This window comes from Amaranthus tricolor, chromosome 1 (assembly GCF_026212465.1).
Source record: "Amaranthus tricolor cultivar Red isolate AtriRed21 chromosome 1, ASM2621246v1, whole genome shotgun sequence".
In the NCBI taxonomy this organism is placed as follows: Eukaryota; Viridiplantae; Streptophyta; class Magnoliopsida; order Caryophyllales; family Amaranthaceae; genus Amaranthus; species Amaranthus tricolor.
In genome coordinates, this window is record NC_080047.1 from 1,618,194 (window position 1) to 1,690,282 (window position 72,089).

The 72,089-nt window shown below is 30.1% G+C and overlaps 4 protein-coding genes, 3 long non-coding RNA genes and 1 other non-coding gene across 45 annotated transcripts; 4 read left to right on the top strand and 4 right to left on the bottom strand.

Annotated features, from left to right (window-relative positions):
* Window positions 1-3,812: 3,812 nt before the first annotated feature.
* On the top strand, window positions 3,813-11,904 carry LOC130797823 (uncharacterized). Of its 2 annotated transcripts, none has more exons than XR_009038953.1 (3): window positions 3,813-10,601; window positions 10,735-10,820; window positions 11,010-11,904. It is a non-coding gene; the product is annotated as an uncharacterized LOC130797823 (long non-coding RNA). The 2 variants fall into 2 exon arrangements; XR_009038952.1 differs by having other exon boundaries at window positions 3,813-10,820; window positions 11,010-11,061; window positions 11,137-11,897.
* A 73-nt stretch (window positions 11,905-11,977) lies between these two features.
* On the top strand, window positions 11,978-14,952 carry LOC130797831 (uncharacterized). The gene is made up of 3 exons (XR_009038954.1): window positions 11,978-12,623; window positions 12,708-12,912; window positions 13,096-14,952. It is a non-coding gene; the product is annotated as an uncharacterized LOC130797831 (long non-coding RNA).
* Window positions 13,230-13,311, top strand: TRNAS-AGA (transfer RNA serine (anticodon AGA)). The gene has a single exon. It is a non-coding gene; the product is annotated as a tRNA-Ser (tRNA).
* Window positions 14,953-20,108: 5,156 nt separating the features above from the next.
* Window positions 20,109-31,650, top strand: LOC130797837 (uncharacterized). 36 transcript variants are annotated; one of them, XR_009038979.1, is made up of 6 exons: window positions 20,109-25,912; window positions 26,528-27,251; window positions 27,470-27,633; window positions 28,644-28,933; window positions 29,007-29,084; window positions 30,529-31,650. It is a non-coding gene; the product is annotated as an uncharacterized LOC130797837 (long non-coding RNA). The 36 variants fall into 36 exon arrangements; XR_009038959.1 differs by having other exon boundaries at window positions 28,644-28,809; window positions 28,904-28,933; window positions 29,007-31,650; XR_009038977.1 differs by having other exon boundaries at window positions 26,528-26,894; window positions 26,968-27,019; window positions 27,127-27,251; window positions 28,644-31,650.
* Window positions 31,651-35,719: 4,069 nt separating this feature from the next.
* On the bottom strand, window positions 35,720-38,475 carry LOC130797932 (NAC domain-containing protein 6-like). Its single transcript, XM_057660733.1, has 3 exons — window positions 38,234-38,475; window positions 37,161-37,429; window positions 35,720-36,491 (listed from the first exon to the last, which is right to left on the bottom strand). Exons 1-3 carry the CDS (start codon window positions 38,400-38,402, stop codon window positions 36,006-36,008), a joined length of 924 nt encoding a protein of 307 aa, XP_057516716.1. The 5' UTR covers window positions 38,403-38,475; the 3' UTR covers window positions 35,720-36,005.
* Window positions 38,476-39,345: 870 nt separating this feature from the next.
* On the bottom strand, window positions 39,346-40,517 carry LOC130797942 (uncharacterized). The gene is made up of 2 exons (XM_057660743.1): window positions 39,854-40,517; window positions 39,346-39,774 (listed from the first exon to the last, which is right to left on the bottom strand). Exons 1-2 carry the CDS (start codon window positions 40,292-40,294, stop codon window positions 39,442-39,444), a joined length of 774 nt encoding a protein of 257 aa, XP_057516726.1. The 5' UTR covers window positions 40,295-40,517; the 3' UTR covers window positions 39,346-39,441.
* LOC130828218 (protein MAINTENANCE OF MERISTEMS-like) lies at window positions 40,402-40,977 on the bottom strand. Its single transcript, XM_057694077.1, has 2 exons — window positions 40,627-40,977; window positions 40,402-40,467 (listed from the first exon to the last, which is right to left on the bottom strand). Exons 1-2 carry the CDS (start codon window positions 40,975-40,977, stop codon window positions 40,402-40,404), a joined length of 417 nt encoding a protein of 138 aa, XP_057550060.1.
* A 14,270-nt stretch (window positions 40,978-55,247) lies between these two features.
* LOC130797950 (cytokinin riboside 5'-monophosphate phosphoribohydrolase LOG5) lies at window positions 55,248-59,545 on the bottom strand. 2 transcript variants are annotated; one of them, XM_057660754.1, is made up of 7 exons: window positions 59,163-59,545; window positions 58,974-59,071; window positions 58,841-58,871; window positions 58,615-58,714; window positions 58,396-58,466; window positions 57,496-57,639; window positions 55,248-55,759 (listed from the first exon to the last, which is right to left on the bottom strand). In XM_057660754.1, the coding sequence occupies exons 1-7, from the start codon at window positions 59,337-59,339 to the stop codon at window positions 55,655-55,657; spliced, it is 726 nt and encodes a 241-aa protein (XP_057516737.1). In that variant the 5' UTR covers window positions 59,340-59,545; the 3' UTR covers window positions 55,248-55,654. The 2 variants fall into 2 exon arrangements, with proteins under 2 accessions (XP_057516737.1, XP_057516746.1); XM_057660763.1 differs by having other exon boundaries at window positions 55,248-55,731; window positions 59,163-59,477.
* Window positions 59,546-72,089: the final 12,544 nt, after the last annotated feature.

The following is a 72,089-nucleotide window of genomic DNA, read 5'->3' on the forward strand; positions in this document are numbered from 1 at the left end:
AGCATGGCTATGTAGACAACTGTTACAAGACTTAGAGGCAAACCTAGATGTCCCGATTGATTCATTGCAGAGGCTGTGCATGGAAAGGTACAGGATCTATGTGAAGTTGAGATTGTTATACAAAGTAAAGAGTTTAGCTAGGGAGCAATTACATAGTGGGTTTGCTGAGTCCTATCCAGCTCTTCCAAAGTATGCTAAATGATAAAGTCCACAAATCCTAGGTCTTATGCTCTGGTTACATGGACTGACAGTTTGCAATTCAAAGTCAGTTTCATATCTTTTGCAGCTCAAGTGAGAGGATTCTTAGGTGGTTGTAGACCTATCATAGGAATAGATGGTGCACATTTAAGTGGATATTACAAAGGGATTATGCTCATTGCAGTTGCAATAGATGGGAATAATGAGATCTTTGTGTTAGCTAATGAGATTGTTGACACAGAGAGCATAGATTCCGGAACTTATTTTTTCAGAAACTTGAGGTGCCTGTTTGCTCAGTATGGATCTCAGAAGGATGACTGGACTTTTATCAGTGACAGGATGAGGGTAAGTTTCTTCTTTGTCTTTAATTTGAGATTATGAAGCTGTTTATTAACTTAGTCTTGTTTTTTTAGGGGGTTGAATCAGCATTGTTTGAGGTGTTCCCAAGAGCTACTAGGAGAATATGCTGCCAGCATTTGTACTCAAATTGCAAGGCTGCAGGATGGAGTGGGGCAGCATTTCATAAGTTGTTTTGGATTGTTGCAAATGCCTACAATGAGTACGTTTTTGGAAAAGCTATGTCCAAGATAAAAGAGTTTGAGGCAGCAGCATATGACTATCTCAAAAATGTAGAAGAGCAGTGGAGTGTGCACATGTTTGACAGGACAATTTGTTGTGATCATAACACAACAAACTTCGTAGAGTCATTCAATGCAATAACGAAGGCCAAAAGGGACATGCCTGTGTTGACATTGCTGGAAGGTAAATTTATGTCCCTGTTTTGCTCATTTAAATGCAAAAAAATTGTTGTTACTTACTGTATTTTTTTTTTTTTGAATAATTAAGTTGTCAGAAATTGGTGCATGAAAAGGATGAGTTCCAGGTTCGATAAAGCAGTAGGCATGGAACCTAATGAGCTGACAGAGCATGCAAAGGGGTGCCGGCGACTAGGACTGATGAGTCTAGGTTCTGTCTTGTCACTGCAGCTAGTGGTGGAGAGTTTGAGGTGAGGGATGGCCATGTCAAGTTCCCTGTCACCCTTGGACATATGACTTGTGGGTATGGAAATGGCAAGGATCAGGGATCCCTTGCAAGCATGGTCTCAGGGTCATTTACAACCAGAGACTTGATCCTAGGGATTTTGTCTCACCTTTCTACAAGGGGGCTACATACAAACTCACTTATGGAGACCACATCCACCCATGGCTGATCCAACTCACTAGCCTTAACTTGATGTGCCAGAAATTACACCACCACAAGGGAAAAGAAATGCTGGCAAACCACCTAAGCAAAGGAGAAGAGCTACTCACGAAGCAAAAAAAGGAAAGAGGCACAAGAATAACAAATGCAGCCTATGCAAAGAACTAGGCCACAATGCAGTGACATGCAAGGCAAAAAAGGCATCATCAAAGAAGACAGAACATGCAACTTCCTCTTCACAGCAAGGCAACACAAGGGGAAGAGAAAGGCTGCTACTTTGCATTGTTTAGTATCATTTTTTTGGTGAACAGTATTTAGTGTCAAGTTGTTATTGAACAAAATGTTAATTACTTGGTTTGTATGACACTTCTTTTGTTTATCAGAATTCCAACAGCCATATTTTTAGAAAAATAGTATTTGACGCAAATAAAAAAAGTAATGGTATATGGTGAATTATTAACTTACCACAAACGGCACACTGATAGCAATTGTCATTAATGGTATTCTGTGCTAACGGACGAAAACTCAATGGTATATGGTGAATTAAAACATTTTGCGTGGTATATGGTGAATTTCGAAGAAACTCAGTAGTATATCATGAGATATCTGTAAAATTATTCTATCGATTTATTGGATTCGATCTACTCATATATTGGGTTTAAAGTCTTTCTTGGTGAGAGTTTTGTTGGGATAGTTTATCCCACATCAACAAATTGGGATAATTTAACAAGTTTGAAGTCTTGCTATAAATTTGATAGTAAAAAAGTATAGGACGTCATCACAGGTGTCAGTTTGGCTAATACTGTCAATAGCATTTCTATTTCAAAGCCAACTTTAGCGTTATATCTCCTTTATAATGATCATTATTTTTTTATATAGAATTATGTTTGATTAAAATTGTTATGTATTTGATCAATTATTATTTTATTATAGATGTCGTTATATGCTAACAATTGGTAGCACAGACTACCCATATTTTTATAAAAAATATATAATTTTCCTTTTTTGTTACTTTGTACTTTCTCTTTTCTATTATACTTGTTACATTTTACTTTTTACGCAATCTAATATGTTATTTTAATTATTTATATAGTGAAATATTCACATATACAAATTAAAAAGCCCAATCCTTAAACATCGCCACCTTTTTCATTTTATCGCCACCCACCTCCAAATGAAATTACGAATTTGCCCCTGATTTAAAAAAAATTACAATTTTGCCACTCTCTACAAATTTCTTATTTATAATAGTAATAATAATAATAATAATAATAATAATAATAATAATAATAATAATAATAATAATAATAATTAACTTTTTTATATTCTTCAAAAAGAATATAAATAAAATTAATAATAACAGTAATAATAATAATAATAATAATAATAATAATAATAATAATAATAATAATAATAATAATAATAATAATAATAATAATAACATTAAAATTAATAATTATTATTCAAAAAGAAAAAAAAATTGAACCGCCCAGAATCGGGCGATTTGACCCCGGTTCAATCGCCACTTTTTTTGGCAATTGAACCGGGGTCCAATCGCCCGATTCTGGGCGATTCAACTTTTTTTTTTTGTTTTTTTTCTTTTTGAATAATAATTATTAATTTTAATTTTATTATTGTTGTTATTATTATTATTATTATTATTATTATTATTATTATTATTACTACTACTGTTATTATTATTAATTTTATTTATATTCTTTTTGAAGAATATAAAAAAGTTAATTATTATTATTATTGTTGTTATTGATATTATTATTATTATTATTATTATTATTATTATAAATAAAAAATTTGTAGGGAGTGGTAATTTTGTAATTTTTTAAAAATAAGGGGCAAATTCGTAATTTCATTTGAAGGGGTGGCGATAAAATGAAAAGGGTGACGATATTTATTAACTCCCAAAAACAAAATTAATTTTATGAAAGTACTCGATTAGACGATTCAAACAAAATGTCACTTGTCTATATTTTTATTTACATATAAGTTGTAAACTTATAAAATATAAAATAAGCATGAACAATAAATAGTGTCAATAACGATAGTGTAGCGAGTATTCAAAACAGAGGATTAGGAAGTATTTAACTTGTAACTTTGTACAATGTGTTGTGGATCACATTTATTGCCCTTTTCATTTTATAGTAGCAGCAACATAAGATTATTATTGCGACATGTTATTGGTACATGTTAATTTGCAAATAAAACTCTGTTGAAATTTTTAGTAATTTACTTGAACACGTCAGTGTTATACTACTAAGTACTAACCAAGATTTTGAGTTTTGGATTCTCGGTCGTATGACATTTTACCAAACCGACATCGTGAAACCGCGTGAACTAAGATGTCTAAGAAATGTTAACCGCTTTAAAGATGCTTCTACAAATGTATATATATAGACTCCTTAATAATGTCACTGTACTGTGCGCTATCTTTGGTGCCATTTTGGGGCTTCTTAATCTCCTTCATCAATTACTGATTTTTTCCTTTCTCAGATTTAGGGTTTTTATGTTTGATTTTCTTGTCATCGGTAGGATTTAGGGTTTTTTGTGTTTGGATTTTCCTATCATCGGTAAGGTAATTTCTGAATTTTGTTATCTTATACAGTTTTCCTAGGGCAAAACTCAACAGCCGAATCCCCGTAGATTTGTTTCGCCGATTTTCTATTCTCAATGCACTTTGCGTTCCGGAACGCAATTATTCATCTTTGTTTTTAGTTTTACGGACGTTTTTTTAAAATGGTTTCCTCAGTGTTCGTTGTAGTTTGGAATTCTAATTTGTTCATTATTGATAGAAGTTTTGATATTTTTGGGTTTTCAAGGTTTTGTAACACTATTGATGGATGTTGATTCGTAAACCATAATTTTTATTCTGTTCTGTGCCTTTTATGGATGATTCTGTGTTATACTTGGGACCAAAGAAATAGTGTCTTATAAATTGTTTAGAAGTATATAACGTGAAATGTGAAGAATTAATTGAAATGGGTTTTTGAAATGTTATTTGATTCTGATTTAGTATTTTAGTTGATTTTGTTGTTTGTATCTTGTTGCATGTTTCATATTTGCCGGTAGACAATGATTCTTCACAAATGTCAATTGATGGATTATTTTGTTGCTTGGTGCTACATTTTTTGATGCTATTTGATTTATATGTCTGTGATGAATCAGTTTATATGGTTTCTTGTCCATTTGTTTCCGTTCAAATTTTAATGTGTTGACTGAAGGTTTTGATGCTCCGACTCTTTTTACTAGAATAATATTGGTGCTTGGGGTTGTCTCGTTTATCTCTATTAACTAGAAGGTTCTAATACAAATTTATGTTGATATATTGTAGTTGTTTCACAGTTATGCTTATTAAGGTATTACGGCTGACACGGATTTGCATTTTCAATTGCCTCATTGTATTGGTTAAAGGCGTTACTTGTTAAAATTTCTTCGTTGAGTATCTTATTTCTTAGCCATTTCTTATATTATGGTATATAGGATCAAGTACTAAGCAGCTGTTCGATGCAGTGGTGTTTGGATTCTGCTGTTGACGTTTTGACTCAACTTTTTGTAATGCACTAATATTCTATTAATCACTTTCATTTCTTCTAGATGATAATTAAATTTATTGCAATGCATGTGATACTATTTTTGATGATCTGGGTGGATAAGCAAATGCTTTAATGGTCGTTTACTAAACTACTGTCATATTTTATTCTAATCTACTTTTATTACTGTTTGTTAGGCTTGTGACTTAAGTTGTTTAGAATCCTGTATCTACAGCGTTGCTTGAATGAGCAAGTTCAAGTACCGGAGGTTATCGGGCATGACTAGAAGTCATGTGCACTTTGCCCGCGCAGGTTCTATTCCTGCCGTTCACGTTGCAAACTCGCAATTTTATGTACTTCGTTATGCATGTTGCTGCTCAAGAACATTATTTTTGAAACAAGAATGTTTATGGATGTTTGTACAATTTTTCTTCGTTAAAAGTTAAACCAGAATCATATGGTCACTTTTATCTTATTTACTTAGAACTTGTCACTTTTATCTTATAGTAGTGATATTCAGACAATTTCGCTTATACATATTCCCAATTTTAAAAGTGAAGCCAACTAGACATGTGTATATCTTAAACTATTCTTTTGTCTTTAAAGTACTGTGAATTAATTTGCTTTGCCAGCTCAGGTTTGAATCCTACCGCTCATGTTTATTCTTCTTAGTTCAAGTTTTAATGGGGAGTGCTGGACGTTTGTCTGAATGACTGAATGATTATGGAAGAGCTTCTTTTTTTCTGATAATTATCTTGATTCTGATGCACTCTTTGTTTCCCATTATGTTTGACTTCATGATTTGCTCCAAGCGATACGCAATGAAATACAAATGTCTTATTTTATTGTAAAATCATTATTTGGAGTCCTGACAATCGCTTGTGGTGGTGACTTTGTGAGCATGTTCTTTATGAATGCAGGATTAGTATTAGTGTAGATGATTTGGGAGTTTTTCAATATGAAATGGAAATGGCAATGTGGTTATTTGGCATGAGTAGAAATTGTGTTGTTTCTGTCTACGCACATCAAAATCTTGTTGTTCAGGTTTCTATTTTCACCATTTGTCTGTGCTATTGATGCAATTTTGTTACTTGAAATTTTATAAATTCAGTCTGTTGAGTGGTGATGATACATGGTCTTACATTGAATTGTTGTCGTAAATTTCAAATCTCTTCGCAGAGTGTTGAAACTTGAATTCATGTATTGGTGATAGTTCGACGAAAAACACTCTACACATTCTTTTTATTAGAAGTGTAAACTGAGTAGACATTTGAATATGTGCGGCTATATCCTACTATTTTAAACTGTTTGTTTGTTTTTGGAGTACTGTTTAATTAATTTCTGTTAAGTATTGCATTCTATTGACACGAAAACAAAGATGCCCCCAATATTCAGCCCTACTGCACTGGTTGATTGATATCTCATCAGTTTTTATGTTATTGTTTAGATTTTGAGCTTCGCTGACAATATGTTTATTTTTTGTGAAACCGGAATATTTTGTTGTCATGACCAAAAATACTTCGGCTACCTTTGATCTTCTTTGCCTCATAGCTCAGATATAAGATTAAAGTGAAAGTGTACGAGGTTGGTTGAATTGATTGCTGGAAATATGTTCATTTTCCTTCACAAGAAGATGAATTAACTTAAAACTCCTGCTTCTAAATTAAGTGGATATGCTAGAGTGATTATCTGTTCTGACTTGAAATTATGGGGCCTTTGCTCACGCAGGTTTGAATCCTGTCGTTTTTTCTTGTGGAATAGAAGGTTGACCATGTGGAAGGTGAGGTATGTGTATTTCAGGGTGACTGAAGGTTCTGTAGCTATTTTAATGTGATAAGAAGGCCTATGGTAATAAGTTTTTGATGTTCCTTTCCTTTTTTCTTTACATTGCATTATGCCATCATCCTGCTATTTTTCATGTGCTCAATTGTTTAATTTCTGTAAACTTGTATGTTATCAGCTGGGAATTTGACAAGTATGACAAAAGATATCTTCAGCTACTGCCTGAATGATGTGCATAGTTCAACATGGGATGCATGAGCCGGAGTGGTCATCTGGCTTGACTTGAAATCATGTGGGCTTTACGCAGCTTCAAATCCCGCCGTTTAGGTTGACTGAACTTTTTGATACTGTTGCATAGATCACTTTCAGTTCTTCTTGATGATAAATTAATTTTTGTTGCAATACATTTTCTACTGTTTTTTAATGATCTGGGTAGATAAACTAGTGACTTACTGGTCAGTTACTAAGCATCGAAACTCAACCATCACCGTAAATGGATAGAAAAATCACGCGACTTCCTTCCGTAGTTCTTATTGCCCGTAATTCTTTCTTTTACTTTTTTATTATATTTCTAATTTTTTAATTTCTGTTTTTAGCTTGAATTTTGGATGTTGAGACCCACTTTTGCATTATTGTTAAATGGTTTTTGGTCTCCTCTTTGCAAGGTAATTAGCTTTATTCCATCTATTTGCTACCACTGTACCTAAACATTTTTTTTTCTTTTCTAGCTCAAAATTTACATTACATATCATTTTCTAAAAATATCTGTTAAATTTTTGGTTGGAAATAATCACAACGGCTCTATTGAATTGTTAATTGCTAAATTGTATATGTACCAAGTGTTGTTTATTGATTCCGTCCAAAAAAAAAGTGTTGTTTATTGATCTAGTTGTTTGACTACTGATTGATCAAGATCATTGGTGGGAAACAAGGAGAGTATTTTTGATATTGTAGATTTAATAGTACTTTAATTTGAACATTTTTAATCCTTATTTGTGGGGTCTTTGGTTATTCTTTCCCATTGTTTTTGGGGATGAGTCCGTCTTGGGTATTGGGTACTGCAGGAGTAGTTCATTCAATACTAGGTCGGGTCATTTTGGTTTTCTTGGATGTTTATAGCTTTGCGGTTGTTTGATAGCTGATAATTATCACCTTTCAAGATTAAATTAAATTTCTAATGCAATGTGTGAAGGCATGGATAGATTAGATAACAAACTAGTGGTAGTTCGCTAAATTCTGTTATGTTTTATCTGGATCTATAATAATTTATTGTTATGTGTTTGTTTTATTTGTGAATTAATTTGCTCAGAACCCGGTATCTTCTGCATTTCATGGAAAAGGGAGGTGACACATTCTTAGATCATTACAAAATTGCATGTCCACTACTTTCTCTTTAGTTAGTGGACAGGCAAGTGGTTATCCGCTATCACTTGAAATCATGTCCCCGCAGTTTCAAATTCTGCCATTCACGTTTTGACTCAACCTTTGGATATGCAGATTATGCACCGACACACTGTTGTATATATCACTATCGGTTTTCCTAGGTTTATGATACATTTCTATTGCGATGCATATGATACGACTTTTAAATATCTGGGTAGATAATATAATGAACTAGTGCTCTTCACTAAATTTCTGTCAAATTTGTTCTAATCTTTTTAATATTTTACTGTTCGGGTTAGGTTTGTGAGTCAACTTGCTTAGAATCTTGTATGTGCTGCTTCCACGGAAAAGAGGTTGACATTCTGCAGATTATTTACTCATTCTTAGCTTATTACAAAATTGCATGTCCACTACCACTTCTCAAATAAGTGGACGTAATATTATTCTAATAATCATTGTTAGCTTATTACAAAATTGCTTGTCCACTACCACTTCTAATGTGGGCTTATCCCGCACAGGTTCGAATCCTACTGTACACATTGCAAATTTTTGTACCTTTATTATTTACACTACATTGCTGCTTAAAACATTAATTTGGAAACTAGAATGCTTATGGATGTTTGTTCCAAATTCTGTAGCAGTACAGTTTTTTGCATTGCTTATAGCGAATCTATATGACATTTTTGTGGTTTTATATCATCCTTGCTAAACATTCCCTTTGCCACTGGGTTTTGTCTTTGTAGTTTCCAATTCAAGAGATATTTAGAAGTATTTATCTGCCGACTGCAACCAGTTCCTCTATCCGGCCATGTCCATCTCACAAACTGAATAAGGAAAAGTGTTGGTATTTGATTCCTTTGCTGGCGCTATTGTTGGTTTATTGTATTCATTTGAATTAAAAAATACATGAATTGGAAATGAGGTGGATGTGCTGGAGTGGTTATAGGCTACGACCAGAAATCATTAGGGCTTTGCATGTACAGGTTTGAATCCTGCGGCCGTTGTTGTTTTGGGTGTAAGTTGTTCTTGGGTATTGGGTAGTAGTTAGGTCATGAGTCCTAGGTGCGGTCAGATCGGTTTTGTCGGATGTATATAGTTTTGGGAATGCTTTGGAGCTGATTACTATCACTTTCCTAGATAATAACATTACATTTCTAATGCAATGTTTGCGTTGCTTGATCTAAGGATATTTGTGTATAAGATTACAAAATAATGGTTATTTACTAAAATTCTGTTGTGCTTTATTCTGATCTCTTTATTTATTATGCCTTTGTTTTCTTTGTGAATTAATATGGTTAGAAGTTAGAACCCTGTATCTGCTGCATTTTATGGGAAAGGGGTCGACATTCTGCATAGCATTATTATACGTACTCATTCTAAGCTCATTACAAAATTGCAAGTCCTCTACTGTTTCTTAAGTAACTGGCCTTGCTGGAGTGGTTATCGTGCACGAGTACATATCTCGTGGGCTTCTCCTACCTAGGTTCCAATTCTGTACTTCACATTTGCATATATGTACTTCTATTATTCACCTTGCTGCTCACGAACATCGTTCTGGAATCTAGTGTGCTAATGGATGTATTTACCAAATTTGAATCAGTTCATTTTTGCATTGCAAAGAGAAACCAGAAAACATTTGTGTTGCTTTCTGTCATCCATGGCTTTATATTCTAGCCATATTGGTTCATTGATTTTTTTACTTGGTTGTTCTTTTGTCTTTGAAGTACTGTTTGATAAAGTTTTGTTAACCATTGCATACAATTGACAGGAACACGAAAATTCCCTATATATTTCTAGCCATACTGGTTCACTGATTTTTTATTTGGTTGTTTTGATTTCAAGCTTTCACCAACAATGCATTGACTGTCACACTATGTTTGGACAAGGTTTTTGGAGGGAAAGGAAGGGAAATGAAGGGAAGGGAGGGGGAGGAAGCGAAGGGAAAGGGAGGAGGGAAATAGTGAGGAGAAATTCTCTTGTTTGTTTAGGTGGATATTCAAAAGAAAGGAAAAGAAAAGAAAGTACTGATAGAAAATCCCTCCATTTCCTATCCTTTTCGATGTTTCTTTCCCCCACAATGGTTATCCAAACAAAGGAAAGCATTTCCCTCCAAATCCCTCCCCTTCTTTTATGGCCAATTCTATACGCTCTTCAGTGGTCATAACTATGAACAGATTCTGCATTCTTTCATCTACTTTGCCTCTTAGTTTAGATTCAAGATTCGTCTAAAAAGTTCACGAGGTTGGTCAAATTGATTGCAAAGAATATTTTTATTTTCTTGCACAAGCAAGAGAATTAACTTATACTCTTACTTCTAAAATAAGGAATGCGCTAGAGCATATATCTGTTCTGACTTGGAATCATGTGGGATTTTCCCACGCAGGTTTGGATTCTGCCTGTTTTTCTTGCTGGAATTCAAGATTTACCACAGGGAAGGCGATAGGTATTTCAGAGTGACTGAAGGTGCTGTAGCTACTGTTCTGTAACCAAAAGGTCTGTTGTGATAAGTTGATGATGTTCCTTTTCTGATTATAGCATTATCCCATCATCCTGCTATTTTTCTTTTGTTCAATATTATTTAATGACCTTGTAAACTTGTAAGTTACAGTTGAGTAGTTGATAACAGATATCTTTAGCTATTGCATAAATGATGTGCATAGTCTAACATGGAGTGGACGTGCCGGAGTGATCATGTGGGCTTTGCCTGCGCAGGTTCGAATCCTTCCGTTCACGCTCTTTTGTTTTTGACCCTTAACTACATGAAACTTGTGCTTTTTTTCAAAAAGCAGAAATTATGTTATGGACTGTGGAGAAGTGCCTTGATTAAGTCAAATTGAGATTTGTACTAATTATTTCAGTTTTTGAATTCTGATTATGTTACAAATTTTTACTGCCGCGAAGACTTCTTTATAGCCGGTGACATTAACATGTAGGAAGGTTTATCATTTGCGAGGTAAGTCTTGCCAAAGGACTACAAAAGTACTACTAGTTACATTCCGAGCCTGACATGCTGTGGGACATACTGCAGGGGTTATTAAGCATGACAGAAACAATGTGGGCTCTGCCGACACAAATGCTGTTTAAGTTTCAGGTTGCTGTCACTGAATCACAATAGTTGTGTTTTGGGTTGTCACTTATATGTGATTTTCTCAGGAGCAGTCAGAAGCCATTTTGTTTTCCAGGTATCTTGAAAACTTCTTTGCTTATTTTTTCTCATTTTATCTCGATTAAGAAAATTTTTTTAAAGGCAATGATAGTAAAATTTCTTAAGCATACTTGTGCTGTCTACTGAGAGTTCAGAATGCAGTCTAGGTACATGCATTATCTTATGCAGGTTGACGATTTTTTATGGCGGCCGTTGGGGGATTGTTCACACCCGTAGAAACTAGCCCTAGATCCCTACTCCGTTTTCACGAATGTCGATAAACCAGAGTAGTTATCGGGTATGACTAATGGGCTCTGCCGGTGCTGGTTTTCTGTCTGAATTCTCGTAATATTTTTTTGTGTATTATTATTTTGGTTATTGTGTTGAACTAGAGTTGATCATATGTTGGACCACTCCACTAATTTGAAATGGAAATCCAGGTAAATTTGACTTTGATTGGCTCTTCGCTCTTCATACTTATCAGCATTGTATCTTGATGTCATTAAGTGTTTTGTTTTTTTTTTTTTTTTTTTTTTTTTTTTTTTTTTTTAATCTAGGCTTCGTTTTAGGCGAGCAAGGGATTTACTATACGCAACTTAATTTAGCCTTGTAAAAATGAAGTGATCATTTTCAAATGACTGGATAGCAAATATAATTTGCAACTTCATAAATATATATATATATATATATATATATATATATATATATATATATATATATATATATATATAAATTAAACGTTCTGATTTAGCACGGCATTTCACTGGAGTTGTTGAGCTCAATAAGATGTCCACATATACAACATCAAATGAACAATACACATTTATGCTATATATTTTGAGAACTCACCAGATAGTCGCTATGCAGCTCGAGTTTAAATTGTTTTAAGTGCTTTAGTATAGTCTTGAGTAATCTCTCGAAAAATACATATTGTTGGACAAAAACACATTGGAAACTGTCTGTAAAACCAACCTACAAAGTACTTCTATAATTTTACCAAATATGTTTATTTAACTTCTGCACACTCTGAAAAAAACTCTGATAGAAATATAACTGATATGTTGTGTAAGTTCTTTTTAGCTTTTTTCAGATTTCTTCAACCATACTATATCATGCCATCATTTCAGTAAATCTTGCTAAGTAGCAAGGTCGAGGTAGAAGACAAACATGTTGTACTGACAGGAAAACAAAGATGCCCTGCCACCCTGGTATTCTAGACCTATTGGTTCATTGATATTTCGAGCTTTCACTGACAATACGTTGGTTGCAAGTGAACCTGCCTCAGTATTAAGAGGTCATGACCATTAACATGCTAGATTCGGCAACATTTCATCCACTTTGCCTCTTAGCTCAGATTCAAGATGCACGAGGTTTGTTGGATTGATTGCAAGAAATGTATCATTTTCCCTCACCAGCAAATGAATGATTAACTTATACTTCTGCTTCTAAAATAGATGTCAGTGTAAACTTGTAAATTATCAGCAGAGAATTTGATAAGTACGATGAAAGATCGCTTCAGCTGTTGCATGAATCATGAGTGATGTGCATACTTTAACATGCAATGGACTCATCGGAGTGGTAATCTGGGGTGTCTAGCAATCATGTGGGCTTCACCCGTGCATGTTCAAACCTGTTGCTCATGTTATTAAGCGACTTTTGGTATGCGCTGTTGTTGCATAAATACTATTAGTTCTCCTAAATGATAATAAATTTTTATTGCAATGTATTTGCTTCTATTTTTTTAACGACTGGGTAGTAAAGTAAAGATAATGCACTAGTGGTCGTTTACTAAACTTCAGTCAATTTTATTCTAATGTATTTAATGTTGTACTGTTTTGTTAGGTTTGGGAATAAACTTGCTTGGAATCCTGGATCTGCAGCGTTCCGTGGAAAATGGGTCGACATTCTTCATATTATTTTATTTTTTACTTAAAAGTTAATACAAAATTACATGTCCACTGCCACTTCTCAAATAAGTGGACGTGCCGGAGTGGTTATCGGGCATGACTAGAAATCATGTGGGCTTTGCCCGCGCAGGTTCGAATCCTGCCGTCCACGCTCTTTTGTTTTTGTCTTTTAAGTGCATGAAATATGTGTATTTTCAAAAATCGGAAATTATGCTGTGGACTGGAGAAGTGCCTTGATGATCATGTCACTACTAACAAGCGCCACTAAGCATAGCTAACTTAAAGATAATATTTGAACAATGTCCTTTACATATATTTTACCGTGTTCTGAGGGTGAAGACTTCTTTATTGCTGGTGAAATTCAAATATAGATGTAGGAAGATCTTTCATTTGCAAGGTAAGTCTTGCCAGTTGCCAGAGAAGGACTATAAAAGTACTACTCTCTCCTATTCACCACAAGTGTCCAATTTGCTTAACACTATGTATCTCTTACTCTTAATTTGTATTTTATTATTAATTTGTGGGATCTTGTTTGATTTGTCTCAATGCAAAAATTATTTTTATCAACTTTCTATAATTTTTAATTATGTACAATTAGATATATTAAGAATTGAATAAGTGCATTAGATAGAGTGCATATAAAGCAAATAGTTCACTTGTGGTGAATAGGAGAGTATTATTCACATTCATAGTGATTATTAAGGTTGGTGTGGCATTTGAGTCACTTCCGTCGAAGTCATATTACACTTCCAGCATACCTATAGTTGATTTCGATAACACTTTCTCTTCACGTGTTTTAAGTGTCTCATGCACTTTCTAGTTTAATTGCCGAAACAAATATAATAGCTTACATTAATAATATATCTTGATATGCATAGTGTTGGTTCTCTTTTTTATTATGTAGGCTAAAGGCACTTATTGAAAATAAATTTATGATAAATTGCGAATCTCTTCATTTATTACATAAATAAATATAAGGTTGATTGTGGCAAGAGGAATTCTTATATTGTTGGATCATGGCTGAGAAGACGATTTGAAAGATATATAATTTATTGTGATAATGGCAAAGAGGAATTGTCATACTATATAGATCATAGTTGAGAAGATGATTTGAAAAGTATATTATTTACAAGTCTTGTATAAGATACTTGAATTTATACTTGTATAGAAAGCAATTTTTTTAATAGTCTGAACTGATTTAATCAGAGTTATTTCACGCTGAGATGACCTCAATAAAGGATTAGTGTATTGTTTATTATGATGCTTGCTTTTTAGATAATATTTGAAAACTTAATTAAGGGCCTTCTTTTTTTAACATCATCACAGGGCCTCAATAATCCTTGCTCTGCCCCTAAATGGTCCCTACTATTTCTTAGTTTTAGTGCGAAATTTCTTTGTTGAAATCTAAAAGATACCGAGGGGTAATGTAATAAGTAAATTTAAACGGACTAAAAAACATGTAGTTAGTACAATGAAATGGAGAAATAATGTATTTACTTGCTTTTGGCTTGTTGGTGAAACCAACATGAATTGCTTTTTTCATTGATTTTTTTATTGTTGGTTGAACCTTTTTTTTATTAATTTACAACCAATAGTGAACACTCAGATTTATCCAATACCCTCTTAAAAAGCCGAGTTATTCAATTAACATAAACATCAACATAAATAGGAAAAAATACTTTAAGTCAAACATAATTCATAAATAATTCAAGTCAACTAAAAACACTTAGAATCATTTTCAAAGCACCCTATAGAAAATTAATAGGAAAAATTACCAGGAATAATACAACCTTTTGCTTTTTACCCTACAATAATATCAACTTTTGATTAACCATGAATAATATTAACTTTAGGGGGTGTTTCCCTAGAATATACTTAACATGTTAAAAATCAAACTATAGGAGATTATATGACAAAAACATTTAGTAAATTAGTTAATAAATTAAAGTTGGTATTATTTTAGGAAAAAATCCCCCTAAGTTGGTATTATTCCCTTAAGTTGGTATTATTCATGGTTAATTAATAGTTGGTATTATTGTAGGGAAATTAACGAAAGGTAGTACTAAGCACGGTAATTTTTCCAAATTAATAATGATTATATAATCTAAAACTATTAATAAAGCGAAACACTGTTGACATCATCACTACTTAAAACTGCTTACGTGTCACAATCTCAATCAAAATTTTCATTCCAACACTCAATGATGATGTCATTGCTATTATGACTAATATTTATATCTTTTATTTTATTACTTTCTAATTATGACTATAATATTATCCATATTGGTAAAATTTATACTTTTTATGTCATCATTAAATTGCATTTGAAAACTATATATATTATTTTTTTTCAATTATTTATAAATTCTTTTTAATTTTATATATTAAATGAGTGTTATTAATTGTATTGGGTACTTTGAGATCTTAAAAACATAATATATTTTTAATAGGATTTTTTTTATTTATACAATTAGTTACTTAAATGCAATGTATAATTCTAATATGATTTAGGTTGTAACTATTTATGTAAATCACTTATGTTTTTTATGACAAAAATTATTTTTTCGTTTAAACATATATAAAATAATTTTACTTATTTTATGTTGAATTTAATTTCGAAATGTGTTATTACTAGTTAAAATGTTTTATACTCCCTCCGATCTTTTATATTCTTCTATATTGGGTTTTTCACACATATTAAGAAAAATAGAATCTTTGGTTGTAGTGGGTATTATTTTAATTAAATAGTAGTGTGAAGTAATTATTGTATTGGAAGTATAAGAGAGAAAATAATTATAAATAAAAGTAAAACCAAAAAAAATTGATTTTGTTAAGGTAACTAAAAGGGAGAGAGAACCTTAGAATGGAGGGAAATTAACCAACTTTCTAAATTGGGAAAGTTTGGAGCTCTATTGTAAAAAAAAGAAGGAACTTAATCCCTCCATGCAAAAAAAGTAACAGCCATTAGAGGCCTTGCATTGGCCAAATTATACTTACATGAATTAACAACTAAATTTACTCTAATCAGAAATTATAATAAATAATCTGAAAATAATGACTTTACAAATTCCATATCAGCCTATAAAGGCTGCAGTGAAAACAGTAACCAAAAATCAGTAAAACAACCATAGCGGTATACAAAGCCTTCAATTATCTTCATCATAGTAACCCAACCAAAAAACCAGTGGCAAATTGATAACAGTAACCTAAAAAAAATCAGTGGCAACTTGATAAAAATAACAGTCCACAAACTCTTCAAAAACACTTTCTGAAAAAAAATTAGCGACCCAAACAAATCAGTAGCCTTAACAGTTTCTGAAAAAATAATCAGTGCATCATTGCCCTTTAATGGCTTGAGGAAGTGAAGATGAGTAACAAGGAGCTTGTTACTTTGGATCAAATGCATATGATCCAGAGTCCAGTTCAGAATCAGAAGAAGAATCACAGATAATGGAAGAACAAGAACCACAGCAACAAGATCATAAGCCTAGGCTCAGCAATGAGTTAAGGCATCTTATTTTCCAAGAAATGTTGTCATTGAAAGTTAGTGACTCACTTCCTCATGGTACATTCAAACTGATTTCTCAAAAATACGATTATCATCATAGTACCATAAGAAATTTATGGAAACGAGCAATTCAAACCAAAGAAGCAAACAAGCCATACGTTGTAGAATCAAAGTACAAAAACTGTGGAAGAAAAAGAGTGGTGGTACCACCAAACATACTTGAGTATAAACCAATGGGCGAACGTACTTGCATTAGAGATGTGACAACATGTTTAGACTAGGCACCATCAACGGTTTGGAGGTCAATAAAAAGAGGCAAGATAAAAGCACATTCAAATCCATTAGACCCCGCTTTAACCGTGCCAACAAAATTAAGAAGGGTGAAGTGGATTTTGAGCCTTATCCAAGAACACACCATTCAAAGACACCCAATAAACAAAGCCATGTACGATTTTATTCACATCGACGAGAAGTGGTTTTATTTAACCAAGAAAACGCAAAGGGTTTATTTAGCACACAAAGAAAAGTTCTCGTATAGGGCAACGAAGTCATCAAAATTCATACCTAAGGCCATGTTCTTAGGGAAGGTAGCAAGGCCTAGATGGAATCGATATTGGCCAATGTACGTTTGATGGGAAAATTAGAATGTCCCCTTTCATCAATATGGTGGCAGCACAAAGAGACTCAAAAACTCGACCAAGGGGGTCAATAGAGATTAAACCAACCGACTTAGTAACTCAAGAGGTGTATAGGAGTATACTTATATAACAACTCATTCCAGCTATACTAAGAAAATGGCCAAGTGAAGATCCTTCCATTATTTTTATTCAACAAGATAATGCAAGGGTTCATATTACAAATGATGATCACAACAACCTCCAAACAGTCTAGATTGTAACATTCATGATTTAGGTTTCTTTAGGAGCATACAATCACTAATGCATAAAAGATGCCCAAAAACATGACAGAATTAATCACAACAGTTGAAGATGCATTCGAAGAGTTACATCCAAAGATCTTAACTAATGTGTGGATCTCGTTACAACACCATTTAAATGAGGTCCTAAAGGTTAAGGGGTGTAATGACTACATACAACCACACTTTGGGAAGAAAGTACAAGAAGACAATGGAAGGTTAAGGATTCAAGTAAGAATTCCAACACAAATGTTTAGAGAAGCTGTTGCTTTTCTCAACCCAAACAGAAATCAACAACAAACCCAAACAGAGAATGAGGATACTGCACAAAATTCACAAATCATTCATCAAGCATATGATGAAGCAATTGAAGAAACTCAATGATGTTAAAAACCACAGCCCCTCAGTTTAATTTTTTTTTTATCATCATTAAAAATGTGACATTAAAAACTTAGGAGCAACAAAGTATCAACCACAATCCATATCAATGATTAAAGTTGATGTTTTTGCTTAGTAACTTCATTATTTAACATTATTTCAGAAAAAAAAACCCCTGATTCATCATAGAGGTTATGAATCCTCTTAGATTTTAGAATGTTCATCACCAAATGAAGCAACTAAACAAGAAAACAAAATCAATTGATGTGTTTAGGTTAAACAAATGCTACTCATCCAAGTAATTAAAGTTATTTTTTCATAAATTAGAGGTCGAAAACCCTTTTGAAAGTTGACATCACAAGGGCGTATGCAAAAATCAACATAAACAAATTCCAGAGCAACAACATAACCAATGAAAGCAAACAAGAACAAAATTTCAGAATACCAAAATAAATCAGGGGCATATACGAAACATCAACACACTTTAAAAAACATAAACAAAAGATCATTGTGAATCAGCAACATACATCAAAACAAAAACCAAAACATACTTACAAACATTAGATACGTTTTTTAGGGTTTATTTTAGCCCTAAAAGTAATAACAACAGATATGTTTTTTAGGGTTTGTTTTAGCCCTAAAAGCAATAACATCTTTAGGAGTGTCAGGGACAACCAAATCGATTTGATCTTCTTTCACATTTGGTGAACTTGAAGGATTTATTTAAGATGGAGAGTCATACAACCATTCCACAACATAAGAAGAAGAAGATGGAGATTCATGAAAAATAGATGTAGCATCATCCTCAAGGGACTTGTAATATGCCTCAAGATCCTTTTTGGACCACCTAAAAATTTCATTTGAATATGAATGTGAACGATCATGAAAGGAACAAGAACAAAATTCTCCATATTCACATAAACCATCATAAAGATACGAAGGGATTGTAGAATCACTCTTAGATTCATGTTTTTCCATCTCAAAAAAAAAAGCTTCAACAAAAAACAATGGCAAATAAAGGAACCTCAAAACAGGGGGCATGCAATCCCAAACTTTGCCAAAAATAACAAAACGAATCTCAAAATGTGGAGTATAAACCGATCTGTATTTTAATTCAGCTAAAATGAACTAAAAATGAACAAGAAACAAGGGGATTAGAGCTTTAAAAGCCATGAAAATGGTTTTTAGAGGAGAGAGAAAATAACGTCTACAAGAAGGAGGAGGAGGAGGAATAACCAGGGATCATAATGACAAACACAATAAAAAACATTTAAGAATCCAAAGATAAAACCGGGTAAAATAAGGGTAGGGTTATAAGGGGTAAAATTGAAAATAAAACTTTCCAAATATATAAAGCATTCCAAAGTGGAAAAACTTATTAAACGACCAGTTATAGTAAGGTGGAAAAACATAAAAGAACGGAGCGGGTATAAATTAATATAATATTTATTTTTGTTAGTTTAAATTGACATGTTATTTTTAATTAAAAAAACTCATAATTTTGTATTGTATATCCCAAAATTAAATTATATCAAATATATAATCAATTTTTTGTCTTTTGTTATAATTTATTTGTCATAAACTAAATTTTCATAATTATTTGCACGCATGATGCAAAATATAATACAAATCATACAATATATGTAATGTATGCAACTATTCAGAGTGAAATAAAATATAATTATAATGTAAATTTTATTTCTTAAAATTTTAATATTTTAGTCTATATAAAAATCTCGGAACATTTAATAAAGTCGTGCATTACATGGGTACTATGTAGTACTTCCTCTGTTATGATATTATTGCTACATTTGCATGGGCAGATGAATTAAAAAAAGTAGACACATCATATAAAATACAACGTACCCTACATTTTAATTCTTAATTGAAGAGGGAAAAAGTTAATGGGGGTATAAAGTTGGATAAAAATAGGTGTGAAGTAAATATTTATATGATTGTTTTATTACTAAAAATAAAAATATAACAAGTCAAAAATAAAAAATGTAGTAAGTATTATGAAACTGAAGTATCAATACTTCAAAACCGACATTCAGAAACCGCGTAAACTTAACCGCCTTAAAGCTGCTTCTACAAATGTATATATAGACTCCTCCCTTCCTGTCTCTCCTATTATCATCATTGTTTCTCTTTGCCTGTACGCTTCTATTTTGGGGCTTCTTAATCTCCTTCATCAACTGTTTTTTTCCTTTCTCATATTTAGGGTTTTTTTATGTTCGATTTTCCGGTCATCGGTAGGATTTAGGGGTTTTTTGTGTTTGGATCTTTCTATCATCGGTAAGGTAATTTCTGATTTTTGTTATTTTATACAGTTTTCCTAGGGCAAACTCAACAGCCGAATCCCCGTAAATTTGTTTCGCCGATTTTCTATTCTTGCGGATTCGGATTATTCCTTCAGTTTTGTTGCCATGCACTTTGCATTCCGGAACCACATTTCTGGTTTTAGTTTGACCAACGTTTTTTAAAAAAAGGTTCTCATGAGTGTTAGTTTTAGTTTGGAATTCTAGTTTTGTTCATAAATCATAGAAATTTTGATTTTTTTGGGTTTTCTAGGGTTTATGTAACATGCTTGAATTTTGATGGATGATAATTCGCTAACTCGATTTCTATTCTGTTCTCTCCCTTTAATGGATACTTCTGTGTTATACTTACGACCAAAGAAAATAGTGTTATATATTGTTTAGAAAGTATTTAATGTGAAATGTGAACTATTAATTGAAATGGGTTTTTGAAATGTTATTTGATTCTGAGTTAGTATATCAGTTGATTTTTTTTGTATCTTGTTGCATGTTCCATATTTGCCGGTAGACAATGATTCTTCTCAAATGTCAATTGAAATGGATTATTTTGTTGCTTGGTGCTACATTTTTTTGATGCTAATTGATTTGTAAGTCAGTGATTCAGTTCAAGTTTTATTTTGTTGAAAGAAGTTTTTGATGCTCCGACTCTGTATTTATTAGAATAATGTTGGTGCTTGGGGTTGTCTTGTTTATCTCTGTCCGTAAGTAAACATTCTCTTGGCTGCTGACTTTTGTCTGTTATGATTATGATATGATGTTCTGTAGCTTTTTGATGCTTCTAATACAAATTTATGTTGATATATTGAAGCTGTTAACGGTTATGCTTATCAAGATGTTAGGGCTGACAGCAACAGGTATTTGCATTTTCAATTGCCTCATTATGTTAGTTTAAGGCGGTACTTGTTCCAATTTCTGTGTTGAGGTCCTTATTCTTTAGCCTATGTCTTATATTATAGGTATATAGGATCAAGTACTAAGCAACTGTTCGATGCAGTGGTGTTTGAATCCTGCTGTTGACGTTCCGACACAACTTTTTGTAATGCACTGACATTGTATAAATAATTTTCTTTTCTTCGAGATGATAATAAAATTCCTTGCAATGTATGTGATACTTTTTTCAATGAGCTGGGTGTATAAGAAAATGCTCTAATGGTCGTTTACTAAACTACTGTCATGTTCTATTCTATTCTAGTTTAATATTTACTGTTTGTTAGGCTTGTGAATTAATTTGCTTAGAATCCTGTATCTGATAGTTCCTTGGATAAGTTGGCATCCTGCATGTTATTTAGTACTCATTCATAACTTATTACAAAATTGCATGTCTACTAGAAATCATGTGAGCTTTGCCCGCACAGGATCTAATCCTGCCATTCACGTCATGAACTCGCAATTTTATTCACTTTTGTTATGCATGGTGCTGCTCAAAAATATCATTGTTGAAACAAGAATGCTTATGGATGTTTGTGCCAAATTTTATATCTGTACAATTTTTCTTTGCTAAAAGTTAAACCAGAAATTTTTGTGTCACTTTTTTTTATATGCTTAAAACTTGCCTTTGCTGCTTAGGTAAAGTTTTAATTGGCGTTTGTTTGAATGATCATTGACGAACTTTACTAAGTGATAAGAAGTATCTCGATTCTCAGACACTTCTTTTGTTTCTTATTATGCTTTATCTTCTTCATTTATTCCTAGCAATTCTCTATTACATAACTGGTCATGCTTTGTTGGAAATTCATTATTTAGAGTCCTGACAATCAGTGTGGTGGTCACCCATTGTACAGCTTATTTATGAGTGCAGGATAACTATTAGAGCTTTAATTGGGAGCATTTTAATATGAGTGGTTGAGCCAGAGTGGTTATCATGCATGACTAGAAATCATGTGGGCTCAGGTTTGAATCCTTCTGTTCTTGTTTCTATTTTCACTACTTGTGTTCCATTTATGCAACTGATGTCATCTGCAATATTATAGATTCAGTTTGGTGATTGTACGTTGTCCTACTTTGAGTTGGTTTCAAGAATTTGGAATAATATGAAATCACTATCTAAGATACTTTTTTAGGAGTTTTATTTGTTGCTTCATGAAATACTTTCAACCAGAAGGACATTTGTGTTACTTGCATCGTATTTGTTTAAAATTTATCTTTGTTGCTTAGGTCAAGTTTTAATTGACGTTTGTTTGAATGATCATAGAGGAACTGTAAGTATCGAAATCTGCATACGCTTCTTTTGTTTTCTGTTATGCTTGACCTTCTTGATTTTTTCCTAGCTATCTGCGCTTAAATAATCAGGTCTTGCTTTGTTGTAAAATCATTATTTATAGTCTTCAGCGTCACTGTGGTGGTCACCCATTGAGCAGATTATTCATTAGTATTGAGCATGAAATGGGAGCATTTAAATATGAATTGGATGAGCCGGAGTGGTTATCGTGCATGACTAGAAATCATGTGGGCTCAGGTTCAAAATTTCAAATCCTCCAGTTTTGTTTCTATTTTCGTTACTTGTGTACAATCTATGCAACTAATGTCATCTACAATATTACAGATTCTGTTTGGTGATTGTACATGGTCTTACGTTTGGTTAGTGTCACAAATTCGGAATCATCTGAAATCACTATTTAGGTGACTTTTTTTAGGAGTTTATTTGTTGCTTCATGGAATAAATATTTTACAAACATGTTGAAATATTATTGTAGTGATATTCAAACAATTTTTTCTTTTACATATTCCCATAGTAGTGATATTCAAACAATTTTTCAAGGAGTTTTATTTGTTGCTTCATGGAATAAATATTTTACAATTATGTTAAAATATTTATAGAACATGTGAAATAATTTGCTTTGCATGCACGGTTTTGAATCCTACCGCTCACGTTTAATCTTCTTAGTTAAAGGTTCAAAGGGGAGTGCTGGAAGTTTGTCTGAATGATTGAATGATTATAGAGGAACTGCTTTTTTTTGATAAGTATCTTAATTCTGATGCACTCTCTATTTTCTATTATGTTTGACTACTTGATATACTCCAAGTGATCCACAATAAAATACGCGTCTTACTTTACTGTAAAATCATTATTTGGATTCCTGACAATCGCTTGTGGTGGTAACTTTGTGAGGATCTTCTTTAAAAATGCAGGATTAGCATTAGTGTGGATGATTTGGGAGTTTTTCAATATGAAGTGGAAAGGCGATGTGGTTATTGGGCATGACTAGAAACTATGTGGTTTCTGTCTGCACACGTAAAAATCTTGCTGTTCAGGTTTCTATTTTCACCACATGTCTGTACCGTCTATGCAATTTTGTTAGCTGTATTATATAGATTCAGTCTGTTGATTGGTGATGATACATGGTCTTAATTGTTGTCATGAATTTCAAATCTCTTCACGGTGTGTTGAAATCATGTATTGGTGATATTTGTATGAAAAACTCATGCATTCTCATTCTTAGAAGTGTAACCTGATTAGACATTTGAATATGTGCAGCTATGTTCTACTATTGTAAATTGTTCGTTTGTCTTTGGGGTACTGTTTGATAAATTTCTAAAGTATTGCATTCTTTGACACGAAAACAAAGACGCCCCAATATTTTAGCCCTGGACTGGTTTATTGATATTTTATCAGTATTTATGTGATTGTTTAGATTTTGAGCTTTCGCTAACAATACGTTGATTGTAAGTGATACTACCAGAATATTTACTGGTCATGACCAAAAATATTCCTGCTTTGACAACCTTTAATCTACTTTAACTTATAGCTCAGATACAAGATTGAAGTGAAAGTGCATGAGGTTGGTTGAATTGATTGCAAGAAATGTATTCATTTTCCTTCACAAGCAGATGAATTGATTTATATGTCAGTGATCAGTCAGTTTTTGTTGGTTTTTGTCTGTTTGATTCAAATTTTTAATTTGTTGACGAATTTTTTGATGCTCCGACTCTGTAATTACTAGAATAATGTTGGTGCTTGAGGTTGTCTCGTTTATCTCTATCCCTAAGTAAACATTCTTTTAGCTACTGACTTTATATCTTTTATGATATTATGATATGATGTTCTGTAGTTTTTTGATGCTTCTAATACAAATTTATGTTGATATATTGAAGTTGTTTACCAGTTATGCTTATCAAGGTGTTAGGGCTGACAGGTTTTGCATTTTCAATTGCCTCATTATATTGGTTAAAGGCGGTACTTGTTCCAATTTCTTTGTTGAGGTCCTTATTTCTTATATTATAGGTATACAAGATCAAGCACCAATCAACTGTTCAACGCAGTGGTGTTGAATCTTGCTTTTGACGTTTTGACTTAACCTTTTGTAATGCACTAATATTGTATAAATCACTTTCATTTCTTCTAGATGATAATAAAATTTATTGCAATGCTTGTGATACTATTTTTTAATGATGGGGGTGTATAAGAAAATACACTAATGGTTGTTAAACTACTGTCATTTTATTTTAATTTAGTTTGTTTGTTAGGCTTGTGAATTAATTTGCTTAGAATCTTGTATCTACAACATTCCTTTGATAAGTTCGTTGACGTGCCGGATGTTAATCGTGCATGACTATAAATCATGTGGGCTTTGCCCTCGCAGGTTCTAATCCTGTTGTTCATGTTGCAAACTCACAATTTTATGTATCTTCCGTTATGCATTTTGCTGCTCAAAAATATCATTTTTGAAACAAGAATGCTTAAGGATTTTGTACCAAATTTTGTATTTGTACAGTTTTTCTTTGCTAAAAGTTAATCAGAATGACATTTGTGTTACTTTTATCATATTTTCTTACAGCTTGCCGTTGCTGCTTAGGTAAAGATTTAATTGACGTTTGTTTAAATGATCAGAGGAACTGTACTAAGTGATAAGAAGTATCTCAATTCCATACACTTCTTTTGTTTCGTAATTACTATTATTCTTAACCTCTTGATTTATTCCTAGCAATCTATAATTAAATAATTGGGCCATGCTTTGTTGGAGAATCATTATTTAGAGTCCTGTGAGTGGGGTGGTCACCATTGTGCACGTTATTTATGAGTGCAGGATTACTATCTGTAGAGCTTTAATTGGGAGCATTTCAATATGAAATGGCTGAGCGAGAGTGGTTATCGTGCATGCCTAGAAATCATGCGGGCTCAGATTTGAATCCTTCTGTTCTTGTTTTTATTTTCGTTACTTGTGTACCATCTATGCAATTGATGTCAGCTGCAATATTACAGATTCAGTTTTGTTATTGTAAGTTGTCTTGCATTGAGTTAGTGTCACGAATTTGGAATAATCTGAAATCACTATCTAATTGACCTTTTTTAGGAGTTTCATTTGTTGCTTAGTGGAATTAATTTCTTATAAATATGTTGAAATCTTATTTTAATGATATTCAGACAATTTTTTTTACATATTCCCTTTATTAAAAGTGAAGCCAACTAGTATCCCCCTTCAGTCTTAAACTATTCTTTTGTCTTCGAAGTACTGTGAATTATTTTTTTTTTTGTCCGCACAAGTTTGAATCCTACTGCTCACGTTTTTTTACTTTTTAGTTCAAGTATTAATGGGGAGTGCTGGATGCTTGTCTGAAGGACTGAATGACTGTGGAGGAGCTTCTTTTTTTGACATGTATCTTGATTCTGATGCAGTTTCTGCTTTCCTATTAGGTATGCACTTGATATGCTCCAAGCGATCAGCTAACTTTATTGTAAAATCATTATTTGGAGTCTTGACAATTGCTTGTGGTGTGACTTTGTGAGCATGCTATTTATGAGTGCTGGATTACCATAAGTGTAGATGATTTGGAAGTTTTATAATATGAAGTGGAAATGCGATGCGTTTATCGGGCATGACTAGAATTTTATGTCGTTTCTGTCTGCGCATGTAAATATCTTGCTGTTCAGGTTTCTATTTTCATCACTTGCCTGTACTGTATACAATTTTGTTAGCTGAAATTATATAGATTCAGCCTGTTGAGTGGTGATGATACGTGGTCTTACATCGAGTTGGTGTCGTGAATATGAATTAATCTTTAATCATCATCCATGCAACTTTTTTTATGAGTTAAGATTTATTTGGATGAATCAAATCTCTTTGCCGAGTGTTGAAATCATGTATTGGTGATAGTTAGACGAAAAACTCCCTATACAATCTCGTTGTTGGAAATGTAAACTGAATATACATTTTAATTTTTGCATCTATATTTTACTCTTTTAAACTGTCCGTTTGTCTTTGGAGTATTCTTTATTAAACTATGTTTAAGTATTGCATTCTATTGACAGGAAAACAAAGATGCCCCAGTATTCTTGCCCTACTGGACTGGTTCATTGATATTTCATCTGTTTTTATGTGAGTATTTAGATTTCGGACTTTTAAATACGTTGATTTTAGGTGAACCTACTGAAGTATTCAGTGGTCATGACCAAAAATATGCCAAGCTTCGGCAACCTTTGATCTTGTTTGCCTCATAGCTCAGATACAAGATTGAAGTGAAAGTGCAAAAGGTTTGTTGAATTGATTGCAGGAAGTATATTCTTTTTCCTTCACAAGCAGATGAATTAACTTAAAACTGCTACTACTAATTTAAGTGGATATGCCAGAGTGATTATCTGTTCTGACTTGAAATTTTGAGGTCTTTGCCTACAACAGGTTTGAATCTTGGCAATTTTTCCTGCTAGAATATAAGGTTTACCATTTGGAAGGTGATGTATGTGTATTTCAGGGTCACTGAAGATTCTGGAGCTATTTATTATTATGTGACCAGAAGGCATACGGTGATAAGTTGCTGATGTTCTTTTCCTTTTTTTCTTAGCATTGCATTATGCCATCATCCTGGTATTTTTCTTGTGCTCAATTGTTCAATGTTAGTGTAAACTTGTAGGTTATCAGTTGATAAGTTGACATGTGTGATAAAAGATCTCTTCAGCTATTGTGCATAGTTCCACATGGGATGAACGTGCTGGAGTGGTCATCTAGCATGACCTCATTTGGGCTTTACCTGTGCAGGTTTGAATCCTGCTGCTCAAGTTGACTCAAATTTTTGATATTGTTGTTGCATAAATCACTATCAATTCTTCTAGATGATGTATAAATTTTTATTGCAATGCATTTGCTGCTGTTTTTTAACGATCTGGTAATAAACTGATGACCTGCTGGTCGGTTACTAAACTTCTGTCATCTTTTATTCTAATCTATTTTATATTGTATTGTTTGTCTATCTGCAGCGTTCCTTGAAGGAGTTGGCGTTCTGCAGGATATTAAGTATTCATTCTTAAATTATTCTTAAATTGCATGTCCACTACCTCCTCTCAAGTAAGTGGACGCGCCGGAGTGGTTATGTGATTTGGTGCCCTCTTAGGAGCAGTTCAGAAGCCATTTTTGTTTCCAGGTATCTCGACACACTTCTCCGTTTATCTTATCTTATTTTGTCTCTTAAGTTTTAATGATAATCATTGTAAAACTTCTGAATCGGTACTTTGTGAGAATTCTGAATGCAGTCTGGTGGTGGAGGATTCTTTACTCCTGTAGAAACTAGCCCTAGATCCTTACCCTTTTTTTTATGAATGTCAATGAGCCAGAGTGGTTATTGGGCATGACTAAAAATCATATGGGCTCTGCCCGCTGGTTTTCTGTCTGAATTCTCACAATATCATTTTTGTGTACTTTTATTGTGGTGAAACTAGAGTTGAACATAGGCTAGACAATTTTGCGAAAAAGTACATCTAATTTGAAATGGCAGTCCTGGTAAAGTCGACTTTTATTGGTTTTAAGCTCTTCTTACATTATCAACATTGCATCTTGATGTCATCAAGTGGCTTTTTAATATACCTTCCTCTTAGGCGAGGTTCAAGGCATTTATTGTACGCAACTTAATATAGAGTTGTTAGAATGAAGAGATTGTTTTCAAATGTCCTTGGATTGCAACTTCATATATATTATTAAACATTCATGATTTAGCGAGTCATTTCAGTAGTTTTTTGGCTCAATAAGATGTCCACATATATAACATCAAATGAACAACACACATTTGAACTATTACATATTTGGATAACTCACATTATAGTCGATATATGCAGCTTATGTTTTAATTGTTTTAATTGTTTTGGTATAGTCTTGAGTAATCTCTTGAAAAATACACATTGTTGGACAATAACACATTGGAAACTGTGAAAGAAATATAACTAATACTTCAATATGAAGTGGACGTGCTGGAGCGGTTATCGGGCATAACTAGACATAATATGTATTTGACAAGAGCAGAAATTATGCTGTGAGAAGCTCCTTGTTTTAGCAAAGTTGAGATTGTACCAAATAGTTCTGTTTTTGAATACTAATCATTTCATGACTGCTGCTAAGCAAGTTAACTGAAGCAACTTTTTTGAGCAATGTTCTTTGCAGAGTTCTAATTGTATTCCGATGGTGAAGACATCTTTATAACCGGTGAAATAAGTTTTGCTGGAGGACTGCAAAATTACTGTTAATTACATTACGAGCCTGACATGCAATGGAAATATCCAAGTGGTAATCGAGCATGATTAGAAATTATGAGTTCTGGCTGCACAAGGTTGAGTCCTGTTTAAATTTCAGGGCGCTGTAAATTGAAACAAGAATTATGATTTGGGTTGTTGTCTCTTACATGTGATTTTGTGCCTTCTTAGGAGCCGTTTAGATGCCATTTTTGTTTCCAGGTATCTTGATACACTTCTCTGTTTATCTTTTCTCATTTTTTTTGCTCATAAAATTTCATGTTAATGATTGTAGAACTTCTAAATCGGATCGGCTGAGAATTCTGATTGCAGTCTAGGTGCAATAAGATTATGCATTGCTCGTCTTACAAAGGTTGATTCTTATTCTGTGATGGACATCTAAATTATTTGATTGTTGCTGTCGTGCATGGTGGTGGTGTGGGTTAGATTGTTCACACTTGTAGGAACTAACCCTAGATTTCACCTCATTGGATATTCTAAGCATGTTCAACCGCACAGATAAAAAATTAGGGGCCTCAGCATAAATTTTTTTAGCATATGTTAGGTGTTTCAAGATACAAAATTGTTAGAAAAAACATCATAATTTTTAAAATTGCATAGGGTCTTTATAAAATGGACTTTGTTATACATAGCCCTAAGGGCTATGTATAAAAATTAGCAAATTTCTATAATAAATGTACATGGACTAATTTCAATGGAATCTTTGACAAGTTTATTAATAGATCAACAAATTACTCATTAAATTAGCCTTGTAAAATAATTAATCTTTGACAAGTTCACCACAAAATTAAAGTAATAAATTGCTCTTATATTGAAAAAAGAAATTACTCATGATTTATATGGGGAATATAAAAGAATCTTATTAGCATTAATGGTTATATGTAGCCCTTCATTTGCCTTATAAAATTTATCAATTTTTGCTCCGCCTTTTTTCGACTACATATTTACTAAAAACAATTTCTTGTTGAATTATTCTAAGCTTTTGATAAGCATCAGAAATAGAATTATGAGTATTTTTAGTTTAATCATCATCAATTGATTGATGATGAATCAAGCATACAAATACTAATAAAGCTACTTTCGGCGCTGCGTTAACAAAACTAGCAAACGGCAATATTCACTACAGTACTGTAGAAGTGTAGATGACTTAATTTCCAGGGAGTGATTATCGGGACAAATAAAAAAATTGCTGTGATGAATGGACTCTATAGTCCATCTAAGACATAAAGATTATGAGTTTTTTATTTGAGGTCGCTTTATCGAAACACGGTCTCTCACAATAATAGTGATTTCGACAAACTTTTTTTTGTTTTTGAAAAAAAGCACCATACAATTTAGAATTTTGTTTTTCTACAAAATTTCAGCTTCACTTCCATGGCATAATATAAAAACTAAAAACCTAAAACCTGTGTGCAGTCTGTAATCGACAAAATTTCATGTGTAGTTTTTGATTTTACATAGTAGACGTAAAGAATTTTATTTCAACACCGAACTGTTATCCTACTCATATAGTAGATAAAATGTTAAGTTTTTTGTTATCTTTTAAGTCTTACTAATTTCATACAGGTAATTTCAAATAGAAAAAGTATTTATAATTTTTCAAACCAAATGATATTTATTTAGAAGGGCAAATAGAGTATATAATAAATAGTGGACGAAAAATCCTAATAACGCCCTACATTAAAGGGAAACGGCTTCATGACTTGTTAATTGTTATAGACTTTTATTTGAAAGGATGAAAAAGTAGGAGGCTGTAATTATTACACCCATACATTAATATTACTTATTTGAAATAGGAAAATTTTGTAGAGGAATAATTGGGGAAGTCAATTTGTGAATGGTTCCCAGTCTGGGTGTTTGGAATTATATATAGGAACATGCCAATTGCCAATGCTAAAACAACAACAGAAAACCCCACGAAGACGACAAGCAGCACTCAGCAGTCAACAATCATTTTTCTATCTTTCTAAGATATTGTCTGAAGCCTGATATATCCGATAAAGAACTTATTATATGAAAATTTATGTGAATAATATAATTTTTTTAAATTTTATCATAATAATACTAACTCTGGATTAATTATAAATAATATCATTTTAGAGGGTTTTTTTAAAATAATATCAACTTTAGTTTTTTAAGTAATTTATCAATTTTTTTGTCATATAATCTTCTATATTTTGATTTTTAACATGTTAAGGATATTTTAAGAAAACACCCCCTAAGTTGGTATTATCCATAGTTAATCAAAAAATTTTATTGTTGTAGGAAAATAAGTAAAAATCTGTATTATTCTTGGTAACTTTTTCCTTATTATATATATATATATGAATGTTGCATGCTAATTAGGGATGGTCATGGGTTCAGGACCCTTTTGGATCCGCTTTGGACGTGCCCCTTTTTTAAGGGTCTGGGTATTAATTTTTGAGACCCATCGGATCTGGATTCGGGTCTGGATCCAAAAAAAACTGACGGGTCCGGGTCCGGGTGGATCCGGGTCCTAAGGTGAAGACCCGAACCCTAAACTTTTAAATTTTATATTTTTAATTTCTGATTTCTTAATTCTAATATCATGAATAATCTCATTCTGGAATTGAAATCTGTTATCTTTTTTTACCTTTATTTACATTGTTGTATATAAACATTGTTCTTCATTTTTGTTCCCTGAATTTGTGGTTTATTCTTTCTTAAATTTGTGTGATTTTTAATAATTCTACCCAATTTTTTCTCTTTTTCCATGTATAATTACTCCTTAACATTGTCTTTTACTTCCTCGATTTAAGCATAATGTTTCCAAGCTTATTTGATCAATTTTGATACTAAATTGTGTTTTTTCTTCTCTGCCATTTCTGTCTTCTTTGTTCTTCCTTTCTTTTACTGCAAGACAAAAACTGATATAATATTTTCAAAGCCATCTTTAAAAGTGCAAAGAAAACATGCACTCTGTATTCATTCTTAGTATGCAAGTCATATGTGATGTATGATATACTTTGTGCTGAGAAACATCTGATATCTAATGATGAGTGATTACTGATCATAACTATCATGTTTGCTTCACAATTTTCAATTGATAGTTCCAACTTTTGATTAGTAATCATCAAATCATCAAAACTTCAATGGATTTATTTTGATTTTCATGGACTCGAACAAGTGTTTGTAATACGATAATAAGTTGCTTACAAAAATACAAAAAGACTCCAAAAAAGTTCAATTTTGACAAATCAAAGAGGCTTTGTATAAGACCCATTAAGGACCCTAGACCCGTCAGATCCGTAGGGTCTGGGTCTGAAAATTTTGGACCCTTAGGGTCCGGATCTGGGTCTGGATCAAAAAAAATAAAAGGGTTGAGATCCGCCCCATAACCATCCCTAATGCTAACTGATAAGTAGTTACAATCAGCCAAGTTTACTTTTAGCACGAAAATTATATATATATATATATACATATATATATATATATATATATATATATATATATATATATATATATATATATATATATATATATATATATATATTCAATGTCTAGTGAGAACCAAGCTTATATGAGAATCATGAGAACCAATCTCTCCAAAATAATATGAAACTTTTTCGCAGAAAAGGTGTTACTTTTATATATATATATATATATATATATATATATATATATATATATATATATATATGGTCATGTTTCAGTGACAATTGTGAGAACCAATCTACTTGATAACAAATTTTACTTTTTATAGAAAATGTGTCACCTTTTTTTTTTAAAAAAAAAGTTGGTACTTTTTAGAAAAAGTTTACTTTCAAACTAAAAATTCAAAAAATTATATTACAAAGTAACAATTTTTTTTAAGTAATACTTTTTAAAGTAAAAAGTAACATCATTTTGTGAGTTTTGTTCAGAATGTTTTCTGAATTTTTTAAGGAAAAGTATCATCTTTTTTTTTTTTAAAAAAAAGTAACATTTTTTTGCTTAAAATAACATAATACAAGCAAATATATTATGTTGTAAAACTTCAAATATATTAAGTTTTAATTCCAAATATATTGAGTTATAACCCCAAATATATTTTGTTATAAATCCAAATATATTATTTTAACCCCAAATCATAAAAATTAGCCATAATTGTCATCTTCAACATCACTATTTTCCACAATTAATGAACCTTAATTTTTTTAAAAAAAATAAAATAAATATTATTTATTACTAAATGATGTTTTATTTTGCTTGGGAATAGGCAGTTAATCAGAAAAACTTTTCATCTTTTAAAAAGAAAGCAGTTTTTTACAATTTTTTTTAGAACAGTTTTTTTTTAAATTAATATATTTATAAAGAAGAAAAGTAGGTTGGACTTTTGAGAGCCGTTTTTAAAAAAGACGGTCTCTAAAGGGAGCCTAATCAAGATTTATGTGGGAATAGCCAAATAGGGATATAGACTTCTTGATTAATTATGTCACTTGAATATTAATTGCTCGTGTCCACAATGTTTACCTTGAATTGGTCTACCAAATAGAATAATGGACTATCCATTATTCATAATCTTTTTTAATACGAGGATAAGGTTGTAGAATTTCTAACTGACAAAAGAATTAGGTATCATAAATGGTAAAATTAATTTCTTATTACATGAAAAAAAGTAAGTTTTAAACTTCTTTTACAAAAAAAAAATATTATTTATTTACTTATATATGTTTTCACATGTATATAATAGTCAAAGTAAATTTATAGAAAAAAATCACCACAATAAGACTGGTAAGATTTTTCTTGTGGGGTGAAAAACCTTTGAAAAATTTTAAAATACGTGAATAATCTGAAAAACTACTATCTATAAAATTTTTGTTCCTTACTACTAAAGGTGTTTGGTACAAGGGAATAGAACTTGTGAGATTTTAAGATGAAACTTTGAAGATAAAAAAATATCATCCCTTATTTGTCATATTAGGGACTTGAAAGCAAAAGATGAAAATAAAAGTCTCAACTAAAATCCCCACCCTCCCCCAAAACATTTTTCTTGTGAAACTTTCTCTTTTTTTAGTCTTATTTCCTATTTTCATTATGTTTAGACGAACAAAGATTTGGACTTTTTTTAAGACAAAGTCTCATTCCCTTCCTCAAATCCCACGTGCCCCTAACTACCACCAACCCTATGTTCATGTGAAAATTACTGTTGGCATATACAACAAAAATGAACTCATATTTTGATGCACTTTCGCCAAATTTGGCGACAACTTTGACGTCATGGTGACGCACTTTCGCCAAATTTGGCGATAAGCAGTTATAACGTCAATATTGTCGCCAAGTTTAGTGACAGTGGCAATTGCGTAAAATAAATTTATAGGGCGAAAATCGAATACGAGTTTCTGAAAAGGGGAACATTCTTTTGTAAAATGAAATGAAATCCTTCGATTTTCTCATTTGAATTGATGATTAATTCACATGACTTCAATTTAAAATTTTTTATTTAATTTTTTTTCACAAACAACTGATATTTGATAGCCGGAAAATTTCATTGTAAGTTTTTTTATACTTAATTACTTAAATTTTTCATGTTTTTATTTATATTATATTATTTTAACAGTAAGAAAATATTACTAATAAATTTTCATTTTTGTATAAGGAAAATCGTTCAATTATTATTTGTTTATATTCACAACTATTAGAATTATAAGAACCTAATTCTGTCGATATCTTGATCGTTAAGTACCGTCATATAATCAATTATATTAACTATTCATGAGTATACTTTTTTATGTAGAAGGATTATCCCATTTAGTGTTATATTTACAAATGACAATTTTTAATTTGACTATAAAATAATGATAGCGATCAAAATAAAGTTTTTGAAAGTCTACAAATGCCATATAAAAAGAACTAAAGAAGTTTAAACAATTCAAAAATTATAGTATATAGAATAGCATTGATAATAATTTATTGAAATTAAAGTTTTGACATTATTATTATTGTTATAAGTATAGTAGTAAATAAAGAACTTCTCCATATAGAAAAAAAAAATGCATCATTATCATCATATCCAGTTTAAAGGATACAATATGATTAGAGTTTAAAGAGGAAAGAACGGCGAAAACTCACACTTATAGAAAAAAGTGTGGTCAAAGAGCTATTTTCAATTTTACACAAAGCTAAGTTTGGAGTTACATCAATTTTTTTAAGAAGTATAGTTATAATAAATGAAAAAGTATCTCGTATTTCATACCTATTCAGCTATTCTATATAAATCGTTGTCTATCATGTTTACAAAAGCTATTTCTTCATAATTAACCCTATTTTTAGACATGAGTAATTAAGTTCGTTTTCGCTCATATAATAAGTTATCAGGCAGAAAATGATTAAATAATTCAGTTACTCTCTTGTCATACGGCTTTAGTCGTGCATCTTGCCTAAGTTCAATAATTTTTTAAAAATATTCTGACATACTAATTTTAAGATTTAAAAGGACAATTTCAAGACTTAAAAATCAAATTTTAAGACTTAGAAAGTTAGTTTTACAGTTTTTAATATCTTATTTAATGTTTGAGTCCTCATATTTTAAAGTTGAAATGAGAATTTAATGTCTTGTACTCGATCTTTGAAGTCTTAAAATTGGTTTTTTAAGTATTGAAATTGATCTTTTAAGCCTTAAAACTGTCAAATTTCATGACTTAAAATGTCAATTTCAAATCCTTGAAATTGATCTTTTAAGTCTTTAAATTGATCTTTTAACTCTTGAAATTAACATTTTAATTTGTAAAATTGGTAAAAAAAAATATATACAATTTGGTCGGCCGAATAAGACGCGTCTCACAAGTGAGACGATCTCACCCAAGTTTTTGCGTAAATAATTAGTTGCAAAAATTTTGAGTTTTTTGGAAGAAAAAAAAAATGAGGCATCCTCTTGTTTAAGCTAGTAAAAGAGAGTATATGTCAAATAAATTATTGATATAATTTAACTAATTAATCCATGTCTTGTAAACTCTAATAAAAGAAGAGTGAACATAAATAGTACATAATATATGATAAGTTAATTAGATTATATATAATTAATAATCAATCATATATCTTGTAGGAACACTTCAAAATTATACTAAGTAATATATAATTAAATCACATACCTAAGAAGTTATTGTACAAACATTCTTGTTCACAATAACTGTTGTCTAGCTAGTAAACTAATCACCACCTCATCCCATCACAAACTCATTTGTGGGACAAAAAAGAGGGAGGATAGATGGCAAAAAGGGGCACAATTATTTACATAATTATGAATTACAATAAAATGTAAATTATATTCCCATTATAACAATTGAGAAATTAGAGTTGGACTAGAGAAATTGAACAAATTCTCAAGCCATGGGCTACATGATAATGAGAATAATGGGTCTTGACCCCATTCCATACTTGTATCCAAACTCGAACCTGACTTAGAAATTTGGAGTTGTAAGCTTTCTTTTCCGAAAGGTGTTTGTATAGTGTTAGAGGTATTCAACGAAGACACAATATTTTTATTATTATTATTATTATTATTATTATTAGAATTTGTGATGTGCACAAAATTCTCAACGTCCTTCTTCAAAGTAGGAATCATCATAAGATTTGTTGGCATTGGTGTATACAAATGTTGTAATTGAGCATTACTAAAAAATGAGCGAGTCTCATTTGATGATGATAAAGGAGATGTGGGATAAGATACATTTGTTGACTTCTCTGCTTCCTTGGCTGCTCTTTGCTCAAGTTCTTTCAATGATGTTGCCTTTCTATATACCTTGCACAATACAATGTCCTACAAACCAATACCAATATTATTCCCATCATCACATATTTCATATTATTATTGTTATTGTGGGTTAGTGGATAAAAAACTAAATAAAAGAAACTAAATGACTAATTATCACCAAACTTATATTGGATATTTAATAACATTTTAAAAAATAACGCAATTTAATATTAAAAATGATCGGTTTATTAACTCTTATGAGATTAGATACAGTCTCTTGGTGAGACGAATTTAAACAGAGTCATTCTCATAATATATTAAATGGGTTATTTAATACATGTCTCATACAACAATTTACAAAAAATAAATAAATATGTGGGGCATGGGCCACTCATTAACTATTTAATAGTCCATTTATTTATCCAAAATAATAAAAGTTACTCTTATAAGAGACCGTCTCTCAAAGAGACGACATCATAACAAGAAACTCATATTCTTATTTTTCTCTTTAATTTATATTTACTAGGGCTATTTAACCCACCTATCTAATGCATCTCTTGGAGAGACCGTCTCTCACAATAATTTATGAAATAATAGTAAGGTTATTATAATTGGCATAAGGAGATTATTTTGAAATCTTTAGATAGTTCTCAAACTTAATTTACACATTGAAACTTAAAAAGTGATCTAATGCCGTAACTAATTAATTAATTAAGATAATAAAATTGTAATTACCTTAAGTAAATCATAATTACCAGGGAGGCGATATTCATTCATGATCCAATCAGTCTTGGTACCTCTTGGAGCTCTACCTTGGTAGAACACAAGAGTCTTCCTTAACCCGATAACCCGTTTAGGCTCCGATAAGCTCACAATCTTACGATCCGAACCCGTTGCTTTCCAAAACCCATGTTCTGTGGTTCGGTTTGGCCTTCCTCCATTGCTATGCTTTCTGTCTCTTGGAACAAAAAAGTACCACTCTCTTTCTCCTATTTTTGCCAGCCCTGCAATTTTTCATGAGTATTTATAAAAGTATTAAATCTCCTTTATATGTCTCCTTTTCACAGCAGGGTTTTTTGAGATTTTATTTTATTTTATTTTATTTTATTTTATTTATTTTAATATTTTTTGTCTTTTCGTGACTATTTGCAAATAACCGTTATTATTTAGTATAAACTAATTTTTCATACCACATTTTTATACATTAATTACTTTTTAAAAATTTATTAACAACAAATTTGATGAATTAAAAAAAATCATTTTGAAGTAATCATGCACGAAATATAAAAGTATTTAATATACACAAATTCTCAAATAAGACGGTCTCACAGTAAAATTAAAAATAAAATTATTTTTTGTTATATTGTTATCTTTATCATCCTCAAGAACAAACTAGTTTTACGTATAAGAGTTTTCTAACACTCCTTTCTTTTTATTTTTTTTTTCCACTTTATCGAAGTAATTTTATCACGGTATTAGTCAAAGTGTTACAAACTAATTGAAATGCAGGAAGTAAAAAGGATAGCATGTAAAAAAGTACAAAGAAAATATTATATACCCTCTCTACATTCAAATTTGCTACATTTATTCTCACATTATTTAACGTATTAATTCAATATCAATATCGATTATTTTAATTATAAATAGTAAAAAATTAGGAGTATAAAAAATTGATATAAAAAATTCTTGTATTAAGAAGAATTAAATAAAATTCAACGACTTGTAACTATATTTTAACTTATAGATTAAAAATAAAATAAACTTTAAAAGTAATGGACGATGAACATTGTAAATGCAAATATTCAAACCTGGTAAATCCCAAGGATCAAAGCCATAAATGTTAAGAACTCCAATGATATCATGGTGCATTTTTCTGCCATTAATAATGTTCTTTAGGTAAAAATCTAATAATTCTTCTTCTGTAGGATGAAATCGAAAACCTGGTAGCTCAAAACTTGGGGATGAAGTTTTATCCATGGCTTATTAATTAAGTTTTTTTTTTTTTTTATCCTTTTTCTTCTTAAACCTTCTACAAACTATAAAAGAAAACTTAGTTTAATTACAATTAAATCATGAAATTTATAAATGCTATTTATAAGGAAACAAACGACGGTTTAAGTTTGATAGCTAATATTCTACATGATTCATTTACGAAAAGTCTTGGAAAGAGTGGACTCTTGGTCAAGATGGACCCACACGGTAACGACTGACCCACTTTTTAAAAAACAAATAAAGACTTCAAATAAATATATAATTACTCCTTACAGATTTATTCTTGGCTTTTAGAAGTTTGGCCTTAAAAGATTTTCACAAATTCTTATATAAGATAAGTTTTATTGTGAGAAATGTTCTATATATATAAACTAAAATGCCTAATTAATATAAAATATCAGTGTATTTTATTTTGATATTATCTTACCGAAAAATAATATCTCACAAGAATAACTTGAAAATATTTTTTAGAGGGATAGTGCATACTGCATAGTACATACATATGGCCTATGGGAGCGTTGTGCTAATGTGAAAATTTGAAATCCGTAGGCTAAAAAAAAAATTAATAAAATAAACTTAAATTCAAATTATTTTCAAAAGTAAGCGTGAAAATCCCAAACATATGGTTTGGAGCTGTTCGCAGTTAGTAACTGCGAACAACCATAAAAGACAAAATAGTTGTTCGCAGTTACTAACTGTGAACAACTGTTTTGTCTTTTATGGCTGTTCGCAGTTACTAACTGCGAACAGCTAATTAATATTTTTTTTTCCTTTATTTTTGAGTTGTTGTTTGTTGTATTTGCACTAGAGACATTAGAGTAGGTAATTACAAGTCGATGTATCTTTAAGGCGGCATGATTCATCGCCAAAACTCCGATCATTCATAAGTCAAAGCTTGGAGGCTATGATAAAGTAATTAAACATATACAAATGTTTGAAATATACAACTCAATTAAAATATATATATATGTACATAGTCGAGACAAATACACAAAAGTTAAACGTTAACGCTCACAACCCTCATCTACCCTATCCAACTGAGTTGGTCTCCTTCCCTCCTACGATAGTAAGAGGCGTTCGGGTGTCGCTCTGGCAGTGGAGGGGATTGGTATTGTGATGGCTGTGATGGCCCAGCCCGCGAGGTCCCCGCAGTGTCAACGGGGTATGAGTGATCCATCTCCTCCAAATGGTAGTCATAAGCAGGAGATGAGACGTGCGTATGGGCGGTAATCGTTGAGGACTCTGCAGCGACTTCAGGTATGAAGTGCTGGAACTGCGAGCCGACGAGCATGCCATACGCAATCTCCCTCACCGGCTCCTCATGGCTGTACCGCATCACGTCTGCCGCACCTTGTGCCTGCAATTAATATTTAGTTAATGTAACATTATATTATTTAATTGACAACTTAATCATATAAATGCAAATGAAGACTGACAAATTGGGTCATCGTAGGCGCAACAGGTGTGTAATGTGCTGCTGCGAAGATGGCACGTGTTGTCATCCATCGGCGCGTGATGGAGAGGAACCACGACATGTAGTCTGGTGTAGTAGGTGCGCCATGAAAATCGATTGGCGGACCTTGTGCCAGCAGCTCAAGTCTTCGATCCCAGCAAGCGATGTGACGCCAGTTGATCTCCATCCCGTTTGCCCCAGCCTGATTTTTCCGCGAAATTAGGTGCAGCTGGGGTTTAGTGTCACAAGGCGGTGGAATGCCCTGTACCAACCCAGATTGGCGGCTCTGGTAGATGTACTTCGACAATGTCAAAGCATATGAGAGGCACAAAAGCCCTCCACGCCCCTGAATGAATCCCCGAGTGTTCAGGTACAACTGCGTAGGCTTCCGCAGGGTATGGGTCCCACAAAAACTAAAATACATGTTATGAAAATGTATGTGATATGTTAATTAAATTGTAGTAATGTTAATGAGTACTGAAATGTTTACCTGGTTGGGTCGTAGCAGGTCTAACTGATCACGGTAGAATCCTAGACCGCTGTCGGTGTGCTTGCGCGTCCGGCATGCAAAATTCCACCTCGAACCGTACACAACATCTGGTTCAGGTTGCGGTGGAGGAGCAATATCACCACGACCAACGGTTCTATAAGCTTGGCCGATAAGAATATGCTCCCACGCCCACAGCTGAAATTTTGAAATGTAATTAGTATATAATTCAACTACACCGGATTAGAGTTAAATGTTAATTTTATTACCTGTAATATTACTATTGGCCCCGCAATCTCCTTGACATTCTTTTGAGCAGCACCACATAGTCTCCTATATAGGTATCCAAGGGCTGCTGAGCCCCAGCTATACTCGCCGATGCGCTCCCACGTGTCGTCAAGTAAGGTTAAGTACAGGAGCTGTATTTGGTTGTTTGTTTTATCGACAAACAACACAGCTCCTATCAAGTATAAGAGGTACGCCTTGGCGTACCTCGAAATGGTGGCCTCATCAGCATCTCCGGGGAGATGCGAGAAGGTCTGAACCAACCATTTGCATCGCAAACCGCTCCCCCTGATCACTTCCAGTGCAGGGCGCTCTCCCAATATGCGATGCACCATGTCATGGCAGCCTGATAGCTAGCGCTTGCCTGTACACACGGCACGTCCCTCTATGGGAAGCCGCGTTAGTAAGGCTACATCAAGCAATGTGATGGTAGCCTCACCTAGAGAGAGATGAAATGTATGTGTCTTCTGACGCCATCTCTCGACCAGTGCTGTGATAATGGCACGGTCAACTCTGCCGTATGCAACGAGGTGAAAGTCGTATAACCTCATTAGCTCTAAGTATGGGATGATCCTATCATCGATCACCCATGGAACAGAATCTGGATGCCTGGTGCCCAGCGTTTCCGCATCAAACACCTATGAACATTGAAAAGGTAAATTACTTGTATGTTATCATTAAGTAAAATGTAAATCATAACTATCGTACACCTAACCTCAGCATTCCAAAGAGGAGTACTCCTGTGCTGATGCTGCATGGTCAAGACACTAGGATCTAGGGGTCCTGGAGCTGCTGGATCCATCTGCTCTAGTGCTGTGTTCGCAGTAGCTTTAATTAATATTACTATTATGTAATAATATAAAATATATATAACATATTACCTTGAGTTACAGATTATCATTCTAGTATAACATATAACATATTACCTTAAGTTACAAGTTCTAGTGTTGTGACCTTCGCTCCCACAACAACGAAAATTAGACTGTAGGAATGTTGCCTAGGGTCATGTCATTTGCTAGCGCATTCTTATCGGCATCCACATCTTCCTCAGAAGGATTGTCAATGAACTCATTACTCTCATTTCCATCATCCCAAGGTCCCATCTCAGCAATTTCTCCTAAGTTAACCATTGAATCAATTTGAACTTGATTCGTAGAGGGTTGAGAAAAAACACAAGATGCGGAAGAAACGGCGGGATTTTCAGTTTTATGAGTTAATATAGGCATAGGGGTAGGAGTAGGATTAGAAGCAACTACATTCCCTAATAGTACTTCTTCTACGTATAACTCCAAAGAGGGAATTTGGGTGGACTTTTAATGCTCCCACATCGCATCTATAGCCTCATCATCCTCAACAGGAAAGACAATCAATTCTCCACTCATGGCATATTTAAAGCTTATATTACGGTACTTCTAGTAGGGTCCAATCCAATCTTAGAACATATAAAACGTCTAAAGTGGTTCAAATCCATGTTCGAATTGCAAGCAAACAACTTACGTCTTCCCCCAACATAATGAACTTTGCCACTATTTTCTCGAATAGAACCATTCCAAAAACATACTATAGTCACGCGAAATGATGTCGTTTTCTACATTAATACAAAGAAAATCAACATCAACATCAACTCATGCCCATACAAGTACATTATATTCATTTGATTATAATCTTTTTTGGAGTAAAAATTATTCAAATCCATAATGTAACTAAGTTTATACATATATAATACACATAAAATCAAAATAATAAACCAATTCATAAGTTCATAAATAATATTTCTAATACCAACATCAACATCAACATTTCTAATAATATTATCAACATTGAATTCAACTAATTCAACAGCATTACTTCAAAATCCAACATAAAGCTATAAAAACAATTAAAAATTACCTTCAATGCTTATGGATTATTAAGAATAGTCTTGATTTAACAAGTAGAAACCTACATTTGAAAAAATAAACAAATTTGGTTAAAACTCTAGAAAACTACATATACACCAAAAAAACACAAAAAGATTTACCTCTGAGCAAGCTAGAATATCCCACACTAATTTAGAAGTGCCAAATTGAGAGAGGAATGCAAGAATTGATGGAATGAATCAATGCTTTTAGAGGGAAAATGTCGAATGAAGTTAGAGTTTTGAGAAAATGGGTAAAAGTGCGAAAAAATGAAACTGACCTGCGTTTTTGTAGACCAGGTCTGTTCGCAGTTAGTAACTGCGAACAGCTCCGAACCATAGGTTTGAGATTTTCACGCTTACTTTTCGAAATTTTTTAAAACTTAATTTATTTAATTAGTTATTATTTTTTTTTAGCTTAGGTATTTCAAAAATTCGTGCTAATGTATCCGAGATATGAATATAGGTCTATAAAGTGGGACGTATTCGTGCAAAGCCAAATGGAAGACCCGGGATACCTACTTCTTTGGTTTTTAAATGCAGCTCATTGTATTTTTAATTTACTTTCCTTACTGTCTTATCAATTATCATACATAATTAAATATTAAATATTTAAATATAGCTGAATAGTTAAAGTACTACTAGAAATGGAACTAATTAATAAATTTCTCCTAATTAATTGTAGAATATTTTCATGCAAAAACATAAATTTATAAAATATAGCTCGTTTTATTTAATTAATTTGCTAAATAGATTATTTGCTAGTGTATGGATTAGTTGACTATAAATATTTTGCTAGAGTACGGACCATTTGATTATAATTACTATTTCTTTAGTATATCGACTATTCGATTATAATTATTTTGCAAATATATTGATCATAATTCGATTATAATTAATTCTCTAGTGTATCGATCATTCGACTATACTTTTGCTAGTATTTGACTTTTGCCTCCCTAATTTAAATTTCTAGCCACACCCTTGACAACATGAACTTTCATATCTAAATGTGTTGAATCAACTTATCTACCACATAAATTAATATCGATAGAGCTTTTAATAAGATAAAGTTATAATCAGATCTGAACATAGATTTTTCTAGTACGAATTAAAATAGGTGACTCAAAAGGTTATTACTTACTCTTTTGTCCCCTTAGTTTTCTCACTTCTCAAAGCCTAAAAATATGTTATATTAATAGGATCATATCAAAAATTAATTTCAATAGAGAGACTAAAATAAAATGCGGACAATTTCAATGACAAAGGAATTGTAAATATCCGCTACCAAAAAATAGTGCATTGAATTAGATTTAAATCCTAACATACGAGTATATGTTTTTTTACCCTAATGAACTACAATTGCATGTAGAGCTTTCCTAACTATTTATGAGATTATACGCAAAATCTTTAACGTGAGCCTTGTAAAGCTATAAAATAAAGACGCAAGGCTCACAGTTTATTATTTTCAATATTTGATGATAATATATAGTAATAAAAAAAATTTATTAAAATAAGAAATATATAATGGAGTTTACAAATCATTTAATTTACATAGGTCGATCTCAATGGGGTGTTTGACAATTGGCAGTTGGTTGTTATCTTTTTAGTTGGCTTGTTTAACCAACTGAAAATATTAGTTGTTTTTGTTGGCTTTTAAGCTAGCTGAAAAACTCAGTTGTTTATAGAGATATTTTGTAAATTTAGGTATTGACTGTTTATTATTAGAGAAAAAGTAAATCAACAAGTCAAAAGTCAACAAAAAAAACTAACTGGAATAGTTTTTTTTACTTAAAAGCTTACTTTTCAGTTAGTTGAAAAGCCATTTACCACACTTTTTAGCTATTTGAACAACCAACAAACCAAAAATCAAAAACTAATCAAAAGGCTAATATAAAAACCAACATCGAAAAACCCCTTATATGTTTTTATGAAGCATGAAATTGCTAAACATAATTGATTTTCCAAGCAATAATGATTTGGTTTGCTGTGGTGTAATAGTAAAAGTAACACTAGTTCAAAGTAATGAGACCATTTCAAGTTTAATGTTCAACTTCAAATAGTGTTAAAATGGTCTAAAACTCTAGATAAGATTATGTACTTCTATTTTCTTATTAGTATTCCACCTCATAAGTCACTTTCATTACCAATTCTTAGTTTGACGTCGCTTTCTACTTTTGTCTAATTTTAGTATTAACACAACCACGACAATGGAGACAAATGCATGGTGCATTACCACGATATTTTCCCAAGTCTACGTCACGGACCAAATAATTTTAAGATTCAGTTTTATTTTTTATAAATTTTTAAAATTATAGCCCTTTATAATTAAAAAAAATTAATTAAAATAAAAATTCTACACAATTTTAATTTTTTAAACTTAAATTAAGTTGTTAAAAAATTAAACTTTCTTCTCTAATGTTAAAATGGAAGAAAAAAATAGTAACAGATTGATGACTAATAATAAAAAGAATAAAAATTTAACGGGTTGAAAATTTTAAAAATAAATTGTTGATTATTTTTATTAATTAAGTTAGTGATAATTGATGTTTGATGAATGTGTATCAATATCATTAAATGAGGTAAGAAAAAACTATTTGGAAGGTAAAGAATTGTTTTGAAAAGAGAGAAAAAATGTAATCAATAGGTTTTGAAAATATAACAATTGATATATTAAGTAAAATTCTTACCAACTACTTTATTACAATCATATGTTATTCCAATATACTTTTTTAATATGAGGCCCTTTAGATTCAGAGCCCTGTGCGGTTGGGCACCTCGCACGGCCTCAGTATCGCCCCTGCAAATGTAGATACTCTATCTGTCTCCTAAAAATTACAATAATCTTTTTTTAACTTTACTTTTTATACGTATTTCAATATAAATTTGAGTCTAAATATTTTTATATAAGCATGATATAAATTATTAAATTCGTATAATATAAAATTATGTATTAAGATAAATCTCACAATATATTAAAGTAGACAGACAAAAGAGTAAATAGAAAATTTTATCTTGTAAAATTTGCTATAATTATATTTTTGGTTTCGAAACACACTCTTTCTTTAATGTTCATCTACATATTCAACTTATTTTTTCATTCCACATTTTTTTTCTCACTTTCCTATAAAATATACTTTTTTACACCACTCCTTATAAAAATCAATACTTATACTTATTGTAATTTTTGTGGGACAAAGAAAGTATTATTTTACAATTGTGCAAAATAATTTTTTTATTATCATATGATAACATTTAAAAGTCTTCAATTATACATATATGTTCTTATTTAATTTTTTGGAAAATATACAAATCTGAACCTTTTTATGATAATGTTGAACGTGTATTAAGCATTATTTCGAAACTTTATGCTTTTTAATCTCAGATCGAAATTGTATTAAATAAATTTAACTAAAGGATAATAATATTTGTGATCACTCCTTTCAATTGTCGAAAATTTGTGTTAAGGTATATTCTCGTCGACATCATCATTATATTCAGTGTATATCCCACTCATAGAAAACTATGATCAGGGTCTAGGGAGGGAAGAAAAACGACAGCTCATACTCATAGAGAAGAGTGCGGTCAAAGAGTTTCTCAACTCGAGAAAGGTCTTCAAAGATAAAGAAACTTGCAACTTACAAATAGAATAAATAAAATACGTACAAATATCTAAAAATAAAGAGAAAAGTAAAGGAGGTAAAAAGCGATAAATAAAGACAACGAACAATAACAAACGATGAGTAAAGGAACGGGTTTAGTAATCGTGTTAAGGTATATTGTCAAAAAGTCAATTCCATCAAAAAATTAAACTAGAGATTGAGATATCTGGAGATATCTGGGCATGTTATATATTTTAACATGTCTCCTCAAATTGTGTTAAAAAAGTGTGGATGTAGTACAAGTCTTCCTTATATACCTGATGCAAAACATTTCTCTTGATCATTTGAGGAGTAGTTAAGATTTAAATTTGTGACCTTTTTGACACTTTGGCGACTTGGCGTCTGATATCATGTCAAGAAATCAACTCAACTACAAGTATAAGCTATTGATTGATGACCCATGATATACCGAGTAACACCTTAAACTAATTAGCTAAATATTATACGGAGGTGTTACAATGGACTCTTTGTTTAATGTCGTCTCATCAAGAGACGATATCTTACAAGAATAGCTAAATAATCTTACCAAATAGTTAAATTACTTGAATTAATAAAATAAAAAATTTGTATTCATATTTAACAAATTGTTACCCGCAAATCAAGTTTAAAATGGGAAAATCAAATTTCAAAAATTCAAGTTTTTGTGTTTTCATTGATGACTTGAATGTTCTTCATTTATTTATCACTTTTGATTTTCCAATGTGTTGAATATCTGGTATTATATTTTCACTTGGTTCATGACTTGATTTCTTGACTCTTGATGCTGAAAAAACCAACGACTTAAATGAATTGTGTTTTTACACTTAATATTTGTGTGATAATTTATTTTTATCTTTTAGTTTTAATTATTTATCACTTTTAGTTTTTACACTAAAAGACTACAACATTGCCACAAAGCTAGGTTGGGGCGTATCCAAATTCTAATATACTGGTATAAGGTGGACCGTGGACCTAATATTTAGTTATTTGTAAAATCGGTTCATGTGTATGAGCACAATGAGCAATCCCTCAAAGCACCAATTTTGACAGAATTTACAATTTTTTTTGTTCTTATGCATGTCAATAATAATACTCCCTCCTATTCAGCTTATGTGTCCCATTTTCTTTTATGATCACACTTTAATTGTCCCATTTCTATTTTAGTATGGGTTTTTGACTTTTATACACTTAGTAGCTTTATCCTATTTTCAATTATACCCTCCATTACCCATATTAATTTTCCTCCCTTACATTAAAAAACCCATAATACCACTCTCTTTTCTACCCTTAGGGTCTCACTTTTGACTCTCCTTAATATCCATAAAAAGTCAAATGAAAATCCTAAGGTGAATAGGAGGGAGTATAAGATAATTTCTTCAATTGATTCTTTGTTATCATTAATTTCCCAATCATACATTTATATATTTTCCTGCGTAATAAATTTTGTTAATTTGTTGTATTTTTTTCTCAGCTATTAGGTTTGTTAAGTAATTAAATCTTGTCTTATTGATCTCATAAAAAAAATCTTCTCTTATTGAGAAAATAAGTATTTCTTCAATTGTCACTAAAAATAATAGGTCGACCTTCAAAAGTAAATAAGATATATATCAACTCGTGCCCCTGTAATATGGAGACATCTTTGCTCATTTGTGAATGTTTATTGAGCCTACTCAATGAAGTATTTTTTTTTTGCGTTATATATTAACAATTTAATATTAATATATTATAACAAAATTGCATAGGTTATAGGTCTTGACTTAAGCAGATTCGAATCTAAATTCTAACCTAGATAATGGAGCATCCAACTTCAGCAATGTAGGCACTATCTCAGTTGAAAAATACGTATCACTTTTTCAGATAAGATCTTGAGTTCAATTCTTACATATATCTTTCTAGCTCTTCCCTCATTCTATCTTTTAAGTCAAATTTAATTTATATATCTTATCCAATAATTTTTTTATAATGGTAGGATTAGTATTAGTTTAATGTAATAAAATAGGATAATATTTGACATGTATTTTATTATACATAATACATAGGCTTAATTGTTGTTTTGGGCAGCAATAAGTATAATCTTACAAATAAAAGTAGGTTATTGATCTATATAGGTGGCACTATCAATGTTGCGGTCATGAAATAATTGTTGGGGAAGAAGTCAAGATGTGAGATAATACATTAATAATGGGTTAAACACGGGTTAGGGCATGGATCAAGGAGATGATCCAGGGTGATTTATTAGGTTAATTACAGATATTTTGAATGATTGTTTGTTATTTGTGGAAAAATATTTAGTTGATTATTTGGCTGGTAAAATATCAATTAATAATTAAAAAAATAAAATATATTTGTTGTTTAAAGGATTTTTATATATCTTAATAATAACGGTCTTTGTGGATTTTATTTTAAGTTATTATTGAATTTTTTAAAAATATATAATTGTGAATTTTATATACAGCTTTATTATAAGACACATATTTTAAGGCGCAAGACTCTACAGAATATTGGAGACAAATTTAATAATTTAATTAGCTAACATCTCCACAAACTTCTAAGTTTTAATATAAGGACAAAATTAATTAAGATAAGCTGATCCCAAGAAGGGGTTTTTGATAATTGACTTTTATGTCGACTTTTTGGTTGGCTCTTGTCTTTTTGGTTTGTCAAAATTTCAAAAAAACGTTTTTGATTAATGGCTTTTCAGTCAGGCTTTTAAGCTAAAATGAAAATGCTAACTTAATTGGCTTTTTTTAATGGTTTTTGATTGTTGATTTATTTTTTCTTAAATAAACAGTCAACTGTCAATGCCTAATTTAACCAAAAATTTCAGTATACAGTTAGCTCATCTAACTAGCTTACAAATTAACAAGAAAATCAACCCTTTCAATTAATCAAACAAATTAACTAATTAAAAGATTAACAACCAATAATCAATTGTCATTTGTTAAATATTTCGTAATACTCTTAGTTAACATCAAATTGAATTGAGTATAAATCATCGTGGTTGGAAAAAATATTTTTCCTTATGAAAAAGCATATGAGAGCCTAAAATAAATTAGGAGGGCATGCGCATCTATTGACTACAACTCGTACGTCCTTTTAAGACATTTGATCAGTTATTCCCTTTTGAAATCATAGATATTGTATAATGGAACTTGACTATTACTTTACTCCTATTAAGCATTAACCGGTTCGATTGCACAGGTATCAGAAAAATTTAAGGCCTTAATATTAAATTACTTAGTATATATGAGGTGTTTAAAATACAAAATTGTTAAAAAAATATTATAATTTTTAAATTTATAGAGCCTTTGTTAGAGTATATATATAAGATATCCTGGAGCCTCAAACATCAACTTAAACTTTTGGTTGAGATGGTTCCTTGACATGGTATCAGAAGCCAACGTGACAAGAAGTCACGGGTTCGAATTTCTACCACCACTCATCATATGCGCATCCACACTTCTAACCCAATGGACTCTCATGTGGGGGCGTGTTAGAGTATATAACTTATCCTGTGACCTCGACAATCAACTTAAGCTTTTGATTAAAATGATTTCTTAACAGCCTTCATAGAATTTGTTAATTTTTACTCCACTGCTAGATTCAATTACTCTTTAACTCTAGCAAAAGGGTGTATCCATAGCCTATAGTGTCCTTTTTGATTGTACCAAAAGAGTAGGGTTGAAATTCTAAGCAAGACCTACATTTGTAGTGTAATGTACCTTTTTTTATACAAGTGGTGTAATCTTTCTATCATATAGTCACAATTTCTTAGAACCTTCCTAGGACAATCAATAGTAGGAACAATAATCGTAGCCTAGAATACCACTGTAGTCTATTGTCTCATGAAAATTTCACCATTGACGACTATAAGTGAAAAAATTAAGAAAAAAAGTGATATTTTATGAAAAAATAAGAAAAATATTTAAATAAGATAAGAATATAAGTTAAATACATAAATGAGAACTAAAAATAAGAAAGTGTTATAACCAAAAGTAAAAAATGTGATAAATTTAATGAGACAAATTAAAAAGAAAAATACAGTTTAGTGTGGGTTGAGCTTATGAATTGGATTTTATGAGTAAAATAAGACAATTTAAATATATGAGAGATTTGTGTAAATGTTAAAGAGACCAAGAAAATATATATATTTTTTATTTGATGTATATCATAGAATAAAATGAAGTAATTGGACCGGAACTAAAAAAAGATAATACACTTTTAATAAAATAGACCCTCTTAAAGAATATACTTCTATAAATTTAACCCACTTACTTAACTTCTTGGCTCCACCAACTATTATTTTACTTATCTCGTATGATTAGTTGGTGCCCAAACAACCAACTTGTCACCTTTCCAATGTAATAAAATAACAATTAGTAACAACTAACAACTCAATTTACAGTCAATTTTTATCTTTTAGATCAAAAGTTAAAAATTTACTTTTACTTTAAAAATTAGGTCATGGAGTTTCCATTCAAAAAACAAAATTAAGCAGATTTTATTTGAAAAGTTAGAGCATGTTCTCAATTATAATTACTCAATTTGATTCGATTGATTGAGTTAAATCGAAATGCTGAATAAAATTAATGGTTTAAATTAGTTTAATCAAATGATTAATGAATTAAGAATAAAAAATACTTAATTGAATTGAATAAAACTAAATTCAGCCTATTTGAATGAAAATGAATAGATAACAAGTTATGAGAGATTGTAAAACCGGCCCTTTTAGGCTTAGTCTTGCTCAAAATTTCCCATACGTCCGTAAGGGACAAAGTTATATATAAAAGTGGTATGGTTGATTTTTTGTCACGTTATCTTTATAAAACCATTCTTAAAATAAAAAATTTATATTTAAACATTCTTTTAAATTATATGATAACGCTATTTAATTAAATAAAATTGTCTCATATAAGAATTTATGAATCATAAATATCAAATGATACTTTTCGGCCCACAATTCTAAGTGGCCGAATAACACAAAGAATAATTGGTAAAGGCCCATATTTTTATGCTTATGGACGTGTTACAAAAAGCTGGTTTTGATTGAGATCGTCTTATTATGATATGGGCCTATATATTAGCTATTTCTTTAATTGATTACTTTAAGATCGTAAGTGATCATTTTAAGGTTATAAGTAATCACTCTAAAAACTATAAAAAATGATTATTTTAAAATTATAAATGATCACTTTAACGTTATAAGTGATTACTTTAAGATAAAAAGATATGTATTAGGCCAGCCAAATAGAAACGGTCTCATCATGAAACTAGAATCAGTGCAAAACAAATTAGGGATGCGGATAACTATGAAGTATGAACTAAAGCTGATTAGCCCATAGGTGGCCCATATTCCAGGGCTTTAGGCCCACCGTGAAAATGTATGTTCCAGCTTTGTTGATTTCGTTTTCAAAAAAACTTTTCATGAGATGGTTTCATCGTAAAACGCTCTTTACATATGAGCTAAAAATCCACAAATATAAATATATTAGCATATAGATTTTTTATTTTAAGGTGATCTCGATTTAATCTGAAAAGCATTAATATAAAAATGGATAATCCTTGCAATAAGCACACTTGAACAATGAAGAGTGAGGATACATTATGATATGCAGGAGGTTGACAAAATAGTGTAAGAATACAAAACTTTTCTTAAAAATAGAGTATAAAAACAGAATGATACTCAATTTCAAGCAACAAAAGGGAAAAATAAATGACACACATCATGATATCTATATTTATGCAAAACACAATATTAGTGTTCTCTCCTTTATCCTAATATATACTTGCTTCAACTTCTATTTTTCATCCGCTTTACGATACAACAGTTTTATCTTAATCTTACTTTATATCTTATTTATTGTTACGCTTTTGTCATTAATTTAGGACATTAATGATAATGATGCAAGCATGGCCGTCGATTAACAAGGGCAAAGCGGGGTATTGCTCAGAGTCCTAAACTTTTTAGGGCCCAAAAAATATATTTTTATATACAAAATTGATATTAACAAAAGTTACATTTAAATATAATTTACATTTTTTGCTATGTAATAGTATGAATTATTAGAATTATTTTATGAATAGTTAATATACTAGAAATACAGAACAAAACCAGTATCATATTATTCACTACACCTCAAAATTTTAATAACCATTTTTATTTTTTTCGCTCTAGGGCCCAAAAATAAACGAGACGGTCGTAATGACCCTTACGTAGTCACATATTAATTAAAAGAAGAGATATGAAGGACAAGTATTTTAGTGTTAAAAAGACATGTAAGCTGTAGAAGTAGTACATGAACATTATCCCCCAATAAATAAGTAGAAGAAGCAATGACTACAGTTATGGTTCAATTGTTCAAAACATAAAAGCAGATCGTACAACTACATTCTGAATTATAAAAGTTACTGATTTTCTTACCATAAATTATTGTATCTCTAATCTGATCAAAGTTTATGAACATTGATACCAAGACACTGGAAATTATGATGACTTATAACTGACCAAATAAAGATGAAATTGTATGATTAAAGTGCACAAATAGGCTCAGATTCATGGAATAAACTTCCAGAAAATAATTGAATAGGAGTATATGTATATTATTAAAGAAGATGGTTTCAGAAAATATTTTTGTCATAGTATAAGCTAAGAATGGTAAAAAAAAAAAAAAGAACAGATTGTGTACAGAAATTCCGGGTCAGGTTCCTGTGTTTTTTTTATACATATATGTACTTCTACTACAAATAGTTAAATTTAATTTGCAAAATGAACCCAAATGAAAATATAAGTTGAAGATAAAAAGTGAGATATATGTACTAGAAATTGGGTAAGAGAGCCAAGAGGAAAAGAGTAGTCTCCATCTCTACACACGTCCCGGAGCTCTAAAGTTAGAAGACATGTCCATGAGAAAAATAGACCAAACCAAGGTATGGTTCTAGGTGGGGAACTCCTACTAATTTGAGGCATGTGTTTTTATTTTTTTATTTAATTTCTATTGGGTTTTATCATTTTATTCGGTTAATTAAATTTATGTGTATGTATTTCTTTGGTTAAAATATATTGGTAAAAAATATGTGAAAAAAATTGACAAAAAAATGTGACTATAGATGATATATTGAATGGGATTGTACTTCAAATTACCGAACAATATAAAATACATAATTGATAGAGCATAGAAAATTAGAAAATATCTTGAAGTAAACAACACAAATATAGTACTCTATTATTATTGAGTCGTGATTATTTGATTCCAAAAATATGATTGCAAAGATTTTTACATGTGCGTTGAGTCATAGTTTGTTCATGTAAAGGCTAAGACTCAAATGTGTTGGATTTGGGGCTTATATGTAATAAAACATATAATTAATTAATTAGTATTTCATTTCATTTGTCGGGGAACCAATTCAATTAAAGGCTTAAACTTTTGGTCGAGTTGGTTTTTAACATTGTATCAGAGCCAGCGTGACAAGAGATCACGAGTTCGAATTTCAAACACCCTTTATTTAAAGTGAAATATTTAACACTGGGTATGAGGAGAGCTTGTGTTGCATTCACACTTCTAGCCTAAAAGGCTCTCGTATGAGAGGTGTTAGAATATATAACATATTATAGGGTTTAAACCATCAGCTTAAGTTTTTGGTTGAGTTGGTTCATTAACAGTATTCTTCCCGATTACATGATCTAAACCTCTACCCTAAATACTCGTAGAAGGATATATTTCCTACTCTATGCTGGAGAAAAAGGATGGAAAATTGGTAGATTAGTACCACTTGCATGCATGTTTGTTTGATTGGTGAAGGACAATTACAACCGCTAAATAACAAAACAAAAATTCTGCTGGTGCTTCGGCTTCTGCATTTCCATTCTGCACAGCAGGAATGCTCCAACTTAATACTATACTGCTCCTTAGTCCTTACTTACTAAGATTATAGCCTCAGCAAAAACGTTTACTATAAGGAAAATCTTGGTTCATGCCTATCCACATTATGATCCAAATTAAATTATTTAATTAAAAAGTACTTTATATTAATAGTGAATTGTGTAACACGTAAGGCTGAAAAATAATAGTCAAGATTGTTCATCAATGCACTTTTATAAATGATTGTTCAATATATCTTATATTGATATCTTGATATCCTCAGTGATTCCTTAAAAAGTCAATTATGAACTTTATTTTGTGTATAGAAAGATCATAAGCGAGTGGGGTAATTTAAAAGTAAAGATTTTAAAATTACTCAAGGAAAGTAACCTAGTATTTTGATTCTAAAGATAACAAATTAGATTCATTTAGGATTTCATGTTAGATGAAATACCATATATAAATATTACTCCCTCCGTTCTTTTTTTACTTCTTATTTGTTTTTTACACAGTTTTTAATGCAAATTTGAAACTTTGATATCTCTTTATACACATTTTAAAAAATCATAAAAAATATATAATAAAAAAATATACATTAAAACGAACGAATTAATCTCATACCGATATAATTTTTCTTTTTTTATTTATGTCTCAAAAACCTCAATCAACTTTTTCTCTCATCAAAATAAAATATTCTAAATGAAAAAAAATATTAAAAAACAAAAGAAGTAAAACTTACATTACAGAACAAATATTATTAAGTTCAACAATGAATTTATAATAGGGTAATATTATTTACAATCTTTAGGGTTGTACATAAAAATAAAAAAATTCATTGTTATTAATTATTGAATTTTTCAAGATAATATTATCTAGAAATTGGATATCAATTATTACTTTATCATTATTTTACAAAATTCAATGATAAACTCCTAAAGTAGAATGAAATTTTTATATTACCAAAGTAAAATTAATATTAAATTACATAAATAAAATATAAGATCCATTCTTATATACAGTCTTTGAAACTGTATATATCATTTTCCTTTATATAATGAAGTGTTCTAAAATTTATTTGTTTCAATTTCTAATTTAGCAAAGATAAACTTTTCTTAATTTATATTTAGACAATTGAAGATTTTAATAATGAAATTGAAAATACAAAATTCCAAATAGTACCTACAATTATTATATATGAAAAAAGTAGCAAGAGAAGATAAATATACATAGTATCATTAATATAATTGTATTATACGTACATACAATTGTAGAAGACTACTACATCCAATCCATAGATAAGTTTTGGGAGGTTGAGGTAGGTGTTCCAAACATTAGAGGTAGGTGTTCCAAAAAGGTGCCAAAAGTTCTATAGCAAAAAAATCATTAGACATTTTGCACTTGTAGGCTTGTAGCATACTAGCATTAGCACAACATTTTCCTAATAGTCAGTCCCTAAACCCCTTAATTACTTCCCATATCCTACTACTACTACTAGTATAGTTTACTTGAAAGGGACCCAAAAGAAAGTTTAATCTTCACCCTCCTATTTAGCTAATTTCCTTTAAATTAGCAGCAAAAAAAATACCCACAACATAATAATAATAATGTAGTTTAATCTTTACATAGCCACTTCAGCCTGCAATGCGGTGTTGAATCCGACTTGTTGCGGTTGATCTACCTCCCAACTCGACTTACCTAAAGCTCCTTGTACGAGTTCATATTCCTATTTATTATCATTATACAATAAAAATAATTTAACTAAAAATAAATAATAATATCGTAAATACCTTGATTTTGATTATACGTATTTATAACTTCGATATGTTCTTAGAAGTATAAATTAATAAAATATAAAGTTTTAATGACATTATCAGAATATAATACTTCATTCGTTTTTGTTTGTTTGTCCACTTTAAGAGAGAAATTTGAATTTTATTTTTGAAATATATATTGAAGAGAAAATATATTTATGTGGAATCTTGTTAAATTCATCTCGATCCAAAGAATTTTAATATATAACTTTTACAATTTTTTATAATGCGTATTAAGAGATATCAAAACTCAAAATTTGCTTTAAAATATATGTAAAAAAATAAAATAGACGAATAAAAAGTACGTAAAATTAGTAAAAATTAGTAAATAGAATCAAATACATCCTTTTAACATTAAAAAACACAAGGAAAAAAAACGTATGTATGTGTAATCATTAAATTTATCTTTATGTAGGACTTTGTAATGAGATATTATTTTAGAATATAAATTTCACAAGAGCACTAATATACTTCTATAATATAAATTGCTGTGATGGGGTTTCCACTTTCCACTGTTGGTGATGGAGATTCCATCAAGGTTCCTATATGGAGCAGTGGCACTCCCAAATCCCAATCTTATCCTTCTAATTATAGAATATGAACTTTATTACTTACTTTTTTTTTCTTTTTTCTTTTTCACAATTCTCAAAACATATTTTTAACGTTTAATTTTTGTAAATTTATTTCATAAAAATTATAAAAAGTGTACATATAAATATAAGATGATCTCACAACTCACAAAAATATATTTCAATTCGTTAATATTAATAGAAAAATTATATATAAAATTCTCTATTTAAATAGTAAAATATGAGAATTTCTTATGGAAAGATAAGGAGATAAGGTGTATATTTTATTATTTAAGGTTGACATTCTTACATCATTTTTTAATCCTTTTTGTTCTCACAAGAAGTATATTTGAAATTAGAAAATTCTAAAGTGAAAAGTCAAAACTCCTAGGAAGTGGAATGACAAACTCAAGTAGATAAACGCCTTAGCTTGATATCTTTCACTATAACACTCTTACTGACCAAAACACATTACTTTTTATCGTTTCAAATATAGTATCACATTAATAGGTAGTATTAAAAATCTATACAGTGAATTAATGAAATATAAATTTTGTTAACTTTGAAACTAAATAAAATAATACTAAGTACAGTCATAAATTCTCTATTTTATTTTGTTAATTACGTTTAAAATATTAAAAGAAAATTATAGGATTTTTCAATTATTTATAGAAGTTAAAAAGATAATAAGTATTTCTAATTTTATTTCGTTAATTTCTAGTTGCGAATAAGAATAATAATATAATCAAAACCTTGTTATAGGGGTTGAGAAAATAATAATAAGGCCTTGTCGTCACAAAAGTAAAACGCTCTAGAATTATTTCACTAACTTTATAATTTTCAACATTTTAATTATAGTATTTAATAATTTTCATAATCAAATAATAAACATTTTAATTATAGTATTTAATAATTTTCTTTAGCTATGACCATTTCTATCAGTTAACACAAACTTTCTTTGATAACAAGTTTTCAACTGTGAGGATCACAATACTACTCTATTTGGCCAAACAATTAATATTAATTAAAAAAAAAAGGCAAAAAAGTTTTCAGAGAAAATTTAGAAAAGAGGGACCCACCTCGAGCTTCTGAACAAGTTCTTTAGCAGTAGGGGCAGAGACAAGTATGTGCCTCTGTGAAGGTGGGATGAAACCATCATCAACAGCTTTGTCAATGAAAGTCAGCAAAGAGTTGTAATACCCATCAACGTTGAGCAAACCAACCTGCCAATTTTTTTTTAAGAAAGAAAGTTTTAGTTTAGGTGGGTTAATTGTAAAGTTAATAAATCAGACCTATGTGATAGAATTTAATAGATGAGAATTTTGTTATTTTAAATTATTTTTTCCGTTTTGTTTATTTTATTATTATTGTTTTGTATTTTTATGTTGATTTACAAATCACGTTAATTGATTAAAAAATTGTTATTTACTCCATTTCATATTAGTTGCAACATTAGATAAAATGACACTATTCATTCATTACTCTTAATTTGTAATTAGTTTTTAATCTATAAGTTCAAATATAGTCAAGTGAAATCTTATTTGATTCGTCTCATTGAAAAAATTATTAATATCAAATTTTTTAATTTTTTATTATATATAATTAATGATATTAAAAATAGAGTCAGTGTAGTAGCGTGAAAACAAAAAATTAAATGTTTCAAGTAAATTGTAGGAGTACTTTTATCAATCATTTCTTGACCATTTAATAGAATATTTTACATTTATTACATTATATACAACATGAAATCGCCTATAAACCAAAAATGATAAATTTTGATAACAAAGATTATATCTTCGGAAGAAAAACTCATCTTATAATATAAAACTGTTTCGATCATAAGACAATTTTTGTAATAGATCACTTTGAATTATAATGATCAATTTAACAAATTAAATATAGGTCAATATAATAAAGATAATTTTACTATAAGACCGTCTTATTTAAGAAATTATGTTGGAAAAAAAAAGATTACATACAGGCTTGTCATGAATACCCAGTTGTGCCCAAGTAATAACTTCAAGTAATTCTTCCAATGTTCCATACCCACCTGTTAAATGATTTATCATTTATATTAATAGTCGTTTTGTCCCATAAAAATTACAATATTCATATTTAAAAACTCACTAATAAATAATTTATCAATTACATGAATATAGATGATTAATTTGAGGAATTATTAAATAAAATAATGGGACCTGGAAGAGCAATAAAACAATCGGAGTGGCGGGCCATTTCAGCTTTTCTTTGATGCATATTGGAGACTAGCAGCAATTCTCCAACTGTTTCTCCGGTAAGCTATCAACATTTGTATCCAATTCAACAAACATTCCTCTCATTATTTTAAAATATAAAAATACACACTTTTTAATTAATTCAGGACAAAAATAATAAATTTTTGTTTTAAGAAACTATAATTCTTACCTCTTTGCCCATTAAAGACTTGGGTATGACTCTATAAAATTCAAAGAGAAAAAATAAATTAATCAAATTGTTAATAAAATAAAAAATACTCCTATTAAAAATGGGATTTTCATGTTTAGGTTAAGTTTTATACCCAATAACATGTCCTCCACCTTGATGAACGGTTTGAGAAACTAAACCCATAAGTCCAATACTCCCACCACCATACACAAGTTTCAATCTTTTAGCAACCTTCAAAAAACCCAGAAAAAAGATTAGATTTTTATTAAAAAAAAATTCATGAAAAAAAGAATTAAAATAGTGAAAAATGAAAAGAATATACCAGTTCTTGACCAAGTTGAATAGCAGCATCTCTGTAAGAGTCTCTTTTACCAGTACTACTTCCACAGTAAACACAAACACTCTTAAATCTGGAAGAGCAAGAAGATGGAGAAATGATTTCAACATCCATTTTCTTTTCTTGGGTTAATGATGCAACTGTTTGCTTCTCAACACACATTTTCTTTTGATTTTTATTTTTGGGTTCTTTTCTCTCCGAGTTTTTTTTTTTTGGGGACGAGGTTATTGTGATTGGTCAAGGAAACGTTGGTCCACTTTATAAGAGATTGCTGAGGAGTTGCAAATACAAAGGTTCTTCCGGACTATGTGAAGTATTTATAGAGTTTTATACACACTCCCTTCATTAAATAAGTTTTTATTTGCAATGTTTGATTTTCTATTTATTATTCCATAAAGAATTTAACTATTTATACAAAAATATTTTTATTTATCTTTTATTTTAATACTTTTATAATATTTGTGGTCACTACATATCTTTCACTAACTTCATTTTAACATTTTTATATTCGTAATGGTTTTCACATGTTTCCCACTAACTTTACAAAAATATTTTTTTTATTGATTGTAATCCCCATATCTTTTCCATTAACTTTCTTTTAATACTTTTTTTTAATGTTTTTGATATGTATTTTTTTTCGTCAAATTTATTACTCAATTAAATAATATGTCCACTATCTAAAATATTCAAGTTTTCTTAATTTCCGTAAACATTTCTTATGGAAATTTTATTAGAAAACGGAGTGAGTATTTCCTAATCATGTGCTATGTTACACGGACCATTAATTTGCTTAGCGTACACATGTTCAAAATCCTTGATGTATGAACATTTTTAACATTTTAATATTTTTATATTTATTAGGGAATGAAGAAATTACTTCATTTTAATATTTTAGATTCACTAGGAAACGGAGGGAGTACTTTCTTATCGAATTAGTTGAACTCAATCTTTTAAATTCTATGATAGTAATTTGATTTTGACTATCCATAACAAAAATTATTTAACTTTTTTCTTTCCAGTAGAAATTCTCCGATTTACAAGCGAGTAAGCGTAATAATTGAGGTTCAACGATTTATTATTTTCTTATTTATTCCTGTGAAAATGATCTGAGAAAATAAACATTATTTCTCTCCCTTGCATAATTACATGTAGAGATTCTCTAATCTGCTAGCAAATCAATAAAAAAATTAATAAAATAGAGTCAATTAATGTCGTGACAATTGTACTTACTACATATGGATTAATATTAATACTTACATTATTCATATACTTCTCAGAAATCAAAAAAAAAAAAAAAAAAAAAAAAAAAAAAAAAAACCTAGTGGCAAGTAATTACTACGAAATAATATTAAGGGTAAAAATTAATAAAGTTTCTTTGTTATTAATAATTTAACTTTACAAGAAAATTTAATCTAAAAATTAAAAAATAATTAATATTTAATATATTTATTTGACTTCCCAAGAAAGATTAAATGGTAAATTAATTAATTATAATTAAATTCTTATGTTTACAAAATAAAAACAATATTAAATTACATAAATATAATATAAGATTCTTTCTTATATACGACCTTTCCATAAGGGTTGTATATATCATTTTCCTAATATTATCATATATAATATTAATAATACTTCTACTTATTTTTGTATTTTGTGTTGATCTTAGTTAATATCACCAATTAATTATTAACTAGTAAATAACATAAAATTTGATACTCATAGATAAAATTTTCCTTATTTGAAGATAAAATTTTCAAGGATTTTATGATAAGATAATTTGTATCCATATTATCATATTATTGTAGATATTCACACCCTTTGTTCCAAATTAGTTACTACTTATTACTACTAGAATTTTAGGTTATTTTTAAAATTTTATGAATGGTCAAAAAAATTCTTGGTGAGTCATTATTTACTAAAACCAAATATATATCAAAATAAATGTTTCATGTAAATTTATTAAAGTTTAAATTGAATTGATTATATTTCATTGGGTAGGCTTTAAAATTTAATGGGTAATAATTTATTATAAAATAAAATATTCCAACTAATTTGGAACAGTTAGAAAAATAATTCTCATATTTTAATTAAATATCTCATTTGATAACATTATCGATGTAATATTTTGATGCTATAATAAAATTTGAGATCAATAAAATTTATATTAAGATAAATTAAATAAATTTACACTTAATTATATTTAAATTTATAAATTGGTAATCAAAAAATAAATAGGACAATTAGTGTAAATAAAAGGTACTTCATAAAATAGTGAATATATATATATATATATATATATATATATATATATATATATATATATATATATATATATATATATATATATATATATGTATATTAATCTCGAATGTTAGAGTATAAAGACATTAATGAGAATCACATCAGTCAAGGAGTTCCACAATGTCAAAGCTTAGGATAATCTTTTACTTCTGTTTTTTTAACGACCCAACTTAAATAGTTATCAATATTATTGATGATTTTATTTTACTTTTTTACCATGATAAAATATAATTAAGTAAGATTTTATTTAACAATATCATATTTTATAATTTTTTAAAATACATAATAAATAACGTAAAAATTAAAAGTGTCACAATAAAAAATTATTATAACTATTTTTTATAATTTTTTGATTCAGTTTAATGCTTCTTTTCAATTGAACGATTATATTTGATTTTCATAAGAGTTAAATGTGATGTAGGAGGATAAAGGATGTAAATCATCATCATTTTACCCCGTGAATCTTGCACATTGAAAAATTATGGACAAGATCTGGAGAGGGAAAGACGGCAGCAACTCATACCCATAAAGAAGAGCGCGGCCAAAAGGGTCCCCCGACTCGAGAAAATAAAGAGACGTAATTATACAAAAAAGATAAATTAAAAGCCTATAAATAAAATAAATAAGTAGTTACAACTACAAAAAAAAAAAAGAAAACAAAAAAACTAATAATAAAGAAACGACAGAAGGGCAAGAACACCAAAAGGTAATCTAAGAAGATATCAGTAGTCTAAAACATGGATATGGCGCCTCCAACTACCCCTATTTCTAGTCAGGCCCTCAGAGAGGTTTAACTCATGCAAGTCAACTTTTATTTGCTCATCCCAAGTTTTCTTGGGTCTTCGTTGACTCCTCTTACCCTCTACGATAATGCTTTCTACCCTCTTCACAGGAGCATCGAAAGTATTTCTCTGCATATGTCCAAACCACCTCAATCTATTTTTGCGCATTTTTCCAAAAATAGGGGTTATCCCTAGTTTGTTCCTGAACTCTTTGTTCCTAATTCGATCCATCAATGTGTGCCCACACATCACACATTTTTGTAACTTTCATCTTATGTTCAAAAATCTTCTTTACAGGCCAACATTCGGTCCCATATGGTAGAGCAGGTCTGATTGCTGCCCGGTAGAATTTTCTTTTTAACTTGCTTGGAAAATTAAAATCACATATAGCAGTGCGGTGGCTACTCGCCACTTAAGCCAACTCGCATGTATACGATAATTAACATCTCCGTCAATCTCCCCATCCCTTTGGATGATCGGTTCCAAATACTTATACTTGGTCGTACTTTTAATAACTGCTTCATCAATGGACACCTCTAGTTTACCTACCAGTGATGTACCACTAAAATCACAGTGCGAATACTCGGTTTCGTACGATTAATGTGTAACCTTTTACCTTCTAAAGCTTTCTTCCACTCATCTAATTTATAACTAACCTCCTCTCTAGTTTCTACTACTAGCATCATATCATCAGTGAATAGCTATAAAAATTATTTCCGGACACTATAAATATATATAACTATTTTATATTTCTCGACACTCAAAGGAAAGCTTACTATAAAAATTATTTTGTTTTTTTAAACGAAAAGTTATTATAATGATTTAAAACAATTAAATATACCACTAAATGTTAGTAATTAAGTTGTTATTTTACCAAGTTTTTACATTTTTTATAAAAGTAGAAGTAATATTTTAACTTCTTTTAAACATTGAAGGTAAAAGTAACGAGTAAGGACACTCGTAGCATCTCACACAAGGTAGGGTTCGAGTGTTTTTTTTCTTTGAAAGATGCGAACAAACTATACCTATTCCTCTCAAGGAGAGAGTAAAGACGACGTGCGCACTCCAAAAAAAACCCCAAATGATATCTACACCTAGTAGGAGTTGATCCTCAAACTTTCTGCTCAATAACAGATATTTTATCTATTGAGTTACAAGCGTTTTTATTCTCCATATATATGCTATAACTAGGGTTTTGAGTGAAGGTCGCTCAAAGTTCAATTAGTGCATTAATTTTATTATATCTTTCGTTCTGAAATTCTTGATACATTAATACGGTAATGAGCACTATTTATCATTCAAGCTTATTTTATAAACTGTGGCTAACTGATAAGAAAATAATATAGTCAAGTGAGATTTTGTTAAATTGTCTAATTTTATAATATTAATTTTTTATAGTTTTTAAAATGTATAGTTCAATAATATATAAATGATCAAAACAACATATTAAATTGTTTGAAAAGATAAATATAGCAAGTTAATTGAAGGAAGGAAGTATATATTTTATTTAGTATATTAACTTAATTACTCTAGTTTTTAAGTAAAATGGCTTTAAAACTAATAATTCTTTTATAATGAGTTGAATTATTAAAATATACTTAATGGGTTTTGGGGACCAGAGTAAATAATTATAAAAATAAACAGTGAAGTTCCTTTTCTTTTGTGGAGTACAAAAAGGAAGGATTGGCTTGTTCTTGAATTATCGCCTCACCCTAACCCTACACGTGTGGTCTGCATTTCCTTATATTTTTTTTAATTGCTTCAAAAAAAGCATCCGTATTTTTCTTAAGGAGGAGAGGACTAATCCTTACTCCTTAGTATATCATCTCAACCGCTCAAATTGCTGCATTGAGAAATATGATAACTTTTTGTTTTAAACTGTAGCAGCAAAATAAGAATATAGAAATATATTTTTGTCATATAATCTAATACTCCCTCCTATTCATCACCAACTTTTCATTTGCTTTATACATTATATTCAATATATTTATTTAATTCTTAATATTTTTAATTATGTATAATTAAAAATTATAAAAAGTTGACATAAATAATCCTTACATTGAGACGAATCAAATAATATTTCACTTAACTATGTTTTAACTTATAAATTAATAATAAAATACAAATCAAAAGTAAAAAATAAATAGCGTTCAATAGGAGGGAGTAAAAACTATTCTAAAATTATATGTATCGCATTAGAGTATATTGCCGCATGGAATGCATTTAGTGGCAAGTTGATGTTCACATGACAATTATTTTGGTAGCCTATTTTAATCTTGATTAATGATTACCTTATATTCCCTTCAATTTTTTTAATTATCTCATTTTTTTTTATTGGGTAAGTTCATCTTATTTGTTCTATTTCTATTTTAAGACCTATATTTATAGGTGGTTCATTCATTTTCTTAATATTAAAAATATCTAATATTACACATGGGTAGGGATGGTCATGGGGCGGGTCTAGCCAGACTCGAACCCGGACCCTTTTATTTTTTATAGATCCAGACCCGGATCCGGACCCTAAGGGTCCTAAATTTTAAGACCCAGACCTAGACTCACCGGATCTGACGGGTCTAAGGTCCTTGATGGGTTCTTAATAGGTCCTAAACAAAGTCTCTTTGATTGTTAAAATTGAACCTTTTTTTTCGAGTCTTTTTGTATTTTTTTAAGCAACTTATTATTGTATTACAAACACTTATTCGAGTCCATGAAATTCAAATACAAAATAATAATTACTAAAAAGTAAAAAAAATATTTAATTGTATAGGGTCCAAGCCTGGGTCTGAGGGGCAGGTCTTTAATTGCACCTTTAGACCCGGACCCGTCAAATATTTTCTGGATCCAGATCCGACCCGGATCCGATGGGTCTCAAAAAATAAGACCCCCAAACCTTTAAAAACGGAGTGGGTCCGGGACGGGTCCAACAGGGTCCTGGACCCATGACCATCCTTACACATGAGTTTACTATTTTAGGTGGTACCCTCTCATTCTTAATATTAAAAACACCCAATATAGCACATGAGTCTATTATTTTAGGTGGTCCTCTCATTTTTTTAGTATTTGTGCCCAAATCAAATGGGACAACTAAATTGATATGAAGGGAGTAATATTTTTGACTAAATTGAATTATTTTAAAATTTTATTTTAATACTAAATTTTATGTTACCAAATTTTTAAACCAACAAATTTAATTCAAATGTAAAAGGTACTCGCTCCGTTACATCCAAGACAAATTTAAGTGGTTGACTTTATCTTTTGCATATTTTTAGCAAATATTAAGTCATAATATGTCTAATTACACATCATAAAAAATTATAAAAATTATATATTAAAAAATTTTACATCAAGACAAATCTAATAAGTTCTCACATAAATATATTTTATCTTCAATTAATACTTAAAAAATTTGATTTAAATTTCTTTTTCTTAAAGTAGAAAAACTTAAAATCGAAAAAAAAAGGTGGGAGTATAATATCCCGATCCTTAAATTTCACCACCCTTTTCATTTTATCGCCATCCCCCTCCAAATGAAATTACGAATTTGCCCCTGATTTTTAAAAAATTACAATTTTGCCACTCATTTCAAATTTCTTATTTATAATAATAATAATAATAATAATAATAATAATAATAATAATAATAAACTTTTTATATTCTTAAAAAAAATATAAATAAAATTAATAATAATAACAGTAATAATAATAATAATAATAATAATAATAATAATAATAATAATAATAATAATAATAAAATTAAAATTAATAATTAAAAAAAAAAAATTGAGTCGCCCAGAATTGGGCGCTTAAACCATGGTTCAGCCGCCCAGAACCGGGCGACTGAACCCCGGTTCAGGCGTCCAACTTTGGGCGACTCAATTTTTTTTTATATTTTTTATGCTTTTTGGAAAATAATAATAATAATACTAATACTGATAATAATAACTTATAGATTAATGTGGCCTATTAGCTCAGTTGATTAGAGTGTTGTACTAATAACATAAAGGTCACAGGTTCGAGACCTGTACAAGTCATTATTTTATAAAATTAATAATTATTAAATAATGACTTGTACAGGTCTCGAACCTGTGACCTTTATGTTATTAGTACAACGCTCTAACCAACTGAGCTAATAGGCCACATTAATCTATAAGTTATTATTATTAGTATTAGTATTATTATTATTATTTTCCAAAAAGAAAAAAAAAAAATTGAGTCGCCTAAAATTGGGCGCCTGAACCGGGGTCCAGTCGCCCGGTTCTGGGCGGCTGAACCATGGTTCAGGCGCCCAATTCTGGGCGACTCAATTTTTTTTTTTTAATTATTAATTTTAATTTTATTATTGTTATTATTATTATTATTATTATTATTATTAATTTTATTTATATTTTTTTTAAGAATATAAAAAGTTAATTATTATTATTATTATTATTATTATTATTATTATTATAATTAAGAAATTTGTAAGGAGTGGCAATTTTGTAATTTTTTAAACTTCAAGGACAAATACATAATTTCATGGGAAGGGGTGGCGATAAAATGAAAAGGATGGCGAAATTTAGTAACTCCCTATAATATTTATACTTTGTTGTGTTCCATGATTCCCTTTAATGGAACATCACACTCTTAACATTTATGTTTAATATTATAAAAAGACTTTGTCTACTCATAAAAGACAAAATTAGAACTAAGAATCAACTCCAATAGAATGTCGAATATACACTTTGTAACATCTTAAAATTGGACAAATGAGAATCTAATCTCTATCTAATCTCTTGAGATTTCAAGACTAAATATTAATAATTATGTATAAATTAGATCAAATATTGTTTTTCTCGTATATAAGATCATGGATTTGATTCTTACCCAGCCTTTTTTAATTTAATTAGCTAGGATTCTCTTTATTAGTTAAACATTTAACCGTTTAAATAAGTAACAAAATCTTAGTATTAGTAATGGGGAAAGAGTAATGCACAGAATTTTAATGCGCCTTTCCTTTCCTTAAGCCTACATGTAATCCAAAAAATAAATAAATAAATTATAAATCAATTAATTAATCCCCATGCAATTTATGTGTTGATTTTTTTGACTACGTAATGTCAATTTCCTACTTGCAAATCGCATTGTAATAATCTGGTCTTGTTAATTATATAAAGAACATAATATGTTCCTTTCAAGTATATTTGCCTTGATATACATTATGAATTACGATCCTCTTACTGAAGAATTAAATAATTAGTTCATCGTGTTTATTTTACTAAGATAAAGAACAAGCTCATCATTTGTTTATTTTATTTTTTATTTTGCAACACAATAAATTAATTATTTAATTCTACCACTTTTTTTTTTTTTGTTTTTTACTTAAGTCATTGATATAAATAAGTTAATTTCAATTATAAAAAAATAAACTTCATATAATTTAGTAAACTTGATCAAAGATATGAAACTCTTAATATTTTAATAGGTTACATCGGCATTGGACACCATATTTGATCGAAGCAAATCTTCGACCGTTTTGAATATGCTATTATGATCCAATTATGACTGAATCTAATGTTTTAGGGACTGTTTGTGAAAACGACTATTAGCCGGAGCTTAAAGTTGTGGATTGAAATATTTGGTTGGTTTGACCATCTAAAGGCTGAAAATATTGACTAATAAGTCAATTGTTTAAATTAGTTGCTTAAACCAAGGTAGATGTTTAGTAAAAACTATTCCCTCGTTTTCATATGTTCTTTTTAGATAGAATTTACGAATTTTAATGTCAAACTTTGATTATAATTTTTTATCGATCTATATAAAAACCATATTCATGTAGATTTTGATAGATTCATCTCGATATACACTTCCAAATATCAATTTTTTAGAATTTTTAGGAACTCGCTATTAAAATTATTTCACTTTTCAATTTGCATTAGGATTCGCGAAAAAAATTAAAGAGAAGAAAAAATGAAAATAAAATGAGTATTTATTAGTTGTTGACTATTTATGAGGAAAAACTTGGCCAATAACCAATGAAAAACACTACTATAAATAGCTTTTAAGTTTTTGCCTAAAAGATAGTTTTAGATAACTTGAAAACTAATTACTACATACTTTTTTGGCTTTTTACCAACAAAAAAAACCAAAATCAAAAAACATTCAAAAGCACCAATTAATCATTGGATCAAGATAATAGCATTTGTTTATTGGTGAAAATACAAATCCTGTTGAATGTTTTTGTAAAGGATGAATTTTTCTTAAAATCTCAAAATATATTCTTCAATTAAATGTATAATTCTATGAGTTAATTTATATCACTATAATTCTATACATTTTTCCGGTTAAATTGGTTTCCTTATTTCTCCTTAGTAATAAGCCTATTACTTTCGGCTTCTTCCGTTCTGAAATACTCGTTACATAAGAGTTTTTAACATTATTTATTGTTCAAGTTTATTTCATATATTGCGGCTAATGTATAAGAAAAAAATAGTTAAGTGAGATCTTGTTTGAATCGTCTAATCGTATACTTTCATAATATTAAGTTTTCATAATTTCTAAATGCGTATATTTTAATATATTTATATATATATATAAATGATTAAAATAATACATTGAATTGCATAAAAGTCAAATTTAACAGTAAAATATAACAAATTTAATAAAATCTGATTAAGTACGTAACGTAATGCTCTATGATCATTGCACGATATACGACCTCCCTCAACTTGCTATCCATGCCTACATTATCTCTTTATCTGTTGTCTTTGGCCTTTGATTTTATTGAGCAAATCAACTCAGACTCCCGGAAAATTTTTTAAAAAAAGGTGGCGACGATACGTGCAGCAACAGCAGCAAGTAGCTACCAAAACAATAAGATAAGCCAAAACCTATGACTTGTACGACTTGCGCTCTTCTAGTTTGAATGTATGCATATTATCATATAGAGTATCATACTGCCATATGATTGTTATCATTGCTATCAAAATGGTCGATTTTGATTTAAAAATAGGTAGATAATCTTAATCGTAGTAGGAAGGTAATGTTGTAAAATATTATGTTTGATTCCTAATTGGAATAAAATTTTGAGTGTTCGAATCATTACATGATTTTGTTATCATATTATCCTTAATCATGGTTGGAATCCATTTTTTTTGGACCCTAAAAGTGCGATTAAAATTTTATATTCTAGCTAGACCCTTAAAAATTAAGATCCAAATTTCAACCCAATCCTAAATTAAAGTTCAGTAAGAATAGTTGAGTCTAAACCCTATTCGAACACTGAAATACAATCCTAAATATAAGAAATTGATTTTAAAAAGAACTAAATATCTCATAAGTACAACTGTTAGGCTATGATAAAAATGTTGTTTAATTGATAATAGCAGTAAATAGTTTTTATTCCGTTCTGAAATAATTCTACATTGTAATTATTGACACTATTTATTGTTCATGCTTATTTTACATATTGTAGTCAATATAGTCAATTGGGATGTTGTTTGAATCGTTTAATCTTATACTTTACAAATTATAGCCTTAAAATTTTAGCACTTTTGCGAATTACAGTTTAAATATTTATTTTTTACAAATTACAATCACTAAAGTATCAATGTTTACAGGTTGAGGTCAAAACACAAAATTCTGACCATTTTGGTGGTTGGAATTTTAGGTTAAGTGCTCGAAGTTATGTATTAATGGTTTGAACCTGTAAACTTTGATACTTTGGTGACTGTAATTTGCAAAAAATAAACATTAAAACCGTAATTAATAAAAGTGTTCAACTTTAAAGCTATAATTCACAAATTATTCTTTGATATATAAATAATTAAAATAATAAATTAAATGTATAAAAAGTCAAATATAGCAAGTATAATAAAATAAAACAAGTAATATGAGTTTCGATCCCATACACACGGCAAACCAAATACCAAAAAACCTGTTTATCCACGCACAAAAGCTAAGCAACCTTTACTTCGCAAGTAACCTCTTAGGCTTTTTGCATTGCAGCAGTAAAGCCGTTGGTTGTTAGTTGCTTATCTTCCTCTGCGGTTTCGTTTAGCTGCTTGCTGTAAATATACACTTTGCTACGGTACGTTATTTTTAAACGTAGACATAAATTCTTTTGTGTCTATTTTTTATACGAGGAACTTTTTTACATGTACATTATACTGTTTTACATACGTTTTATAATTCTTACAGTCGGTCAATGTCTCTCATGCGGCCAAATCCATTACACTATAATATTTACTTACTATATTCTTAATGTCTATTTTATTATTCTTAATGTTTACTTACAATATACTTAATGTCCACTGAAAAAGTACTTAAAATGCATACTTACAATATCTTAATGTCTACCGAAAAACTTAGCCTACTTACCATATTTTTAATGTCTACTTATAATATACTTAACAGCCACCGAGTAATACTTAAATACTTACAATAACCTAAATGTCTAATTATAATATTCTTAATATCAATCGAAAAACTTACTCTATGTTTTCCTACTTGCCAACTCTCACGAGAATTTGTGTAATTCTTATACTCAATCCTATTCAAGCTTTTAGTTCTGAGTGGTTAGTGTTTTAGGTTAGTGGTCGAAATTCGATGATTTGGCATGAACACTATAGACACTGCACTTTACTGATTGTAATTCAAAAAAAATTCTCCCTCCTTTTTCATATGTTCTTCTCAAATAAAATTTACAAATTTTAATGTCAAACATTGACTATAATTTCTTATTGATCTATATGAAAAAATGTATTCATATAGAATCTTGATAGGTTAGTCTCAACTTTTTAGAATTTTTAAAACTCACAATTAAAATTAAAGATTTTTAAGATTTATTGAAATCCGCGAAAAAAATAAATAAGAAGAACAAATAAAAATAAAGAAAATATTAAAGTTATAATTCACAAAAATTGGCCAAATCTTTAAATTTGTAATTCTCAAATTAATATGGTATATTTAAATGTTTTCTTCATGGTTTTACATAAATATGAAGAAATTTAATTTCGTAGCTAAACAAAGAAGTAAACAATTTGTAGTTGATTTGAGTATTGTACAAAAAAATGAAATGGTACGTCATGGGTTTTAAATGATTGTGATGATTATTGGGCAATTTAAGCATTATAGACTCAGCTTTTTTCATTAACCGATGGTTCCCAAGACTGCTTCGACATCGACAATACTATGGATTATTGCAGTTCATATTTATCATTATTCATTAATTACCATTTCTCACTTTAGCTTCAGCAAGACTAGCAGAGCTACTTAATTAGGCTTCCCCTAACAAGAAATTATTAACACAAGTTTTGTATAAGATCGTCTTATATTTAAAAAAAAATATAAAAAATTATCTTATTATGAAATGGGCCCATATAAGCAGTCTAAAATATTTAAGTAAAAAAATTAAATAATCAATTTTTAATTTAACCGATCACATTACATAACTGCCGCACATATATAGAAAATGGCTTAATAACTGCCATGATCCTTTATAATTAATTTTTTGGACAAAAATGCGTTGCTAAATGCCATTTTTATACAAGAATATAAGATTATAAATTTTATGTGCAATAAACTTCCATTGAACTAGTATTTGAAAATCTTATGCCATTAATAGCTTTTACAAATAAAATTAAACACAATCAAACAAAATTAAACTCTATCACTAACGTTTTTAAAGTGATACTTATATCGTTAAGGTGATGGTTTTATCATCTTAAAGTGATGACTTACATTGTTAAATTGATTACATATTGTTTATAAATACTCATTTTATGGTTGTATGTGATAACCTTAAAGTGTTTACTTATATCCCTTACAGTGACCTTAAAAAGATGACTTACATT

Excerpts from the sequence above, each read along its gene's own strand:
- LOC130797932 (XM_057660733.1), bottom strand. The coding sequence starts at position 38,402 with ATGGATAAAACTTCATCCCCAAGTTTTGAGCTACCAGGTTTTCGATTT. Across the intron at positions 37,430-38,233 it reads TGATCCTTGGGATTTACCAG|GGCTGGCAAAAATAGGAGAA; the intron begins GTTTGAATATTT and ends GAAAAATTGCAG. Across the intron at positions 36,492-37,160 it reads GTAATTATGATTTACTTAAG|GACATTGTATTGTGCAAGGT; the intron begins GTAATTACAATT and ends ATTGGTTTGTAG.
- LOC130797942 (XM_057660743.1), bottom strand. The coding sequence starts at position 40,294 with ATGTATTTTAGTTTTTGTGGGACCCATACCCTGCGGAAGCCTACGCAG. Across the intron at positions 39,775-39,853 it reads CGCCTACGATGACCCAATTT|GCACAAGGTGCGGCAGACGT; the intron begins GTCAGTCTTCAT and ends TATTAATTGCAG.
- LOC130828218 (XM_057694077.1), bottom strand. The coding sequence starts at position 40,977 with ATGGTGCATCGCATATTGGGAGAGCGCCCTGCACTGGAAGTGATCAGG. Across the intron at positions 40,468-40,626 it reads GGCCAATAGTAATATTACAG|ATGTTGTGTACGGTTCGAGG; the intron begins GTAATAAAATTA and ends AACCTGAACCAG.
- LOC130797950 (XM_057660754.1), bottom strand. The coding sequence starts at position 59,339 with ATGTGTGTTGAGAAGCAAACAGTTGCATCATTAACCCAAGAAAAGAAA. Across the intron at positions 59,072-59,162 it reads TTCAACTTGGTCAAGAACTG|GTTGCTAAAAGATTGAAACT; the intron begins GTATATTCTTTT and ends GGTTTTTTGAAG. Across the intron at positions 58,715-58,840 it reads AGTCTTTAATGGGCAAAGAG|CTTACCGGAGAAACAGTTGG; the intron begins GTAAGAATTATA and ends AAATGTTGATAG.